The sequence below is a fragment of the Caretta caretta genome, chromosome 14, assembly GCF_965140235.1.
Source record: "Caretta caretta isolate rCarCar2 chromosome 14, rCarCar1.hap1, whole genome shotgun sequence".
In the NCBI taxonomy this organism is placed as follows: Eukaryota; Metazoa; Chordata; order Testudines; family Cheloniidae; genus Caretta; species Caretta caretta.
This window is the reverse complement of record NC_134219.1, coordinates 26833117-26904419: the sequence shown is the minus strand read 5'-3', so window position 1 is coordinate 26904419 and position 71303 is coordinate 26833117. Positions and strand designations below refer to the sequence as shown.

The window sequence follows — 71303 nt, the reverse complement described above, 5'->3', positions numbered from 1 at the left end:
ATAAACAAAATTTACAGATAGGAAAAGTCAGGAAAATGCTGCCTGAAAACTTCTTAGAGTTTGATTTAAGGCTTTTTATTTTGTATATTTTGACATGTGATGCTGTCAGTTTGTGTTTTAACACTGAAAAACCTTTAACTTTTTGAATCTCAACCTCTACTGTCATTGAATAATTGTCTGATCCCCTACATTGTATGACCCCTCATAATTTTGTGAAAATGTGAAAATCTAAATACCTAAAAATGCTTAAAACTCATAATTCTGTACAACTGTTAAAAATTAAATATATATAATTTTTTAAAAATGCTTCAAAATAAACATCAATATTATCCATCAAAATTATAAAAAAAAATATCAAATTCTGCCAACCCTACTTATACTTAGCATTCCTCAGTTGTATCACAAAGTTGTATGACCCACTGATAAAACGTGTGTGTCATCCCCCTCTAGAGGCTGGTCCACAAAGAGGATAAGAGCTTACTATTGCTACCAGTTATTCATTTAGCTCAGGTTGCTGTGGATCTAAAGGTTTCAGTCCTATTGATGACCATTTCAGGGGGATCAACATGATTACACTTGATGAAATTTCTGGTTTTTCAGTCTGCTTTATTAAAAAAAAAACCCTAAAATTTTGCATAACACCATCTCCCTACTTTAAAAGAGCTTTACGATTGCAAACTGAAGCACTCAAAAGCTAAGTGATACCAGAATTAAGTTTGCCTCTCCATGGGCAGCGATAATTCTGGCATATTCATTGCTGTTAGAACATACTGAGTCAGACCAAAGGTCCATCTAGCCTAGTATCCTGTCTTCTGACAGTGGCCAGTGCCAGGTGCTTCAGAGGGAATGAACAAAACAGGTAATCATCAAGTGACCCATCCCCTGTTCCTCATTCCCAGCCTCTAACAAACAGAGACTAGGGTAACCATCGCTGCCCATCCTGGCTAATAGCCATTGATGGACATATCCTCCGTGACTTTATCTAGTTAATTTTTGAAGCCTGGTATAATCTTGGCCTTCACAACATCCTCTGACAAAGAGTTCCACAGGTTGACTGTGATTTGTGTGATGAAATACTTCCTTTGGTTTGTTTTAAACCTCCTGCCTCTTAGTTTCATTTGGTGACCCCTAGTTCTTGTGTTATGAGGAGTAAATAACACTTCCTTATTTACGTTCTCCTCACCAGTCATGATTTTATAGACCTCTATCATATCCTCTCTTAGTCATCTCTTTTCCAAGCTGAAAAGTCCCAGACTTCTTAATCTCTCCTCATACAGGAGCTGTTCCCTACCCCTAGTCATTTTTGTGCCATTTTCTGAACATTTTCCAATTACTATATATCTTTTTTGAGAAGGGGTGACCACATCTGCATGCAGTATTCAAGATATGGGTGTGCCATGGATTTATATAGAGGCAATATGATATTTTGTGTCTTTTTATCTATCTCTTTCTTAATTATTCCCAACATTCTGTTTGTTTTTTTGACTGCCACTGCACATTGAATGGATGTTTTCAGAGAACTATCCACAATGACTCCAAGATCTCTTTCTTGAGTGGTAATAGCTAATTTAGACACCATCATTTTGTAGGTATAGTTGGGATAATGTTTTCTAATGTGCATTACTTTGCATTTATCAACAGTGAATTTAATCTGCCATTTTGTTGCCCAGTCACCCGGTTTTGTGAGATCCCTTTGTAGCTCTTCACAGTCTGCTTTGGAATTAGCTATGTTCACTAGTTTTCTATCATCTGCAAATTTTGCCACCTCATTGTTTACTCCTTTTTCCAGATCATTTATGAATATGTTGATTAGGACTGGTCCCAGTACAGACCACTGGGGGACACCACTATTTACCTCTCTCCATTCTGAAAACTGACCATTTATTCCTACCCTTTGTTTCCTATCTTTTAACCAGTTATTGATCCATGAGTGGACCTTCCCTCTTATCCCATGACAGCTTACTTTGTTTAAGAGCCTTTGGTGAGGGACCTTGTCAAAGGCTTTCTGAAAATCTAAGAACACTTGTTGACCCTCTCAAAGAATTCTAGTAGATTGGTGAGGCATGATTTCCCTTTACAAAAACCATGTTGACTCTTCCCCAACAAATTATGTTCACTTATGTGTCTGACAGTTCTGTTCTTAGCTTCAACTAGTTTGCTTGGTGCTGGGAGGAGGGAGGCCAGCCCTCTGTGAAGGAAGAAGTGGTTAGGAAATATTTAGAAAAACTGGACATGCACAAGTCCATGGGGCCGGATGCGTTGCATCCGAGAGTGCTAAAGTAATTGGCGGATGTGATTGCAGAGCCATTGGCCATTATCTTTGAAAACTCATGGTGATCGGGAGAAGTCCCGGAAGACTGGAAAAAGGCTAATGTAGAGCCAATCTTCAAAAAAGGAAAGAAGGAGGATCCTGGGAACTACAGGCCAGCCAGCCTCACCTCAGTCCCCAGAAAAATCATGGAGCATGTCCTCAAGGAATCAATTCTGAAGCACTTAGACGAGAGGAAAGTGATCAGGAACAGTCAGCATGGATTCACCAAGGGCAAGTCATGCCTGACTAATCTGTTTGCCTTCTATGATGAGATAGAAGGTTCTGTGGATGAAGGGAAAGCAGTGGACGTGTTATTCCTCGACTTTAACAAGGGTCAGTCCTGGGGCCGGTTTTGTTCAATATCTTCATTAATGACCTGGAGGATGGTGTGGATTGCACCCTCAGCAAGTTTGCGGATGACACTAAACTGGGAGGAGTGGTAGATACACTGCAGGGTAGGGATAGGACACAGAAGGCCCTAGACAAATTGGAGGATTGGGCCAAAAGAAATCTGATGAGGTTCAACAAGGACAAGTGCAGAGTCCTGCACTTAGGATGGAAGAATCCAATGCACCGCTACAGACTAGGGACCGAATGGCTAGGCAGCAGTTCTGCAGAGAAGGACCTAGGGGTGACAGTGGACGAGAAGCTGGATATGACTCAAGAGTGTGCCCTTGTTGCCAAGAAGGCCGATGGCATTTTGGGGTGTATAAGTAGGGGCATTGCCAGCAGATCGAGGGACGTGATTGTTCCCCTCTATTCGACACTGGTGAGGCCTCATCTGGAGTACTGTGTCCAGTTTTGGGCCCCACACTACAAGAAGGATGTGGAAAAATTGGAAAACGTCCAGCGGAGGGCAACAAAAATGATTAGGGGACTGGAACACATGACTTATGAGGAGAGGCTGAGGGAACTGGGATTGTTTAGTCTACGGAAGAGAAGAATGAGGGGGGATTTGATAGATGCTTTTAACTACCTGAAAGGTGGATCCAAAGAGGATGGATCTAGACTATTCTCAGTGATAGCAGATGACAGGACAAGGAGTAATGGTCTCAAGTTGCAGTGGGGGAGATTTAGGTTGGATATTAGGAAAAACTTTTTCATTAGGAGGGTGGTGAAACACTGGAATGCGTTACCTAGGGAGGTGGTGGAATCCCCTTCCTAAGAAGCTTTTAAGGTCAGGCTTCACAAAGCCCTGGCTGGGATGATTTAGTTGGGATTGGTCCTGCTCTGGGCAGGGGGTTGGACTAGATAGCCTCCAGAGGTCCCTTCCAACTCTGTTATTCTATGATTCTATGATTCTATGAAGTCAGGTTTACTGGCCTGTAATTGCAGGGATCACCTCTGGAGCCCTTTTTAAAAGTTGGTGTCACATTAGCTATCCTCCAGTCATCTGGTACAGAAGCTGATTTAAATGATAGGTTACATACCACAGTTAGTAGTTCTGCAATTTCACTTTTGAGTTCCTTCAGAACTCTTGGGTGAATGTCAGGCAACTTATTACTGTTTAATTTATCAATTTGTTCCAAAACCTCGTCTAATAACACCTCAGTCTGGGACAGTTCCTCAGATTTGTCACCTAAAAAGAATGGCTCAGGTTTGGGAATCTCCCTCACAGTCTCAGCCGTGAAAACCAATGCAAAGAATTAATTTAGTTTCTCCGCAATGGCCTTATCGTCCTTGAGTGCTCCTTTAGCATCTCGATTTTCCAGTGGCTTCCTGTTTCTGATGTACTTAAAATTTTTTTGCTGTTACTTTTTGAGTCTTTGGATAGCTGTTCTTCAAATTCTTATTTGGCCTTCCTGATTATATTTTTACACTTCATTTGCTAGAGTTTATGCTCATTTCTATTGTCCTCACCAGGATTTAACTTCCCCTTTTTAGAGGATGCCTTTTTGCCTCTCACTGTTTCTCTTACTTTGTCGTTTAGCCATGATGACTCTTTTTTGGTTCTCTTACTATGTTTTTTAATTTGGTGTATACATTTAAGTTGAGCCTCTATTATGGTGTCTTTAAAATGTTTCCATGCAGCTTGCAGAGATTTTATTTTTGCAACTGTACCTTTTAATTTCTGTTTAACTAACCTCCTCATTTTTGTGTAGTTCCCCTTTCTAAATTAAATGCGACCATGTTGGGCCACTGTGGTGTTTTCCTCGCTACAGGGATGTTAAATTTAATTATATTATGGTCACTATTACCAAACGATTCAGCTATATTCACTTCTTGGAACAGATCCTGTGCTTCACTTAGGACTGCATCAAGAATTGCCTCTCCTCTTGTGGGTTCCATGACTACCTGCTCCAAGAAATAGTCATTTTAAGGTGTAAAGAAACTTTATCTCTGCATCCCATTCTGAGGTGATATGTACCCAGTCAATATGGGGATAGTTGAAATCCCCCATTATTATTGTGTTTTCTATTTTTATTACCTCTCTAATCTCCCTGAGCATTTTACAGTCACTTTCACCATCCTGGTCAGGTGGTCGGTAGTGTATCCCTACCGCTATATTCTTATTATTCAAGCATGGAATTACTATCCCATAGAGATTCTATGGTACAGTTTGGTTCATTTGACATTTTTATTTCATTTGATTCTACGCTTTCTTTCACATATAGTGCCACTCCCCACCAGCACGACCTGTTCTCTCCTGCCAATATATTTCATACCCTAGTATTACTGTGTCCCATTGATTATCCTCATTCCTCCAAGTTTCTGTGATGCCTATTATAGCAATATCCTCATTTAATACGAGGCACTCTAGTTCACCCATCTTATTATTTAGACTTCTAGCATTTGTGTATAAGCACTTAAAATAATTGTCAGTTTTTAGCTGTCTGCCATTACGTGATGTAATTGAATGGGACTCTTTTTCATTTGACTGTATCTCATCAGATACTACCTGTATTTTATCATCTTCCATTCTCTCTTCCTTACTAGGACATAGAGACTCTCCATTAATAGATCCTCCCTTAAGTGATGTCTCTGTCTGAACCACGTGCTTCTCTGCACCTGTTGGCTTCCCCCAGCCCTTAGTTTAAAAACTGCTCTATGACTGTTTTACTTTTGTGTGCTTGTGCTTGACTCTGCAACTTTAATATTCTTTTAATCTAGTTTATAAGATGTAGACTTGCATATTCAGTACTGTATGGTAGAGTAATATGTTTCATATACATTTTAATAATTCAATTTAAAAAACAATATAATGCTAATTATTATAATCCTCTAAGTGTGATGGCTATTAATTCAGTAATAACTGTATTTGGAGCTTATAAACTTCTTGGTCCTGTTTGAGATTTTATGTATGTTTTATACAAATTAAACTGTAAATAATTCTGTTAGAATCCAACTTACAGTCAGCTCATATCCTGCTCTTACAATCTTTTGTATAATTAAACATGACAAAATGATGATTAAAAATCTTTCATTCTTTTCAGCTGCAATAACACTTAGGATAAAGACAGCACTTTCAATACACAGCTCTGTACCTTGGCTTTGGAGACAGTCTCCAGGTTACTAGCCAGGTCGTCAATCTCCATCTTCAGTTCACTCTTCTCCTTCTCCAGCTTCTGCTTGACGCGTTGCAGGTTGTCGATTTGCTCCCCAAGCTCTGCCGTGCTGTCCGCGTGCTTCTTCCGGAGGGCGGCGGCTGTGGCTTCGTGCTGCAGAGTGGCCTCCTCAAGGTCTCGGCGCATTTTCTGGAATTCTGCCTCACGCTTCTTGTTCATCTCAATCTGAACCGCTGTGGCTCCACCAGCTTCTTCCAGACGCTCACTGATCTCCTCGAGTTCCCTGGAGAGATCAGCCCGCTGCTTCTCTGCTTTCGCCCGAGAGGCCCGTTCAGCCTCTATCTCCTCCTCCAGCTCCTCAATACGAGCCTGGAGAACAACAGGAAACACTCAGACTGTGGCTTCAGTCTGGGGTCAACACCAGTATGGCTGTCGGCAGAGTTCTGCTGGCGTAACTCCGTAGAATAGATGCAGGCTACACTGACAACAGGGGATTCTGGTGGCCAGGAAACATCGCCTCCCTGAACTGGGGTAGCTACGTCCAAAGACCCATTGAGAGAAATTTGGGTCCCTCATACATCATGTTCACTGGGTCCACCTTTTTCTTTCCATTTCACTTTACTTACACAGATGTTAAAGATGTTTTGGGGGTCCCCTGAGCTCAGGGCCCTGGTACAACTGTCCCTCCTTTCTCCCTACTCTTGTCAGCACTGCCTATATCAACAAAAGCTTTCTTCCACCAACACAGCTGCATCTACACTGGGGGGGGTAGGTCGCCAAATCTATGTCAGTCAGGGATGTGCTTTTATCAAACCCCTGGCTGACGTAACTCTATCAACCTAATATAGACCATGCCTAAGTAAGATAGGTTTCAGAGTAGCAGCCGAGTTAGTCTGTATTCGCAAAAAGAACAGGAGGACTTGTGGCACATTAGAGACTAACACATTTATTTGAGCATAAGCTTTCGTGCCACAAGTACTCCTTTTTCTTCTTCCTAAGAAAGATGGCTTCCTTTTAACTGAACTCGTTCTGAAGGACAGAAAAGAAAAAATGTATGACTAGCCTGTAACTCTTTGATCTTTTTCTGCAGCTGGATGCCCAGGACTTGCTCATCCTCAATTTTGCTTTGGAGCTGACTGATTTCAAAGTCTTTCCTTTTCACACGGAAAAAAAAAAGTTAGTGCTGGAACAAAATGGATCTGCAGTTTACCCCCTGCAAACCATACCTACTTCTTCAGTTTTTCCTCCAGCTGCTGTTTATCATTTTCTAAATCCATTGTGGATTCCTGGGCCAGCTTCAAATCTCCTTCAAGTTTCCTCTTCGCTCTTTCAAGGTCCATGCGAATCTTCTTCTCTTGCTCCAGCGACCCTTCAAGCTAAACAGAAAAAGGCCATAAATTCTCTGTGAACAAGAGCCTAACATCACACTGGTTTTGTTCTCTCCATATGTTATTGTGCCTACATCGTCCACTTGCTGCTCCAGCTTGGTTTTAGCTTTGCTCAGTGTGTTCACTTTGTCCTCTTCTGCCTGCAGGTCATCCAGGGTCTGCTGATGGGCCTCCTGGAGGGCTTTCTTTTCCTTTGTCAGTTTAGCGATGGTCTCATCCAGAACTGCCATCTCCTCGGTGAGGTTTTTCACCTGCAGAGTTGAACAAAGGTAGTTAAAGAAAATGGATACAAAACATTATTGTTTGTGAACCAGCAGTGTCATATTTTAGAAAGTTCGTTAGAGATTCTGCCTTATACCTTGTTTTCTGTGGCATGTTTTTCCTTTTCAACCTTGGCCAATGTTAACTCAAGGTCATCAATGTCTTTCTTCAGCTCTGAACACTCGTCCTCCAGTTTCCTCTTTTTGGCTGTCAGCTCAGCGTTCATCTCCTCCTCATCCTCTGCTCTTTCAGTCACCTCCTTAATTTTAGCTTCAAGTTGGATTTTGGTTTTGATCAGCTGGTCACATCTTTCCTCAGCATCAGCCAAGCCATCAGATTCCTACAGTGAATCCATTATTAGGATCTTTTCTAAAAGGTTTTTTTGTTTTTCTTTTTTTTAACTGGTGTTTGTATCATAATGATTTTTACCACATCTGTTGGGATGACACTTCTATTTTTAACTCATACTATCAGTGACTCATAATATTCTTTTAAAAAAACAACCATTTGGCCTAAAAGTTCTATGTCTTCAACAAAATTTAGAAATGAAAAACGAATATTTTTTAAATATCTCACCATAAATGAAGAATCTCTTACCAGTTGACATATTTGGCAAATATTTTTAGTGCCTCAAGTATGGCTTTACTTTTAAGATGAAATTTGAGGCTAGATTCTGCAAATGGATCCACTCTCATGAAACCCATGACTTTATAGGAGTCCACACGGGTGGACTCTGCACCCACACAGAGCCCCACTGAAGTCAATGAGGCTGCTTGGGGGCTGATCCATTTGCAGGGTCTAGCTTTTGCATCTACATAGTGTTAAACTAAAGACTAATCCTTCAAAGAACTTGCCTGAGAAATAATAGGGTTACAGCCAATGCAAAAATCTACTGAGTATGCACTCATCTACTTTCCTTAACGTTTTATGCACATCCTGTGGCTCATGTTTTAAAACTCTCTCTACAGTTCATTGTTTTCACAGGGTGGTAACTGAGACAAATTAAGGCATAAACACTATAAACTCATGTATAGAGCCTCTACTCTGTCATTTAATTACAGGAAAATCTCAGAACACAGTTAGGAAAATAAAGTAAGTTTCTAGCCTTCACAGTTATGAAGAACAAGTTGAAAATGTGACCCAAGTTTATCTGATGCAGTGTCAACTGCATGAGTTTGAAGACAACCTAAAACAAAAGTCTGAGAGGGCAGAATTGCCCCATTCCTCTCTATGGGGTGTGAGCTCAAAGACCTGCTGCTCTGGTGGGCAACAGAGACCCTGCCCCCAGGGAGTAGCCTCCCTGCTGCTGCCACTCTAAGTGTGTTTGTGTGGGGAGACCACATTATGGGGTGGGGATGTAGGGGTGGAGCCACAGAAAGCTCCATGTCATGGTCTGTGTCGGGTCCCCAACTGCCTTAATCCAGCCCTGAATGGTAACATCAGTGGCACAATAAATATAAATAGTACAGCAGATGTGTGAATTCATCATGGCATGTGAATACATTGGGATTGTCACAGTAAGGGTATGTCTCCACTGCACGCTTCTTTCGGTAGCCCCTAGCATGGGTAACAAATAGCAGTGTAGACAGTGAGGCCAGGCTGAGGCAAGTAGAGTACAGACATGCCTGAAGGGTGTGGGTATGTCCTCACGCAAATACACGGTTCTCTACTTGCCCAAGCCGGGCCTCCCTGCTTACATTGCTGTCCTCTGCTTTCCCCACACGGAAGGACTCCACCAGCAGGGAAAGGCTCTGGCAGGGGAGCGGCAGCTGAAACCTTTTCCTGCTGTCTACTCTCTGCCAGAGCCTCACACGACACATGTAGCTGCACACTGCAATGTGGCTGTAGCCCGCTTTTCACTGCCATGGGTAGCCACGTGTACCCTTACAGGCCACCAACCATAGTTTGTACTGTAGGTGTAGCCTAAGTTGCCATGGATGAGGCAGACATATTTAAAGAGCATAACTTTGCTTCTCCGAATTTGCTTGCTCTCACCTTGTTTTAGGGCATGACCTGTCATACGTGGCTGGGAGTATTGCTATTTATTTATTTATACACCTGTACTTTCTTTTTGATACTTTACATTTTAAACACGGGGAATATTTTATCTTGGCCAAACACTGATCCCAGTGCTATTAATGGGATGCTTCATGGGAAAGTTGCATTTGGGAGTTTCAGCTTGGACCTTTCTACTGTGCAATAAGGGTTGAATGCACTGGTGATACTCACAGACTGCACTTGGAGCTGCAGGTCGTTTTTCTCTTGCAGGAGGGTCACCATTTTCTCCTCCAGTTCTTTCCTTTTTGCCTCAGACTTAGCAAGCTCCTCCTTCGTTTTCTCAAACTCTTCCTTCATGTTGGCCATCTCCTTCTCAGCTTCAGCACTCTTCAGCAAGGGCTTAATCTTGAAGTACAGCTTCATCCAGGGCCAGTGCTTGACATTCATGAATGAGCGAACATTGTACTGGATACAGAAGATGGACTCTCTATAATGTCATCAGAATATATGGTCAATGTTATGGGCCAAATTCAGAGGTGAATCCAAAGGCCAGATACTGCAATTCTACTAATTGTGAGTAGAATTTATTCAGCCAAGTAGCCTCATTTGAGTTCAAATGGGGCCACTCACATGAAAACATACTACTCTAAGGGTGACAGACTCTGGACCTGCTTGAGCCTCAGAAAGTCTAGGGGGAGTAAAACTCCACTGTCGGTCTCCTCAATGTGCATGTTGAACTAAAGTCTTGACTCACGCTCACAAACCGGAATGAACTTTTGCTCCCTCTTTACACATCACATCTGTAACTGACCCACTCCCTCTGATGAGTGTTTTGGAGTCTAAGGGACTCTGAACTGGTGTAACTCACATGCTGAGGAGCCAAAGAGAATTTAGCATAAAAGTACCCAACTGGAAGGTGTAAGTTAAAGTTGCCACCCCTAGTCTAACACACACTTTATTACACCTTCTTCTTGCTCCTTGGTATACCAGTTATACCAATTCACACTCCCAGATAGAGCTGGGCAAATAATTGATTCGTTGGTTCACTGGCAGTTCCGAAAAATAAAATAAAAAAAAATTCAGTTTGGGTTAAACCAAAACTAATGTTTTTCTGAATTTTCAGTGAATTGAAAACGGTGGAAAATTTCATTTAAGATTGAATAAAACTTTTTGGTTTGAGTTCAGGCTTTTTAAACTTTCATTTAATAAAAGCAAAGGCAAAGAAGGGCTAGATTCCCAGACCACAGGGGAAGGTGGATGTGGCTCTATCCTCTGGTTGTCTATATATAGCATTTAAGTTTCCTGGTGACTCTAGCCCCAGTTTTTGGGACTCAACTATCAGCAATTTTGTGACTAGTTTAGGTCAACCTGAAACTGCATTTTTCAGCAAACGAACTATTTGTCTGAAAATTTTCACCCAGCTCTACTCCCAAGTGCTCACACATACAGTGGATTAATGAGATCTAAGTTAAACAGAATCCACCCCCCAATTCTGTTCATTTCACCTCTGTGGGGTGACACAAACCCAACAGATCAAATGCAGTACATTTCTACCTTCTTTCCATCATTTTCTTGAATTCCACTCTCATCAGGAAGCCACGACACATGGCTTGTGTGCGGGTGATAAGCTGTGCCAGTTTATCATCTCTCATCTCCTCTAGAAGACCCAGAAGTCCTGCTTTGAAGAACACCTTGAGGAAGAGAATGTTAAAGACAATCACTTTCATTCTGTACAAAATACAAATAGACGGTGTTTGAATCAAAAAGTGATTGTACCTTGGTGTGACCAAATTTATACTGGGTGTGATCAACATCAATGGACCCAAGTAGTTTCTCAGAAGCCTTCTTGCTGTCCATGAACTGTCCTTCTGGAACGGCACTTGCATTTAAAACCCTATATCTGTGGGAGAAAACAAAATATGAAGAAGCTCACATTGCTCACAATTCTGGCCACACTGGCCATGTCTCTGTCACTGCCTTTGTCCTCCCATGAAGCCCCTATTCTGAGGTCCCACAGACAGACCCATCATGAAATTCAGCTTTATGGTATTTAAAGGGCTACATAGTCACCTAGCATGGCCACTCCATGGCTCACCCAGCCCATTCCCCTCCCCACACACAGGAAAAGTGTGGCATTTTTGCTGCTTTTTGGACTATACCATTTTGGTCCTAAATTTCTTCTACACACAAAGCATGTGTGGGCACTGCAGTGACTACAATAGTTAAAGTAGTTAGAAAAGGCAAGCTATTCCACACAGAGAGAAAATGGAACAGGGATTGGAGGAGTCTGACCTCTGTTTAAAGTCTGCATAAATGACTCTGCTGGGGAATCCTTTCCTGCAAATTCTGATCCCTTCCAGCACGCCGTTACACCTTAGCTGGTGTAGTACGAGTTCATGTTCCATGGCACCTTAACAAATCACAGCATGAATTAGTACCTTATTGTGCAGCCCGGAGGGAATGGCTGCATCTCACTAAGATCTCTGTACACTGGCGCTTCTTACCAGGGGTCTTCGTTTCATTGGGAATGATGCATCGCACAAAGTGAGGATGAGTGCTTCTCAGATTGCTCATCAGCTTGTTTAAATTCTCCTGTGAGACCATAAGCAAAAGTTTAAGTTAATCAAAGTTGCATCTGTATCTGCACCGATAGACGCAGTAAACCCATTACCAATGTAATCAGACTAGCTTGCAAAACTTCCCAGCTGGGGTCATTCTAACCTAAGGTGCCCTCTTTCTTTGGATCTTGAACACGGTCATTAAAGTGACATATAAAACTCTGAAAGTAGCACTACTTGAGCAAGCTGGAAAAGGCTACTAAGACAGGACCAGAAACTAATGGGAAATGGCCACAAGGGCTGTTATGGAAGCCAAAAGAGGAAATTTTCAGAGAAAGATGATTATCTGCAAACATCAGGCCGTCATTCTGAACAAGGTATTTCTTTCTGTTGATTATATTGGAAAATGCAGCGGGAATGGGAGAGGAAGGGGGCAGATGCAGTGGCAGAAGAGGCTAACAAATGACACACTTCTGTGTTTTCAGGTGTTTGAAATGTAGGCAGTATGGGCCATTAACATCCCTGAAATCCAGAGCTGAGTGGAAGGCTGCACATGACCCTGTAACAATTTCCACTGAAAGCGAAAGAAGGAGGAAGGGGAATATTAAATTCTATAACAGCATCTCGGCGGCGGTTCTCTTAAGACTAATTTGATTTGACATATTTGTTTCTGACATCTTCATCCTGGGAGAGGAGACAAAAGGACAGACTCTGCTTTCCGTTACACCTAGGTATATTCAGAGTAACTCTGCCACGGAATAGAAATGGAGTTACTATGAGCCACCTCCTCAGATCTGACGCTGCTGTACTTGGCACAAATCAGGAGGGAGGCTGCATTGTTAGCTACAAAGGCTGCCCCGAGACACAGTTCAAAGCAATCCCTGGGCAGTTCTAAGATGTGCCTACTGCCCATAGCACCAACAGCCTGTTCTCGCTTCCAGACATTAGCTGAACCATGCCGCTTTCCCTCCACCATATCCCCTGTGCCAGTTGCTGGAAAGCAGATGGTCTCGGACCCACTGTGCTGGCCCTACTCCTTCTGCACTTTCCCCCATGCTCGGCAGGCAGCCAGCCTAAGGCGGGCAGCCAGGCCTACTAATCCTAGTACATAGTGGCCACAGTAGGGGGTAAATTTAGCCCTATTGGTTTAATCCTGTGTAAATGAGAACAGAATCTGTCCCAAGTACTTTAAACATCATCCAAAGCTGGGTGTCTTTCCACTGATTTCGATGGGCTTTGGATCAGGCCCTTTAAGAGCAACTGAAAGAGGCTTTTTAACTTAAAAAGTTCATAACTGAGACCATTGGGAAAATAGACTTTTTAGATGTAAAGGGAATTTCCTACCCACCATCACAGAGAATGCAATAATGAACAATGTACTGTACCCTGAAAAGAGCAGAGACGGTCTGGAAAGAAGAACCCTTCTTCTTGCCTCCCTTCTTGCCACCACCCTCTGAATCACACACAAAAAGGACAAAATTAAAAGGACGCACTTTGGGGTTTGAACAGTTACTCTCACAGGCTGGTGGTGTTTGCCTGTAACAGCCAACCCTGTTAATAAACATTGGTCAGGCTGAGAAAGGGCTAATGGTTTCTGCTACAGCAGACAGCTCATTATTAGGACTGTCGATTAGTCACGGTTAACTCACGCAATTAAATCAAAAAAATTAATTGCAATTAAAAAAATTAATCACGCTTAATCGCAGCTTTAATTGCAGTGTTAAACAATAGAATACCAATTAACATTTATTAAATATTTTGGATGTTCTTCTACGTTTTCGTATATACTGTATTCTGTGTTGTAGTTGAAATCAGTGTATATTATTTTTTATTACAAATATTTGCGCTGTAAAAATGCTAAACAAAAGAAATAGTGTTTTGCAATTCACCTCATAGAAGTACTATAGTGAAATCTCTTTGTCATGAAAGTGCAACTTACGAATGTAGATTTTTTTGTTAGATAACTGCACTCAGAAACAAAACAATGTAAAACTTCAGAGCCTACAAGTCCACTCAGTCCTACTTCTTGTTCAGCCAATCGCTAAGACAAACAAGTTTGTTTACATTTACAGGATATAATGCTGTCCACTTCTTATTAACAATGTCACCAGAAAGTGAGAACAGGCATTTGCATGGCACTTTTGTAGCTGACATTGCAAGGTATTTATGTGCCAGATATGCTCAACGATCATATGCCCCTTCATGCTTGGGCCACCGTTCCAGATGACATGTTTCCATGCTGATGATGCTCATTAAAAAAATAATGCGTTAATTAAATTTGTGACTGAACTCCTTGGGGGAGAATTGTATGTCCCCTGCTCTGTTTTACCCACATTCTGACATATATTTCATTTTATAGCAGTCTCGGATGATGACCCAGCACATGTTGTTCATTTTAAGAACACTTTCACTGCAGATTTGACAAAACACAAAGCAGGTACTAATGTGACATTTCTAAAGATAGCTACAGCACTCAAAAATAAATATAAAGTGAGCACTGTACACTTTGTATTCTGTGTTGTAATTGAAACCAATGTATTTGAAAAGGTAGAAAACATCCAAAAATATTTAAATAAATGGTATTCCATTATTGTTTAGCAGTGTGATTAATCGCACGATTAATCACAATTAATTTTTATAATCATGCGATTAATCATGATAAATTTTTTTTATTGCTTGACAGCCCTACTATCACACCCATATGTAAGGGAGGTCGGAGTGACTGTCTGGAGAAAGAGGATCTAGGGTGTGCAACGCACAGTCTTGACAATACTAAGGAAGAGGCTTGAGCTACACTTGATCAGATTTTTTATTTCCTTGTTAATAAGACCAAGCCACAGACAGAAGATGACTTCTCACTCTCTACAGTGTGCCACTAGATTAGAACTGGTAGGGATTCTAGAGGAATCAGTAGTGGTTTGAGCATTGGCCTGCTAAATCCAGGGTTGTGAGTTCAATCCTTGAGGGGGCCATTTAGGGATCTGGGGCAAAAATTGGGGATTGGTCCTGCTTTGAGCAGGGGATTGGACTAGATGACCTCCTGAGGTCCCTTCCAACCCTGATATTCTATTAATCCTATCTATGAAACAATTAAAATATGGATTTCACAGAAATTACCTGCATCTCCACCATACGTGGCAAAGAGCAAAGCCAGTGTTTTCATTGATGATTTCTGGTACAGCCCAATGACGGTTTCATTCAGGGGATCTTTGTTCTTCTCGAGCCAGCCATTGATGTTGTAGTCCACAGTGCCAGCATAGTGCACCAGGGCGAAGTGGGCCTCAGCCTTTCCTTTGACAGGCTTGGGCTTCTGGAAGTTGTTGGACTTGCCAAGATGCTGGTCATAGAGCTTGTTCTTGAAAGATATATCAGTCGCCTTGGGGAACATGCACTCCTCTTCCAGGATGGAGAAAATACCCATTGGCTGAAAGACACAGCAACAGATAAGAAGGGGGATGGGAGAAGAGAGAGAGAGATTACATGAGGATTTTCTGGATGCAACAATGTGACCATCTCTTGGTTTAGTTAAAAAGAGGATATTACTAGTGCGGTGGAGGACAGGTAATAGTGTTGATGTAATATACTTACATTTCTGTAAGTCATTTGGTCTTGTACTCATGACATTTTGATTACAAAACTAGAAAGATTTAAATTAACATGGCACACATTGAGTGGATTAAAAGCTGGCCAACCTGATTTCCACTCTTGGAAAAAAGAGGGTGTCATAAAGCTGTGTGTGGTCTCCTTAATGTTTCAGAGTAAAAATTAGAACATTATGGGTCAAGATATTTATGGCCCTCAGCATGGAAAATCCATCTAAAATTCAATGCAACCCACAGTAATTAAAGAATTCTTGAACATATAAGGCATTTGAATTGAAAAGATACCTTCTCAATGAGCTCAATGCAGGCAGCCAGGTCCATCCCAAAGTCAATGAACTCCCATTCGATCCCTTCCTTCTTGTACTCCTCCTGCTCCAGCACAAACATGTGGTGGTTGAAAAACTGTTGCAGTTTCTCATTGGTGAAGTTGATGCACAGCTGCTCCAGGCTGTTGAACTACAAAAATGCAAAGAATTACTTTCAATGTGTATGTGAAAAAGCTAAATTATGAAGAACAATACTACTATTGTGCAGCAAATCCTGGGAGACTTTCTGAATTCCTCTCCCTAGAGCCAGCCAGATGTTTTGGGAGTTCTATTCTCAGCTCTGCCAAGACATTTCTGCAGTGTCAGGCCCAGGCTTCTCCAGGTATTTCTGTGCTCTGGGACCCAAGCCTACTCGGGCATTTCTCAACTCTTGGCCCTGATCCATGACCAGGCATTTGGGTCTGAACCTGGCCAACCCCTTCTGAGCTCTCAGCCCTCTGGCCTATTGGCACATTTCCAAACCCTCAGCCCCAAGCCTGCCTGGGAAATAGCGAGCTGCCCACTAGGTGCCATAAACACCTACAATAATTTGTTTTAGATACACAATCATTTATTTTCTATTAGGCACCACCTGTTAACAATTTGAATGCACTTTCAATGCAGTTGTCATTTCTACATGTACCACACAAGTCTATCAAAAAATGGACTCATTAGAGGGTCATGCTGCCTTAGTGTAAGATCAAGAGACACTGTTTCTGCAGAAAAGTCAGGCTTTTCCAGGAAATTATTTAAATAAAAAATATACAATGTTAAAAAAACCCTCAAAGTTCTCAGAACCCCTGAGTGTCCCTTCCAGGAACCTGCTGTCAAATCCCTGCTCCTTACATCAAAGATCTCAAAGCCAGCAATGTCCAGGACACCAATGAAGTACTGTCTGGGCTGCTTGGTATCCAGCTGCTGGTTGATACGAACAACCATCCACAGGAACATCTTCTCATAGACCGCCTTTGCCAGAGCACCCACCGAATTGTGCACCTAAACCAGTAGGAGAGGGACTGGAGTTACCATACAAAGCAGAAGAAGAAACCCGGGTGTGTTAATTCAAACCAGGAGTTCTAGATCACCAATTGTTACCTGCTGCACGGTTTGACCTTTGGTCACATATTCATTCCCAACCTTGACTCGGGGGTAACACATGGCTTTGAGCAGGTCAGCTGAGTTCAGATTCATCAGATAGGCTGCTTTGTCAGCCACTAAATAAGGAGAGGTTTCAGAGAAACAGCCGTGTTAGTCTGTATTCGCAAAAAGAAAAGGAGTACTTGTGGCACCTTAGAGACTAACCAATTTATTTGAGCATGAGCTTTCGTGAGCTACAGCTCACTTCATCGGATGCATACCGTGGAAGCAGTTTCCACGGTATGCATCTGATGAAGTGAGCTGTAGCTCACGAAAGCTCATGCTCAAATAAATTGGTTAGTCTCTAAGGTGCCACAAGTACTCCTTTTCTTTTTGTAAATAAGGAGAGGAATGAATTAGTAGCTCAAAGATAGGCTTTGGTGTCTTTTATAATGACTAGAAAAGAGTAATGAGATCTGTTTGTGTTTTACCAGCTACCACATCTATTAATAACTCCAGTAATTATGGAGTTTAGATCTTCCTTTATTTCTTGATTTCTCGATTAATTGTTTTGCATTTGATTGAGAGGGTCTGTACATCAAGTGATTGTAAGAATTTGTTCACAAATACCTCATAAGGGCCAAATAAAAACAATTTTTAAGGAGAAAGAAGCCGATGAACAGACAGAATGAAAAGATGGCTTTGAAGTTCTTTCTTTGCCACTTTACTGTGCAGCTTGTCTAGGGATTCTAATTTCTGAATGATCAGAAGGAAACAGGCTAATGGCCAAACACTGACCTGACCTAAACCCGTGCAATTCCATTGACTTCAGCTCCCACAGCTCCTATGGCCTCCAGCATTGGCTAAATTACTTAAATGATTTTGTTATTAATAACAGCATGTAATGCCATTATTGAATATATCATGACCAGGTCTATAATGGTCATGTTTCCTTACAACTGTTTTCTTTAGTTTTGTTTGCATTTGCCCTTAGATCCCAATCCTCTAAAGAAAGTGAAGCGTTTTCACTCTGTAAAGAGCAGTTAGCTTTTGACAAAGTGAACAACTGACCTTGAAATAATGTGTCTTTATAGAACCACTCCTATATTCCCTTCCAGAGACATACATCCTAGAGAGAGGAAGATCAGAATCCTGGGCAGAGCACAGACTCTCACTCTTCAGAGACAACAAGTGGCTTCTATCTTTTTATCTAACGGAAGGATCTCAAACCCTAGGGCCCCAATTCTGGCCTCAGCTGCTTTGCCTTTACACCACCTCTACTGGCATAAAATGCCGTAAACCAGACAGTTTCAAGCACTGGGAAATATCCTCAGCATAAGGGACTTCCTTGGAAGGTATAAAGCAGCTGGAAAATCTTCAGTGCTCCCCTTGCAGCCCATCAGCTATGGGGCGTCCCAGCAGTGCTCCCAACAAAGGGATTATGGCAGGACTGCTGCAGTATCATAGATATTCTCCACTGAAAAAACAGCCCCTGGGGGCTGGTATAGTTGAGCATAGATTACAGCAGCTCTCTGGCCATACCAGCTTATGTTAGTCAGCAGGGTTGGCCCCAGCAAGCTGGAGAATGCCAGGGACTTCAGAGGTGGTTCACTGCCAACCTTGCCCTTCCTGAGATCTGCCAGGCTCAGCCCAAATGAAGCTCAGGGTCAGTGCCTAAGAGCCTCATTCTCCACTGCCTGCCACCTCATACAAAGTGAGTGCAAATTGGATGTGACACCCTGCTAGTTCAGAACTCTCTGCTCACATATCCTGGAAGCAACATTTTATATACACTTTGCAAGGCATAATCACAGAAGACTATGGTTGGAAGAGACCTCAGGAGGTTATCTAGTCCAACCCCCTGCTCAAAGCAGGGCCAACCCCAACCAAATCATCCCAGCCAGGGCTTTGTCAAGCCGGGCCTTAAAAACCTCTAAGGATGGAGATTCCACCACCTCCCTAGTGAAATAGTTTTTTTCTAATATCCAACCTAGACCTCCCCCCTGCAACTTGAGACCATTGTTCCTTGTTCTGTCATCTTCCACCACTGAGAACAGCCTAGCTCCATCCTCTTTGGAACCCCTCTTCAGGTAGTTGAAGGCTGCTATCAAATCCCCGCTCACTAAGTGAGGGACTAGGTGCCAGGCCATGTAAACTTAGGCCCTTTGCTTCTCTGTTTCTTCATCACCATTAGCAGAGACATTGGAAGGATTCTTCACTGCATTATTTTAGCTTTACACCAGTGCAACACCATTGACATTAGTGGATTTACATCAATGTAAAACTGATGACGGAGTGGCAAATCAGTGTCTAATATAGCAGCAGCCATAGGGACAGATTCAGAAGCAAACTCTGGCTGTTATGTGCTGTTCCAGTGATGCAAAGCAGGTTGGAACTCAACTGAATTATCTGCTTAAAACAAATTAAAGTTGGATTTGCAATGCCAGAGTTACACAAAACGTCTAGAACATATCTGTAAATCTGGCCCTGGGTTATTGGTTGAGAGTTTAGATACAGATTTTGCCAATACCTTCGGTGCCATCTGGCTCTGCCTGTTCTTCACGCTGCTTCTGCTTGAATTTCAGGTTCCCATAATGCATGACTGCCCCTGTCAGCTTGTAAATGGCTGTTTTTTCCTCAGCAGTGAAACCCAATATGTCAATGGCGCTCTGTCAGAAGAATCAGTAATGTAAATATCTTCTCTAGTAAAGTTAACACTCCACATGATAATTCTCATGTGTTACTTACATCTGTGGCCATCAGCTCTTCCTGGTCATCGATGCTGGCTACAGTGATCTCACCTTGACTCACAAAGGGGAAGTCATATGGGTTGGTGGTAATCAGAAGCATCTCTGAAAACAAGAATAGGATATACATGGATATAATTTAATTGACCATGTTACCGAGTTCATCAGTGACTGTTCCACCAAAAGAGTTAAAACGTTTCTTACCAATTAGTTCTGGCTTCTTGTTGGACGTGATTTGATAAAATATGTGGTAGCTTCTTTCCGCCTTGAGCTGGAAAGTGACTCTAGATTTCTCCAGCAGATCTGGCAAGGCAGGTAAAGTATAATTAGCCACAAGAAAACACCATGAGAAAGAAAGAGAGACAAAGAATTGTGACCCTTAAAGGGAGGTCCCTTACATGTTTCAATGTCAGCAGAAGCCAGTTTCCCTGTGGTGCCAAAGTGGATTCTGATGAATTTACCCTTTAAAGGAAAAAAAAGTTATTTCGTTTAAACCCTCAGAGACAGACTCCAGAAGTGGGATTTGCAAAGCTGCCCTGGGGTCTCTTCCGCAGGTGTGAAAACTCAGCCAACATTTATATTGTCAGTGTAATGGTAGGAACATATACGGCCCATCATTGCGCTTGTGGCTAGGAACAATTTTGTCAAAAAGACTTACAAAACGAGAGGAGTTGTCGTTCCTCACGGTCTTGGCATTCCCAAAGGCCTCCAGCAGGGGGTTGGCGCTGATGATTTGATCTTCAAGGGTCCCCTACAAAGTAACAATTATTGTCAAATTAAGGTTTCAGAGTAACAGCCGTGTTAGTCTGTATTCGCAAAAAGAAAAGGAGTACTTGTGGCACCTTAGAGACTAACCAATTTATTTTAGCATGAGCTTTCGTGAGCTACAGCTCACTTCATCAGATGCATACTCTCCAAACTGGAGAGTGGTCAGTTTAGATGAGCTATTACCAGCAGGAGAGTGAGTTTGTGTGTGTGTATGGGGGTGGGGGGGATGTGAGAAAACCTGGATTTATGCAGGAAATAGCCCGACTTGATTATGTAAAGAGTTGTCACTTTGGATGGGCTAGCACCAGCAGGAGAGTGAATTTGTGTGCGGGGGTGGAGGGTGAGAAAACCTGGATTTGTGATGGAAATGGCCCACCTGATGATCACTTTAGATAAGCTATTACCAGCAGGACAGTGGGGTGGGAGGAGGTATTGTTTCATATTCTCTGTGTATATATAAAGTCTGCTGCAGTTTCCACGGTATGCATCTGATGAAGTGAGCTGTAGCTCACGAAAGCTCATGCTCAAATAAATTGGTTAGTCTCTAAGGTGCCACAAGTACTCCTTTTCTTTTTGTCAAATTAAGGTCGTTTTAAACCAAATGGCAGCTTCAGAACAGAACATTTAATCCCTTCTCTAATGACCAACTCACTTGCATTTTGCTTGATTCTTCCTTCTTCTTCTCCCCAGAAACTGCAATTGTTGCAAAATATTGGATGACACGCTTTGTGTTCACAGTCTTTCCAGCACCGGATTCTCCGCTGTCAAATCAAACAGAGAAGCAGAGAACACATCACCAAAGAGTTTCTTCCTGTAGTGCACAGCAAAGCCAGCAAAAACTGGAGCAGGGAAATATACATACGTGATGAGGATCGACTGATTCTCCCGATCTGTGAAAGAGACAGAACCAAAGAGACTTAAAAGAGTTACTGTGTAACACTGAACTCACTGAAAACTGAATGAAACAAGTAAGTGCTGGGATTTGCAAAGGGGCCTCAGGGCATCCGGCAACTAACTAATGTCCATAGGAATTCAGCATCTACCTCCCTTAGGCCTCTTTGAAAATCCTAGCCATAATAAATATAAGCTCATGCAGATCAATAGAGCCATCACAGGATACTTACACCCATGTCCCTTTCACAGAATTCCCTCTTACAGAAATCTGATGAAGCTATTTATATCTCAGGACAGCAAAGGGGTATGTAGAATAATGACCTGATCCTCAATTTATAACCATCTGCATAGCATCAGTGCAAAACGAGTGCAAAGTGCGTGTGAATTATCTCACAAGGTGTAAGGGAGTGGAGAATTCTGATGCACCACTTTGCACAAGTGTAAATGACACACACGATGCAAAGTCAGGAAGAATCAGGCTTCCTGAGAACAGAGTGTCATGATTTTTTACAGTTCTTCTTTGGGCCCAGCTAGAGCCAGAATGTGCAGACGCAGATATGGACATTCTGTACTTTTTTCCATTAACCACACGCTTGTGAACTTCCAAAAAGTTCTCTGAGAGCTGGGCTAATGTTTGGGTCAGGTTCAGTTTGTCTTTGGATGAATTCGTGTTTCTAGTTGCTAGAACATTGCTAGTTCTGAATGTTTTTGGTGTCTTTAGCTGCATGTCATATTTCCCGGAAAGAAGATTGTGATTCCTCATATGAAATTTTCACTCTATAATCACTTTTCAGGAGTTGAGCCACTCACCAGTTAACATGAACTGATAGGCGTTGTCAGAAATGGAGAAGATGTGGGGAGGGGCCTCTTGACGCTTTTTGCCCCTGTAGGCAGTCACAACTTCTGGGTTGTACACCGGCAGCCACTTGTAGGGGTTGACAGTGACACAGAAGAGACCCGAGTAGGTCTGAAAGAAAGGGAGATAACGTGATGGGGTTCCACATGATTTAGTGTAGCTGTTAGTTTGGAAGTCCAGGAAAGACATCGGCCTGTACTTACATAGATCATCCAGGCTGCATAACGCTCTTTGAGGTTATACAGGACAGCAGGTTCATGGAGATGGGTCATCATTGCCATGTCCTCGATTTTATCATATTTGGGAGGGTTCATGGAGAAGATTTGATCTTCCTTAACAGTCACCGTCTGGAAGGAAAGAAGAGACCCATTTCTATCAGCTAAGAACAGAGGAGGAACAAAATGCTGTTCCTTACTCCTTGTTTTTACTCACTTCTCCTTTCTCAGACTTGACTGTGACCTTCCCTCCTTCCCGGCTCTGGATTGTCCCTTTCACAAAGGATTCCTTGGGATGCACCACAAAGACCGAAGTCTTAGCATCGAAAGGCTTGTTCTGGTCCTCAATTCTCTCCTTCTCTGACTTTCGGAGGAAAGAAGCTGCCACCCCAAAGACGGCCATCTCAGCATCCGACGACATGGCTGCGATTTATCTAGGGCAGCTCAGCAGTGAGCTCTGATGAGGAGAAAATGTTACCTTTTTGACTCAGGAACTGGAATGAAAGAAACGCCAGAGCTGCGTGATAGGTTCTCTCACTCACTTTAGACCCAGACACTCATTTGGGGCTTCACTTTATCACACTTTTCATTCCCACCCCTTTTTCATCTTGCCTGTTCAGATCTTTATAATTAGGGGCCATGCAGTTCCATTGGGATGAACTCCACTGTCCACCGCATTTGTTGATAGGAATAGCATATGCAGATCCCTACATGAGGGACCAGGAAGAGCCAAAAACATACTAGGAAATATGAAAGCCCTCTTACATCCTCTCTTCTAGCTACGTTTTAGACTGTATGGTGTGCTTACAATGAGGGAAAGGGAGCAGGAGGGTGGATATTGGGAGAGGTGCAAAGGGGAGGCTACTATTGTCATTGCTTTTGATAAAGAATTTTCCGGCATTAGAGAATAAAGCACTGGTTCTCATGTAATTTAAACTCTGTCTGTCTGTCTCTCCCACTCCAGTTAACCAAATATTATCAATATGCCTTTATTTGCCATTACTCCTTTTATAGTTTCCTTACCTAACTACATAAGAACTATACAGAGCATTAGTGGCACTGTCAGACTGGTCGAGTCAGTGTGAAAGGGCCACCAGCTGCCTTAAACATTGCCTGAAACCCTCTTCTGAAGGCATTTTCACACATGGCATCTAAGTCCCACCCACTTACTACTCTGCGCAGTAAGAGATGAAAACTTGATTAGCATTTACCAGAGAAATGTGTCTCTCTTTCAGCTGGGGCACGATTATTGTCAGTGATGTTTGGGGTGTGGGGAAAAAGCAAATCCTGGATACATGTTCATTAAAAGAATAGATTTATTCTGTGGACAAGTAATTAGATTCTGTCCCTGGTGGGTCTCCTCTGTTGGGCCACTCTGTCCTGGTTTATTAGGGACCTACGAGCTGAGGTGTCGGAGCTCACTGTGTACAATTACGTTGTGATGTGTGTATTCAGGAGAGGTATCTCAGAGAGGGCACTGGCCGGCCCAGCGTTAGTGGTCAGTGGCTTCAAGTCCAGCCACTTTGGAGACCTGCCTGTCATGGGCAAGAGAGCCCAAGCGCAATATACTGTGCATTTACACAATGGGCATAGATATTAGGGGATACAATGACTGCCTATTGAGCTGTATAGAAATCCCACCCTAGAGGGTCATTCACCCTCCCCTGGGAATTAGCAAATCAGGATCTTACCTCTTTCGTGACACCAGATGGCTAGTATGCAGACTGGAAGCTGGTCAGTATTCTAAAATAGAAATAGAAATTCCTTTCTTATTGCTGCATGAAACTCTAGTGATAAACTGGAGACTGAAAATGTATAGATGCCTTGAAAAATGGATTTAAAAGCCCTGATGACAGAACCAATCCCTCCTGGAAATGAGTGCTAGCAGCAGCAGGAATGCAGTGGGATGTGTGGAATGCAGGGGTACTTTCTCCTTTCTGCAAGCCCAGATCCTCCCATACACCTACCTTGAAGCTTTCTGTGCAAGGACAAGGCAGATTCATCCTAGGGGCACTTTTATAGGGTCTTATCTGCACATGTAGCAGCCTCCTCCTCTTTCTTAGGTCAAGGCATTTTTGGCAAAGTATTGTTTGGCAAACTTGACTCAGAGCATGATTGTCATTCATATAAGACATGGATATATATAGAAAGATTTGTTGTCTTACCAGCTATGTGAATAAATCTCCTATAAATATTATGACGGGGAATTTGAAGAGGAAGTGCTCTGTAGTAGTTATAGCAGGGCACAGTTGGGACTGCTGGCTTCTAGTTCTGGCTGAGCCACTGACTTACTATGTGACACTTTAGATTTCTGTGTCATAGAGCTTGATAGAGATTAAATGGTTTATCATTATTAATTGTTATTATTATTATTATTATTATTATTATTAAGACTTTTGGCAACTGTGGTCTGGGAAATCCTGCAATAAAGCAAGCAGAAAGAGGTTTGGAATAGTCCTGATCTCAGAAATGACAAACAGTATATCTACACTTGGAGCTACAAATTCCAACTCGAGGCAATATACCCACACTAGCTTGGCTAGCGCACTAATCAGAGCAGTGTTTAGCTGTAGCTAGGGCGGCCAAGTGGCGAGAAGGGCTAGCCACCCAAGTACATGCCTAGTGTCGCAAACAGATACTTACAGAAGAAGAATAAGAATAAGACTGTTTTGTGTAGATTTTGAGCTTTATAAACATTTTTGAATTTTTCAAAATACAATTTAAGAAAATTTTGAAACAAAAAAATGAAACCTTTTGTTTAGAAAAAATCAAATCAAAACATTTCCGATTTTTAAGGGTTTCTTTTGACCAAAACAATTCAGCAAAATCTACATGAATTCACAAAATGTTTGGTATCAAAAAAGCTGTATTTTTGTGCCAAAAAATCCCCGTTTTGTTAGCAACATTTTGCCTAGCTGTATTTGGGAGCCACTTGCAAACACATTGAAGGGTGACAGTAACTTTATTTTTAATTCCACATATTGTTCCTAACTTTTTAGGTGTCAGTCTCTGTAGTGAGTTGCATTGCAGAGACCAGCCATGGAACAGTATCACATCCCAGGTGCTCATATTACCCAGTAAAGGGGATGACATACAATTAACTCATCAGTCATGGCTAATCTCTTCTCCTGTCTTCATTCTGTCTTTCTGAAACTAAACTGAGAACGAAAGCAGTGCTCTTGTTCTCCCAAGACTTTCACCTCACTGCACATGGTGTGGCTCCGTTGTATCCAACTATGCCATCATGGCATCTCATGAGTTCTCTTGTGACTGTATAGTCTGATCTGTAGGGAGCAAGGTCATGAACAGATATCACACAGGAACGTGAAGGCTCCCACTGAAGACTTTGTATGATGCTTTGCCTTTTTTTCAATCAGTTTTTCATGTCTGTCTTTTTTAATCTGTTTACAACCTTTATTGATGGTTGTTTTCCATTCAGGCCTGGCCTTAGCTGTGTCTCTACAATTATCATGGACTCTACATGCACAATCCCCACATCACTCCATACCCTCCCTCCCAGGCCTGTCAGTATAGGCAGGGCTTTGGATGTGCCATCTTTCCTGTCAGCCACCACTGAGGAGGTATTGCTGTGAGCCACCCTGTAGCACTGGCCTGAAAGCTCATCTCAGCCATGCTGAAGCCTACAACCTGTACCACCTGTGCCCTCTTTCATCAACAGTCATACCTGTTAATGCTGAAGGTCCAGAAATCTGGAGACTTCATGCAAATGACTAGTATATTAATTCACATATTTGGAGAATATGCTTGCGCTCTTTTACATAAACATCAGAAAGAATGCAGGTTATAACCCACCAGGGTTCAGAATACACTGCTATCTATCTATCCTCAGATGTTTCTATCTCTCCATCTCATTCATAAGCTTTTTCCTTACAATGGGAGTCATTCAAAAGTTCTGAGGAGGAAGCTACTGCTCAGTGAGGAGCTCATGTCCTCTCCTGCACCTGGCCAGTTTTGGGGTGGGAATTGTGGCTTGTTCAAAACACAACAAAACTGGATCGCAATTATACACCTCAAAAATATGTCTATGTTGCCAGATAAGACATAAAATTAAGATGCTATGCAGCTATGTGGGATGTTCAAAGATCTTGTGTGGCTTTTAGCTCCTTCCGTACAAAAATCAGGGCATGAACATAAGTGTCCCGGCCAAATCCCAGTCTCAGCGAGTCTTCCACATTCCCACATTTCCTTCAGATTTCCTCTGTGGTTAGAATAGTAGTTACCTTCCCCTTGCCCTCCTGCTGTGCCCCGTCTGCTCTGAGTGACCACCATTTCCCTTCAAGCCACCCCTGTTGCACACCAGCTGACCTGCTTGGAATTGCTGATTTGCAGAAACCCTCTCCCACCAGTAGGGGCTGCTCTCTCTGTTTCCTCCCCCAGTATGTGTCTTTCCTGCTGCAGGGACTTTGCTGGGGTTGCTCTCTCCAAAATCAGTTGCTCTGTGGTTCCCTAAAGCCGCTCCCCATAATGGGAGTGAGGCCCCGGTGTGGGGCTGGCAGTCACTGAATGGTGTCCCGCAGGCAGTGCAATTACCTGTTACACTAATGGACAAGGAAGGGCAGCCCAATATGGGACCTAGTGAGCCTTGGCCTGATAAGATCCTGGAGGGACAGCCGTCACTTGGTCCATGCCATTGGCAGCCACCCAGTGGAGGCAGACTGGGACGTCACCCTTTAGTGCTGCTTTTCAAGTTGCCATGTGACAGAAGAAGTCACTGCCTGCCAGTAGCAACGAGAGAGGCAGGTGTCTGACTGGGAGGCCTAGAGAGGGAGCCCAACCCCAGGAGTCTCCCAGGAAACCCAGACTCTTCGACTCCTCCCCTCCCCACCTGCCCTAGCCCACTTCCCACTTTGCTGTCAGACAGCGAGGTTCAAATAAGTCGATCTGAATACAGCCCCTGCCAGGCCACACTGCCTGGTGGTTGGAACCAGCATCACCACCTGAGCCCCTGCCCCCTGGCCAGACCCAGCGTCACCACCTGCCTGAGCCCCGCCCTATGGTCAGAACCAGCGTCACCACCCGCCTGAGCCCCGCCCTATGGTCAGAACCAGCATCACCTGGTGCTGGTCACCTGGTGCGGGGGTCTCTATCTTATTCTTGACTGCTACATTGCATTAAAAGAAGCTAAAAATACATGACATTTTTTCTACTATTTCTCTTCCCTGTCAGCTATTGCTGTAGTTGCCACAAGACTGTTATGCAATTGCAAAGAGGAGACAGTACTTGTGGTTGTGAATGAAGAGGGAGGATTCCCTATGAGATCCTATTAATATATGGCTATGAAAAAGTTTAGCAACTCTTAGTCTAGGAGGAAGCTCTGGAGTGAATCAGAGAGAGAGGGAAGAACCCAATGCACAGCTACAGACTAGGGACCGAATGGCTAGGCAGCAGTTCTGCGGAAAAGGACCTAGGGGTGACAGTGGACGAGAAGCTGGATATGAGTCAGCAGTGTGCCCTTGTTGCCAAGAAGGCCAATGGCATTTTGGGATGTATAAGTAGGGGCATAGCGAGCAGATCGAGGGATCGTTCCCCTCTATTCAACATTGGTGAGGCCTCATCTGGAGTACTGTGTCCAGTTTTGGGCCCCACACTACAAGAAGGATGTGGATAAATTGGAGAGAGTCCAGTGAAGGGCAACAAAAATGATTAGGGGTCTAGAACACATGACTTATGAGGAGAGGCTGAGGGAGCTGGGATTGTTTAGCCTGCAGAAGAGAAGAATGAGGGGGGATTTGATAGCTGCTTTCAACTACCTGAAAGGGGGTTCCAAAGAGGATGGCTCTAGACTGTTCTCAATGGTAGCAGATGACAGAACGAGGAGTAATGGTCTCAAGTTGCAGTGGGGGAGGTTTAGATTGGATATTAGGAAAAACTTTTTCACTAAGAGGGTGGTGAAACACTGGAATGCGTTACCTAGGGAGGTGGTAGAATCTCCTTCCTTAGAGGTTTTTAAGGTCAGGCTTGACAAAGCCCTGGCTGGGATGATTTAACTGGGAATTGGTCCTGCTTCGAGCAGGGGGTTGGACTAGATGACCTTCAGGGGTCCCTTCCAACCCTGATATTCTATGATTCTATATCAGGTTTTTTTCCTTATTCTAATTAAAATGTATTCTTCCGTGTTAAAAGAACAGGACTCTGTGTGATTTTTTGTCATATGACAGTAACATTAAGTGGGCTTTGTAATTTCTTGTATAAACCCACATCTAGACTTTTGATCTAATTCCTGTTCAGGTCACATTAGAATTGAAATTCTCCAGCACTGTATGAAGACTGTAAGGAATAACTTCCACTCTGATTTTAATTTTGGTGAGGCGCACTGCAGTGCTCGTCTCCCCCCAAAACCATCAGTATGATTTTGTTACAATGAGAGCACTAGTCTCCTCTTACACTCCTTCCTGGGTGAAACGGTTGTTAATCTGTGGAGCTCCAAAGCTATATACTTTGGACTGCTAATCTGTACTCTACCTTTATGTTTAGTTTTAGCTAGAAACTATCTCTTATTTTAAGCTTCTGGACTCCCTATAATAGACATAGTGTGTGTTAACTGAGGAGGATTATTCAGATTCCACTACACTGATTCAGAGATCCCACTTATATATCTTCTAGATCAATTTTAAATCTGATATGTAGCTTTACCTCCCAGGGCTAACTAAAATAATCAGGGAAGGCAACAGTTCCAAGAAGGAATGATGGATGCCTTGTCATTTTCTTGTGCTCCTACTCTCCTTCTGTGACACATGATAACAAAATGGGCATATTCTTGCTTGGAAGCCAGCACCTTGTGCATGTTCCTTGTACAGTGAGTGCATTAAAGAATTTGCTGGTAATTGAAGCTGGCTTACTACGCTGTGATCTGCAGGATGGATTTTTCTATGCTATCACATCTAGTCCTTTTCTGGCTCTGTGGTTAGGGTATTTGGCTATTCATAAGCTTTGACTTACATGCAGTGATGTATGTATGATTTAGGTATGACCCTGAGCAGATCAGCAATGACTACAGGGCTCTAGGATCGAGGGTGAAGGAGTTGGGGGCACAGGTTGTGTTCTCATCCATCCTCCCAGTTCAAGAAAAGGGCCCAGGAAGGGATGTGTGCATCCTGGAAATTAATGTATGGCTGTGCAGATGGTGTTGACAGGAGGGCTTTGGCTTCCTCAACCATGGGATGCTGTGCCAGGAAGGATGACTGCTGGAAAGGAATGGGGTCCCCCTGACCAAGCAGTCAAAGATTTTTCATGAGCCAACTCACCAACCTACTGAGGAGGGCTTTTACTTAGGTTCAAAGGGGGCAGGTGATAAAAGCCCACTGGTAAGTGTAAAAAAGGCAACTTTAACAGACAGCTAGATGTTGGGGGAGAAATAGAAAATTACAGTAGGGTCATAGGAGCAACAAGAGTGAAATCAATGGGAAAATCTGCTCAACATCTTAGATGTCTGCACAAATGCAAGGCATATGGGGAATAAACAGGAAGAACTGGAAGTATTAGTATATAAGCTAAATTATTACTTAATTGGTGTCACTGAGACTTGGTGGGATCAATGTCATGACTGGAATATTGGTACAGAGGGGTATAACTTGTTCAAGAAGGACAGGAAGGGAGAAAAAGGGAAGAGGTGCTGCATTGTACATCAAGAATATATCCATCTGTTCTGAGGTGCAGAAGGAGGTGAGAGGTAGACCAGTTGAAAATCTCTAGGTAAAGATAAAAGGGGGGAAAATAGGAATGATGTCACGGTAGACCACCAAATCAGGAAAAAGAAGTGGATGAGGCATTTCTAGAACAAATAACAGAAATATCCAAAACACAAGACCTGGTAGTAATGGGGGACTTCAGCTACCCAGCCATCTGTTGGGAACGTAATACGGCAAACCACAAAATGTGCAGTAAGTTCTTGGAAAGGATTGTGGACAATTTCTTCTTTCAGAAAGTGGAGGAAGTAACCAGAGGAACAGCTATTTTAAACTTGATCCTGAGCAACAGGGTGGAATCGGTAGTGAATCTGAAGATGGAAGGCAATTTGGGTGAACGTGATCATGAAATGATATATTTCATGATTCTAAGGAAAAGAAGGAGTGAGAGCAGCAGAAAAAGAACAATGGACTTTAGAAAAATAGACTTTAACAAACTCAGAGAACTGGTAGGTAAGGTGCCATAGGAAGAAAGTCTAACAGATAAAGGAATTTAGGAGAGCTGGCAGTTTCTCAAGGGGACAATAGTTAAGGCACAACTGCTGAAAAAGACTTTGTGTGGCTCGAAAGCTTGTCTCTCTCACTAACAGCAGTTGGCCCAATAAAAGATATTACCTCACCCAACTTGTCTCTCTAATATCCCGGGACCAACACAGCTACAACTACACTGCATACAACTATTTCGATGTTAAGGAAAGTTAGCAAGAATAGCAAGAGGCCAATCTGACTCCATCAGGAGCTATTTAATTACTTGAAAATAAAAAAAAAATCCTACAAAATGTGAAAACATGTACAAATTGCAAAGGAGGAGTACCAAAGAATAGCACAAGCTTGTAGGAACAAAATCAAAAGGCTATGCCACAAAATGAGTTATACTTAGCAAGGGACATAAAAGGCAATAAGATGTTCTTTAAATACATTAGGAGCAAGAGAATGACAAAGGAAGTGTAGGTTCTCTACTTAGCAGGTAGCAACGCTAACAACTGATGACATCAAGAAGGCTGATGTGTTTAATGCCTATTTTGCTTTAGTCTTCACTAAAAATGTTAATGGTAACCAGATACTCAGCACAGTTTAATGTTAACAACAAGGAGGAAGGAACGCAAGCCAAAATAGGCAAAAAACAGGTTAACCAATTTTTAGATAAGTTGTGTGTAGTCAGTCAGCGGGGCCTGATGAAATTCAATTTAGGGTAATTAAGGAACTAGCTGAAGCAACCTTGCAACCATTAATAATTATCTTTGTGAATTCCTGGAGGCCGGATGAAGTCACAGAGGAATGGAGAAGGACAAATATAGTACCTATCTTTAAGAAGGGTAACAAAGTATGCATCCGATGAAGTGAGCTGTAGCTCACGAAAGCTTATGCTCAAATAAACTGGTTAGTCTCTAAGGTGCCACAAGTACTCCTTTTCTTTTTGCGAATACAGACTAACACGGCTGTTACTCTGAAAAGAGGACCTGGGGAATTATAGATCAGTCAGCCTAACTTCAAGACCTGGAAAGATACTGGAACAAATTATTAAACAATCAATTTGTAAGCACCTAGAGGATAAACAGGGTTATGAGGAATAGCCAGCAAGGATTTGTCAAGAACAAATCATACCATACCAACCTGGTTTCCATTTTTGACAGGGTCACTGGCCTAGTGGATGGGGAGAAGCAGTAAGCATGATGTATCTTGATTTTAGTTAGGTTTCTGTCACAGTCCCCAATTACATTCTCATAAGCAAACTAAGGAAATGTGGTCTAGATGAAATTATTATAACGTAGGTGCACAGCCGGATGAAAGATTGCACGCAAAGGGTACTTATCAATGGTTCAGTGTTAAACTGGGATGGTGTATCTATTGGAGTCAGTCTTGGGTTCGGTGCTAGTCAATATTTTCATTAATGACTTGGATAATAGAGTGGAGAGCATGCTTATAGAATTTGCCCATGACACCAAACTGGGAGGGGTTGCAAGATCTTTGGAGGACAGGATTAGAATTCAGCATTACCTTGACAAATTATATAATTGGTCTGGATTCAACTAGATGAAATTCAATAAAGGCAAGCACGAAGTACTTCACTTGGCAAGTAAAACTGAAATGCACAACTATAAAATGGGGAATAACTGGCTAGGCAGATCTTCTGAAAAGGCTCTGGGGGTTCTTGTGGATCACAAATTGAATATGAGCCAACAATGTGATGCAGTTGAGAAAAAGGCTAATATTCTGGGGTGTATTAACAGATGTGTCATATGTAAGGGAGGTAATTGTCCCACTCTTCTTGGCACAGGTGAGGCCTCATCTGGAGTATTGTGTCCAATTCTGAGTGCCGCACTTTAGAAAAGATGAGGACAAATTGGAGAGAGTCCAGAGGAGAGCAACAAACATGATAAAAGATTTAGAAATCTGACCTATGGGGAAAGGTTAAAAACCTGGGCATGTTTGATCTTGAGAACTCCTGGAGGAGTGCTGGTCCCAGACTGTGAAACAAACTCCCCCATGAACTAAGCACCATCACACACATCCCCACCTTCCACTCCAAGTCCCAGAGGCACTTCTCCGGCCTGTTTTACCTAATGAAAAAACACCATCAACAAAAACCCTACCAAAAGTAAAGACTCCTCTGCAGAACAATTCCTTCCTGGAGAGAAGCTGAGAGAAAGAACAAACCACATGTGAGCAGAGTAAATCACATTGCTTAATACACTACTGGAAGATGCTCAGATACCATGTTGATGAGGATGGTATAAGAACCTGAATAGAATAGAATAGAATAGAATAGAATAGAATAGGGGTTTAGGCTGAACTTTCAACACTAACATTTGCAATTTCTTACTCTTGAGCACTCACTTTCTCAATCTTTGTGTCACATTTAACACTATTTGTCCTCTCAGCGAATAAAGTAATAATGTATAAGGGAGAAATACTATGTGATCAGGTAATTAAAGACTGTGTTGTAATGGATGCATGCAAAGGACAAGAGTTAAAATTAAGCATTCAATAATGCACAAACTTTAATAAGACCCCAAAGCTAATCTGTAAAAAACAAAAGCCCCGGCTAGTTCTTTGTATGCAAATATCTCTACAATCTTTATTTCCTAGACACTGAGGACAGAATAACCAATAAATACAACAAAGTGACAGAGAGATTCACATTTTGTGCATTTCTTCAGTCACTTTACAGCATGGTGACATCCTCACTCTTCTCCTTCAATCTTCCTGTGAATCTCGCGGCTCTTCACCCGCAGTTTGTTGACCTGGGACTCTGCAATGTCAGCCCGCTCCTCAGCCTCTTCCAGCTCGTGCTGGATCTTGCGGAACTTGGTGAGGTTGACATTGGATAGTTCCTCCTGAGGATGGAGAGAGCCTCGTGAAAACCAAAGTGCTGACAGTTGCCCTTTGTCAGGAGTCAGGGCCTGCAGCAGACCCACTCTGGAAGCAGTGCTGGCAGTAGAGCCACTCTCTGGGCAACCTCAATGAATGCAGCTGGCCTAACGTAGGCTGCCTGATTGCCTACACACCCTGACTGGTTGGAAGGATCAGCAGACCTGCTCTTAAGCCCAGCAGCAGCAGCAGTTCAGCAGTTGCCCCCAGCATTCACATATATCTATGATATCTCCTGTTCGTTCCCAGCCCTGCTCCTGCCTTGCCTCACTCCAGGTAACCTGGACCCTTGGCTCTGATTTCTGACCTCTGACTCTGGCTCTGACCCTGGGCTCCAATTCCTGGCTATCAAATGCTGTTCTAATCTGACTCTTGCTCTGACCACTAGGCAGCGACTGCTCATATTCCAGTCACTGACCGTTTGAGCAGCCCAGCACAAAACAATACAAGAACTAGAGCTGATGCAGGAAGCATGAAAGGCCAATATCTCTCTGAGCGGGAGAGTGGGAGCCCTATACCTTGCAGGCCCAAATTGCTACCCTGTAGGTTTAGCATGCAGTCCTGCAAGCTCAATCTGTGCTGTCTTCAGCTCCAACCCCCACTCCCCTTGAGAGCAACCTCCCCCTGCATGACAAGTTAAATGGCAATTGCAACAAATTTTGTGGATTTCTAAATCAGTGTCAGCTCCTATTTCTGCTATGCCCACAGTTGTACCCCACTGACAAAGCCTCTCACCTACACCAGGTGCACCAGGAGCTCAGAGAACATGTCCAGTCTGCCAATAAATATCATGCTGACTGAAGCCATCAGGGCCACCCCCAATCTGGTCATAGGGGCAAGGTGTGGTTCTCGGCCCAGAACTTTAAATTTAGCTACCCATCTGCCAGACTACCAATTCCTGAGCCCCTTCAGTGTTATACAATGTGTGAATCCAATGCCTTTCAGGTTATGGCTGCCCAAGTCCTTGAAGATACACGCTTTCACATCACACTTTTAAACCCCTACACTGAGAACCCACACAGAGCAAACCGCTCTGACCTTCCACTGCCCACTCTCTGGACAGGAGGTGTACTTGGTCCACTGAATCCTCTGCTCTTGGCAAGTTAGGGGAAGGCTCCAGAAAGGGGTGGACTGGGAAGGTTACAGAATGGACTAGCGGTCATGGGAATAAACATCCACACCGTGGCCCTACTGAAGAGTTTTTCAGTAGTCCCCTGAGAAACCAGGCCCTGGGCCCGTAGGAGGTGCACTCGAAAGGGTGGTACTGTCAGGCATCAGGGCTTGTAGCAGCGCCAATCTGGAAGCAGGGCCCAAAGCAGAGCCAGTCTCTGGGCAACCTTAACGAGCACAGCTGGCCTACAGAAAGCTGCCTGATTGGTTGGCAGGTTCGGCAGCTTGGCTCTTAAACCCAGCAGCAGCAGTTCAACAACCGCTCAAAGCACGTACCCAGAGCTTCAGTAGTGTCTGCTCCTGCCTTGTTCCCAGCCTTGCTCTTGCTTTGCTCCTGCCCTGGCTCCGGCCTTGTCCCTGCCTTACCTCACTCCAGGTAAGCCAGTTCTGCCCCTGGACTCCGACTCCTGACTGATGACTTTGTCCCTGACTCTTGACTCTGGCGTCTGGACTCTGGCTGCAGCTCCAACCCTGGGGGCTCCAATTTCTGGCTACCAACTAGGCTATCTAACCACTAGGTCTAACACCTGCTCTGACCACTAGATGTGACTGGGACTGACACCCTTTTCCTGCATTTGGAACTTTAGGGGATACAACTGCTTGATAAGGAGAAGGCCCAGATTCTGTCACTCGCTTGCCATCTCTTACCTGAAAACCAAGTACAGACCTTCTCACACTCACCATTTTCTAAGTTAGAAAATGTATTAAAAGCGAGGTGAAATCCTTTTTAAATGTAGAATGATGCTGCACATGTAATTGCTAGCAGAAGTCTATTCACTTAGGGACAGGGAAGTGACGAAAATCCAGAAGAGAAGTGCCATCCATTCTAGCTTGTGACCCTTTCAGGAGACAGTTTTAGGTCTGCAGTTTGTATTCTCTGAGTTCAGGATTGGACTATGAACAAACCACCTTTCATTACATCGTAGAACCAACAACAAGAGTGCATCCACCCTGAAGCTGAGTTCCAGGAGACACAGCCTTGATAACACAGTGTGTTTCGGTGAGCAGGACGGGGAGTTAGTGTTGCATCCGCACCATTAATCTACCATTTGAATACTGAGCTCCACAGAGTCAGATATGCCATGTATTGTGTGCACACAACTGAAATTTATGAAAGTGATATTTCGATTGGCAACCTGGGTACATTGAACCATATTCAAAGAGTCAGATTGCCCTGAACAGAATGAGAAAATGAGGAGCAGTTTCAAGAGAAAAGTAGGAATTTCTCATTCTGTCACAATCCTTTTCCTCCCTAAGAGCCTGATCCAAAGTCCACTGAAGTTAACTGGAGCCTTTCCAGTAATTCCAGTGAGGTTTGGATCAGGTCCTCACAGAGGAAGCACTTGCCTCCCACTCATTTTCCCTCTTCCCTCTCCCAGTCAGGCAGCATAGACTCAGATCAAGCAGCTCCCTATTTCTTTCCTTCTCTCCAAGGCGGGCAGCTCCCTTTCAGTTGCTAACTATCCTCAGGCAGCTGTCTGGGGTCCCAAGGCAGCAGCATAACGCTCTTTCTTAGGAAGGATGGATCTTTGTGGAGGAAAATTAAATTTGATTCTTTGTTTAGAATGAAAGTTGAGAATTTGCATAAAATTGTGGAATGATGAAAAACATTCAGAGAGCTTGAATCATGGGATCCTCCATTCTGCTTAACGTTATTATCCTGCTGCCCCTGAGGTGAAGGCAGGGATTTGGAGGAGTTGGTGAGTAATGAGACATTCACAATCTCCCTCTAGCAAATTGTCCCATCAGCAGAGACTAGACATCCTTATCTGTACTGGGCCTGGGGCAGGCAACACAAGGAGCATGGTCACAGAGGCAAGGCCTCATCAGGCCAAGCTAACAACATTGGCAGTTGAGTTGCCAGCTGACTCAGGTGTGCACTTCCAATCATTTAGCACTTTTTGTTATTTTTAAACTTCCCTCCACAAACCCAACACGAAGAATCTGCCTCATGGTGGCCTGGGCACATGCTAAATCTGGAAGATTTTTTGTGCAACTGTGATTGAGTTATTAGTAGAGCTAAGCAAAGTATTCAGTAGAGTTGCTAGAATTTTTTGCATTTCAATGAAAAATAGTCTTTTTTCTAAACAAATTATTTCACGGATACCTTTCAAAACACTTTTTCATTGAAACTGAAAATTTCAAAATTTTGAATTTCAAACTGTTTCACCCCATCCTATCCATTTTTCCCCCTTTTTCCCTTTTGCAAAATGAATGTGATCGAATGATGGATGTTTCATTTCTCTTTGTTTTTTTTTCCTTTTGCCACTAGGTAACTTTTCAAAATGTTCTCAACTTTGGAAAAGTTGCACAACAGGAAAAGGGTAAAGGAGCTCGGAAACTTTGCAGTCTGTAACTTTTCCAAGGTTGAGAAGATTTTGAAAAGTTACGGAATAGCAAAAAGAAATTTTCAATGAGGTGAGAACTCTTCTGGGGATAGATGAAAAATGCATGTGCCTAGCACATACGGTTTTCATCTGCACGAGTCAGTGAGCACTGATTTACGCACTGGTCCCTAACTGGCATATACAAAAACCAGCAACATTTCTCCACTTTCAGCAAAAATGTAATTGCAAAATGCTGTAGAATTCTTATATTGCTCAGTTTTCTTATCATTTATTAAATCCTCTATATAATGTGCTATGAACTATGAACCTAAACACTGACAAATAAACTATGTTTATCAAATGTACTTATATATATTATTCTTTTATGATTTTTTATTGTTTCTTTGCTTACTCTTTCAGTAATTAGTTCCTCAGATATAAGCATGAACTATCAAGGTTCTGTTGATCTTTAAACCTTGTTCTCCTGAACAAATGCAACTTCATAATTTCTTAGATCCACTAGTTAGAATGGTTTCAGAGTAGCATACGTGTTAGTCTGTATTCGCAAAAAGAAAAGGAGTACTAGTGGCACCTTAGAGACTAACAAATTTATTTGAGCATAAGCTTTCGTGAGCTACAGCTCACTTCATCGGAGTCCCGCCGCATCACCCAGCCCAGGCCACCGGCCACCCCGTCCTGACCAGCCCGCCCCAAGTCCCAGGCTGCTTCGGGGAAGAGGAGCAGCCTGGGCTGGGACCAGGGGGAAGAGTGGGAGGCAGGTGGGGGCCTTGGAGCAGAGCGTGGGCAGGCCCACGCCTGGCTGTTTGGGGAGGCTTAGCCTCCCCAGGCCTACAATACCCCCCACACATCCTATGCTAGTTAGTACAATTCCCACCTTGTTAGCAGGTAACTATCATTCCTCCTCCGACTGATACTTACAGACTCCTCAGCTTGTCTCTTGTAAGATTTCACTTTCAGTTGTAGTTTATCAACCAGATCTTGAAGCCTGAGAATATTCTTCCGGTCTTCCTCAGACTGAAAGCAGTTAATAAAGCAGGAAAGAGGTGAGTTCATTTGCCCATATGATAAAATAAAATTACCCCCTGCAGGTTCACATGCAAACAATTTGTGCTCCCCAGAGAAGGATGTGACAGCACAAGGGCCTCCCTCCTTACCTGATAGGTCAGTTCCTTTACTCTTCTCTCATACTTGCGAACACCCTTGATAGCATCAGCACTGCGTTTCTGTTCATTGTCAACCTCACCTTCCAGCTCACGCACCTGAAATAAGAAATGGATCATTGAGTTTCACTGCGACTGAACATAGGAAATGCTCCTAAATACACAAATATGGGGAATACATACTCTGGCCTCCAGTTTCTGGATTTGCTTCTTTCCACCCTTCAGTGCCAGCTGCTCTGCCTCATCCAGACGGAGCTGCAGGTCCTTCACCGTCTGGTCCAGGTTCTTCTTCATCCTCTCCAGGTGGGCGCTAGTGTCCTGTTCCTTCTTCAGCTCCTCCGCCATCATGGCCGCCTAGTGAGTAAAGAAAGGAAACCGGTCCAGAAAACCAGCCATTTCAGGTGCAAACACGGCCATGTTCTCCAAAGAAAGGTGCCTTCAACTCACATCAGTGATTGCCTTCTTGGCCTTCTCTTCTGCATTACGCGCTTCCTGAATTGTCTCCTCCATTTCACTCTGGATTTGGGAAATGTCTGTTTCCAGCTTCTTCTTTGTGTTGATCAGGCTGGTGTTCTGTTTAACAACAATAGATAAGACGTGGTTACAGTTAGTCACAAAATATTGACTCTGGAGCATGAACTGAATATTTGTGTTTAATGTACAGGTTACTATTAACATTTTACTGCTGCAGAACTCTCCTCCAAATGTATCATCACTGCAGGACATTGACAGCTAGTCAGTGATGTCCTGTGAATATTTTAAAGGCACTCACTAACGTTACCCCCATAGCCTGTGACAAACCCTATGTGCCAATTGTTGTAAATCTGGTCCATTCCATAACAAAATAATCACTGTGTAGAAATACTTCCTGAATCACAGGGGATGGCAGAGATGACTTAAAAGTATCCAGTGATGGAAACTGTATAGGAGGCAGGAAAGCCACACCCAGAGCCTCTGAGACACTTGCCCCCCTCCATTACATCACTGCAATTATAACCTTCGTCATACCTTGTCGCCTTCAACACAGCACCTAAGGAAAACCAAAGATGGCCTTGAAGATTCTTGCTTTCTGTTTAACAAAGGTCCATCCTATGGACATTAGCGTACAGGCCATTTCAAGAACAAAAATCTTCTAAACACCCCCTAGTGCTGCTCTTTGGAGCAGGATACCTACAGAGCAGTCTCCTGTTTAGGGATATGTGGGATTTCTTTTCACACTAGACCCTGACCTGGGTGTGCAGGAGCTGAACTCGTTCACTTGCATCCAGAAGCTCCTGTTCAGCCACCTTCCTGGCCCTCTCTGTCTGTTCCAGAGCTGCCCTCAGCTCCTCAATTTCGGCCAGCATCAGGTTAGCTCTGCGCTCAACCATGGCCACCTGCTCCTTCAGGTCTTCTTGGCTTCGGAGAGCATCATCCAAGTGAATCTGGGTATCCTGTAAAACGAGTGAGAGAAATTACCTGGAGGCGCAGACTCCTTGGCATGCTGAAAAGACCAGCTGAACTATCGCACTAGGCATGTGTGGCTTAGTGTACCTTGAGCACTCCTTGTGTGTTACGCAGATTCTTCTGTGCCTCTGCAGCCAGGCGGCTGGCATGGCTCAGCTGGATCTCCATTTCATTCAGATCCCCCTCCATCTTCTTCTTTAGCCTCAGGGCTTCGTTTCTGCTCCTGATCTCAGCATCCAGGGTGCTCTGCATGGACTCCACAACTCTGACATGGTTTCTCTTCAGCTGTTCAATTTCCTCATCTTTCTCAGCAATCTTCCTGTCAATTTCAGACTTTACCTGGTTCAGCTCAAGTTGGATGCGGAGGATTTTGCCCTCTTCATGTTCTAGTGAAGCCTTAACAAGAGCAAGTGAAGGGTCAATAAAGGGACAAAAATAGTTGTTTCCTTCCACATAAAGTGTTAAATGCTCCCACAAACTGGAATGTAGTGCTGTGGGTAGCATGGGCACTGAGTACATAGCTTCCAGCACAGCATGTGCTGTCCTCCTGTCCCTGTGAATTATCCCACCGTGTTTACAACAGGATACAGCTCCAAGGTTTTCTGACTCTCTCTTTGTAAAGCAGTGACTAATGGCATGTGTACCTCAGCTTCCTCCAGAGCGGACTGGATTTCTGATTTCTCTTGCTCAATCTGCTTCTTCACTTTCTCCAGCTCATGGATGGTCTTTCCCCCTTCTGCAATCTGCTCCGTGAGGTCAGAAATCTCCTCTGTTGGGTTACAGACAAATAACGCAATCAGACAAAGGGCCCAAAGAGAGAGAGGCTCCTTACCAATGCCACAGGCACAGACAGATTCACTTTAGAGTGTTGACAAGCTTTCCAGAAGCCCCATGTTAGGAGAAGAAATCCGGGGACTTACGCTGCAAGTTCTTGTTCTCACGCTTCAGAGTTTCAAGTTGATCCAAGGTTTCCTCATAAGCATTCTTCATCTTAAACAGCTCCGTGCTGAGCGAGCGAGACTCCTTCTGGGAAGCTTCCAGTTCAGCCTGCGTTTCCTCGTATTTCTGCTTCCATTCTGCCAGAACCTAAAGAACAACAAGACCTTAGTCTAAGCAACGGAGATCACTAGCAGATGCTCCATCCAACACCCACAAGGCTGCAATACCTTATCGAAATTCTTCTGCTTCTTATCCAGAGCTGCACAGGCAGCATTAGATCTTTCCACATCAATCATCAGGTCCTCCACTTCATTCTGCAGCCTCTGCTTCGTCTTTTCAAGGGAAGCACATTTGGAATTCACAGCTTCGACATGTTCTTCAGCGTCCTGCAGACGCTGGGCAAGCTTCTTCCTGGAAGATTGTAAATACAGCTCCCACTTAGTGAGTAAATACGGCTCCCATTTAGTGAGCAATATGGGAAGAAATCTGTGTGCAGCTGCTCTGGGATTCACGAGAGCAGAAGTCAGCTCTTCAGGGCTGTGACCCCAGTGCACACACAGATCAGGTCCTTTCTCAGTCGCTCTTATCCAATTCATATACAGTACATTGTCTCTGATAATCCGTCTGCCATCAGCTCACACGCATTATCGACCGAGTACAGGGCCTCTCTCAGTCTTTCTAAACCTAATGAGCATGTTTGCCATTTTCCAACCCATACCACTAAATGGATATTCTGCATCTCCTCTAATCCCCCTACCCAAAGCACATCCTTGGCCTCTTCCAGTCCCTTCCTGAGCATATCACTAGCCTCTTCACATTTCCCCATTTAGTTCTTGGCCTCTTCCAGTCCTCCACCCCAGCACATACTTGGCCTCTTCCAGTTCCTCAGTGCGCTGAATGGCGTCTGTCTCGTATTTGGTTCTCCACTGGGCAACTTCACTGTTGGCCTTGGACAGGGCACGTTGCAGCTCACCCTTGGCTTCCTGCTCCTCCTCATATTGCTCCCGGAGCAAGTCGCAGTCATGGCGAGCAGACTGCAAAGCGTGGGCCAGTGCGTTCTTAGCCTGGAGACACAACAGGAGTAGCACAGTGATGTAGCTAAATATCCTAGGGATCCTCCTGACAGTGAGTTCTGTCAGACTGTGGAACGCTATCCCGGGGAAGTGGTGCAAGATTCAATGGATGGTAAACTTTATGCTGGGTTTTGATAACTGCAGGTGCCTCAGGCATTAGCGCACCTCGATAACTCCTATTCTCGGCACACAATAGTTTAATCTCTGGAGGCTTGTAACACTTCAGTCTAATTTTGGATGATGGGCTTAGTATGTGGTTGCTGATTTGTGTTGGGGGCCTTTAATATACAGGTCAGATTAAATGATCCAATGGTCATTTCAAGCCTGAAACTCTGTGACTCTATGAAAGCATTCATAAATATACTCTAGGGAACAATTCTGCATTGGCAGGGGCTGGGATAGGTGACCTAACAGGACCTTTCCCCCACTATTCTCTAGGGTGCTATGGTTTCATTTGAGGTTAAAGCATCTTGCTCACAACAAGAATCCAGCTTCACAGAAAAGGCTGTTGGAAAAATCCTTACCTTTATCTCCTCCTCTAGATGCCTCTTGAGTTCCTCAATCTGTTGGGTAAATGCCTGTTTGCCTCTTGAGAGCTGAGAAATCAAAGCATCTTTTTCCTCTACCTGGCGCGCAAATTCACCTAAGAAACATTCCAGATAGATTATATTAAATAGCAATTAAGTGAACATAATAAAGTAATTTATTATTTTAAAACAGATTAATTTAGGATGGTCTTCTAGAGGATGATAATCTGATATAATCAGTGCTAACAGCAGGTGTCAAATAGAAACTTTTTTTCATGAGAAACAGTCAAATGAAAAAAGTCTCATTCAATTACATCATGTCATGGGAGACAGCTAAAAAGTGACATGTTTTTAAAGTGCTTATATACCAACGCTAGAAGTCTAAATAATAAGATGGGTGAACTAGAGTGCCTTGTATTAAATGAGGATATTGATATAATAGGCATCACAGAAACATGATGGAATGAAGATAATCACTGGGACACATTAATACCAGGATACAAAATATATCAGAACCACAGAACAGGTTGTGCTGGTGGGGGAGTCGTACTCTATGTGAAAGAAAGTGTGGAATCAAATGAAGTAAAAATCTTAAATGAACCAAACTGTAACATAGAATCTCTATGGATAGTAAGTCCATGCTTGAACAGTAAGAATATAGCGGTTGAGATACACTACCGACCACCTGACCAGGATGGTGATTAGAGATTAAAATATTATTAAAATAAAAATAAAAAATAAAATAAAAATTAAAATATTATTAAATAAAATATTAAAATATTAAAATTAATAAAATATTAAAATAAAAAATAAAATATTAATATTTTATTAATTTATTCTATTAAAATAAAAAACTCAGTAGTAACGGGAGATTTCAACTATCCCCAAATTGACTGGGTACATGTCACCTCAGGACAGGATGCAGAGATAAAGTTTCTTGACACTTTAAATGACTGCTTCTTGGAGCGGCTAGTCCTGGAACCCACAAGAGGAGAGGCAATTCTTGATTTAGTCCTAAGTGGAGCACAGGATCTGGTCCAAGAGGTGAATATAGCTGAACCGCATGGTAATAGTGACCATAATATAATTAAATTTAACATCCCTGTGGCGGGGAAAACACCACAGTGGCCCAACACTGTCGCATTTAATTTAGAAAGGGGAACTACACAAAAATGAGGCGTTAAACAGAAATTAAAAGGTACAGTTCCAAAAGTAAAATCCCTGCAAGCTGCATGGAAACCTTTTAAAGATACCATAATAGAGGCTCAACTTAAATGTATACACCAAATTAAAAAACATAATAAGGGAACCAAAAAAGAGTCACCTTGGCTAAACAACAAAGTAAGAGAAGCAGCAAGAGGCAAAAAGGTATCCTCTAAAAAGTGGAAGTTAAATCCTAGTGAGGACAATAGAAAGGAGCATAAACTCTGACAAATGAAGTGAAAAAATATAATTAGGAAGGCCAAAAAAGAATTAGCAAGTAATAGCAAAAAATTTTAAATACATCAGAAGCAGGAAGCCTGCTAAAGAATCAGTAGGGCCACTGGACAATCGATATGCTAAAGAAGAACTCAAGGATGATAAGGCTATTGCGGAGAAATTAAATGAATTCTTTGCATTGGTCTTCTCGGCTGAGAATGTGAGGGAGATTCCCAAACCTGAGCCATTCATTTTAGGTGACAAATCTGAGGAACTGTCCCAGATTGAGGTGTCATTAGACGAGGTTTTGGAACAAATTGATAAATTAAACAGTAATAAGTTGCTTGGACCAGATGGTATTCACCCAAGAGCTCTGAAGGAACTCAAATGTGAAATTGCAGGGCTACTAACTGTAGTCTGTAACCTATCATTTAAACCAGCTGCTGTACCAGGTGACTGGAGGATAGCTAATGTGATGCCAATTTTTCAAAAGGGCTCCAGAGGCAATTACAGGCAAACCTGATTTCAGTACTGGGCAAACTGGCTGAAACTATAGTAAAGAACAAAATTGTCAGACACATAGATGAACATAATTTGTTGTGGACAAGTCAATATGTTTTTTGAAAAGGGAAATCATGCCTCACCAATCTACTAGAATTCTTTGAGGGGGTCAAGCATGTGGATATAGTGTACTTAGGTTTTCAGAAAGCCTTTGACAAGGTCCCTCACCAAAGGCTCTTAAACAAAGTAAGCTGTCATGGGATAAGAGGGAAGGTCCTCTCATGGATCAGTAACAGGTTAAAAGATAGGAAACAAAGGGTAGGAATAAATGGTCAGTTTTCAGAATGGAGAGAGGTAAACAGCGGTGTCCCCCAGGGGTCTGTACTGGGCCCAGTACTATTCAACATATTCATAAATGATCTGGAAAAAGGGGTAAATAGTGAGGTGGCAAAATATGCCGATGATACAAAACTACTCAAGATAGTTAAGTCCTAGGCAGACTGCGAAGAGCTACAAAAGGATCTCTCAAAACTGGGTGACTGGGCAACCAAATGGCAGATGAAATTCAATGTTAATAAATGGAAAGTAATGCACATTGGAAAACATAATCCCAACTATACATATAAAATGATGATGTCTAAATTAGCTGTTAGCACTCAAGAAAGAGATCTTGGAGTCATTGTGGATAGTTCTCTGAAAACATCTACTCAATGTGCAGCGGCAATCAAAAAAGCGAACAGAATGTTGGGCACCATTAAGAAAGCGATCGATAATAACACAGAAAATATCATACTGCCTCTATATAAATCCATAGTATGCCCAAATCTTGAATACTTCATGCAGATGTGGTCGCCATATCTCAAAAAAGATATATCGGAATTGGAAGCGGTTCAGAAAAGGGCAACAAAAATGATTAAGGGCATGGAATGGCTGGCATATGAGGAGAGATTAATAAGACTGGGACTTTTCAGCTTGGAAGAAAGATGACTAAGGGCAGATATGATTGAGGTCTATAAAATCATGACTGGTGTGGAGAAAGTAAAAAAGGAAGTGTTATTTACTCCTTCTCATAACTTCTCAAGAACTAGGGGTCACCAAATGAAACTAATAAGCCGGAGGTTTAAAACAAACAAAAGGAAGTATTTTTTTACACAATGCACAGTCAACCTATGGAACTCCTTGCCAGAGGATGTTGAGAAGGCCAAGACTATAACAGTGTTCAAAAACTAACTAGATAAATTTATGGAGGATAGATCCATCAATGGCTATGATTCAAGATAGACAGGCAGGATAGGCTGTTTGCCAGAAGCTGGGAATGCGTGACAGGATGGATCACTTGATGATTACCTGTTCTGTTCTTTCCCTCTGGGACACCTGGCATGGGCCACTGTCAGAATAGAGCATACTGGCCTAGATGGACTTTTGGTCTGACCCAGTATGGCTGTTCTTACGTTCTTATGGTGGATCAGATGTTGTGCGTATGATGGAAATTTCCTCCTATCACAGCATCTCCTGTATGCGCTCACAGTTGTACAACATGTATGTTTTACCTGATTCTGTCTGTAGACGAGCTCTTTGAGCACTGAGGTCATTGATCATACGCTGATGCTCTTCTTCTTTTGTCTTAACCTCGCTAAGCTGATCTTCCAGAGTGCGGCACATCTTCTCAAGGTTTGCCTTTGTGTGAAATGGACAAAAAGAAAGAGGATTAAACACATGGGCTCTCCAGCATTCTGAGATCATTGGGATTTTTGTCATGACAAACTACATGTGGGCTCAATTAGTAAGGAAACCTCACCCTTCATAAAACTAAATATTATGCAAATAGTAAAATAAAAATCGTATTATATCTGTGACATAACAACAGCAATAACATCAGTGATTTTTTCTTCTTTATTATTATTTAAGACTACCTCTACAAAGTGCAAATCTGAAGGTGCAGTCTGTTTTCTGCAATAAACATATATGTTTATATATATATATATATTGTTTCTGTACCTTGGCTTTGGAGACAGTCTCCAGGTTACTAGCCAGGTCGTCAATCTCCATCTTCAGTTCACTCTTCTCCTTCTCCAGCTTCTGCTTGACGCGTTGCAGGTTGTCGATTTGCTCCCCAAGCTCTGCCGTGCTGTCCGCGTGCTTCTTCCGGAGGGCGGCGGCTGTGGCTTCGTGCTGCAGAGTGGCCTCCTCAAGGTCTCGGCGCATTTTCTGGAATTCTGCCTCACGCTTCTTGTTCATCTCAATCTGAACCGCTGTGGCTCCACCAGCTTCTTCCAGACGCTCACTGATCTCCTCGAGTTCCCTGGAGAGATCAGCCCGCTGCTTCTCTGCTTTCGCCCGAGAGGCCCGTTCAGCCTCTATCTCCTCCTCCAGCTCCTCAATACGAGCCTGGAGAACAACAGGAAACACTCAGACTGTGGCTTCAGTCTGGGGTCAACACCAGTATGGCTGTCGGCAGAGTTCTGCTGGCGTAACTCCGTAGAATAGATGCAGGCTACACTGACAACAGGGGATTCTGGTGGCCAGGAAACATCGCCTCCCTGAACTGGGGTAGCTACGTCCAAAGACCCATTGAGAGAAATTTGGGTCCCTGATACATCACGTTCACTAAGACCGATGCCTTCCTTTAAACTGAACTCCCTCTTGGGCTGGAACAAAGATAAACTATGACTTACCTGTAACTCTTTGATCTTCTTCTGCAGCTGGATGCCCAGGACTTGCTCATCCTCAATTTTGCTTAGGAACTGACTGATTTCAAAGTCTTTCCTTTTCATACGAACGGAAAAAAAAGAGTTAGTTCCTGAACAAAATGTATCTGCATGATACTCCCTGCAAACCATACCTACTTCTTCAATTTTTCCTCCAGCTGCTGTTTATCATTTTCTAAATCCATTGTGGATTCCTGGGCCAGCTTCAAATCTCCTTCAAGTTTCCTCTTCGCTCTTTCAAGGTCCATGCGAATCTTCTTCTCTTGCTCCAGCGACCCTTCAAGCTAAACAGAAAAAGGCCATAAATTCTCTGCGAACAAGAGCCTAATGTCACACTGGTTTTGTTCTCTCCATATGTTATTGTGCCTACATCGTCCACTTGCTGCTCCAGCTTGGTTTTAGCTTTAGTCAGTGAATTCACTTTGTCCTCTTCCGCCTGCAGGTCATCCAGGGTCTGCTGATGGGCCTCCTGGAGGGCTTTCTTTTCCTTTGTCAGTTTAGCAATGGTCTCATCCAGGACTGCCATCTCCTCAGTGAGGTTTTTCACCTTCAGAGTTGAATAAAGATGGTTAAAGAAAATGGATACAAAACATTATTGTTTGTGAAATGACAGTGTCATTTAAAACTTAGATTTATTAAATTTGATGTTTTTATCCAAAATTTTATAAGATTCAAGGAATAGATACTGGCTGCATGGAAATGTAATATAATAAGCAGAAAGAACTGTCATGTCTGAAGTCATAGCTACTTCATTATCTTTTCTCTGAGTGAACTCAGAAAAAACTGGGAAGAGATTCTCATGAAACTGTCATCACTTACAGCTGAAAACTCTCACCTCTGCCCTACTAAGGTCTGGACTTGTCCCATTTCAGTCAGTTTGTTCCCTCAACAATAAGAGACCAAATAACAACTTAATGCCTGCGTTTCAAAAGAGGTCACGTCTCAATTTTTAGGCATTGAAATATATGTTCGTGTTCAAAAAAATATATTTTTAAAAATACTAAGTACTCAGCAACAACCTTTGTTCTGGGTTGACAGTTTAGAGTTATGAGGGCTTTAGAAATTTCTACTCCAATTGGGGGTTCTGGGCAGTTTTGAAAATCTGTCTGTTTACCATTGAAATATAAATTAGAATGGCAGCTACTCAATTGGTGGCATATTATACCTCATAAATGCATTAATGTATTTATTATTCCTTACTTGGAAAGTAAATGATAAAGATAAATAAATACATTTATTATGTATTGATCTTTTTTATTAAATGAATGCAAAGTATAAACTAAATATGTAAATTAAGAAAGTATGTGTGTATATATATAATTGTCTCACACACAAAAACAACGTTCAAAGAAAAGTAAGGTTTCAAAGTCAAGCACTCCAAGGTTAGGAAATTCCTGAATTAAGGTTGCCTGTGCAACATATCTGTTATGATAGAGTTTTTAATTACGTGATTACCTACTATTGTTTACCATGGGACCTCCTAGGACTCCTGCCTCATTCAGTACACAGAATAGATGGTGCACTGTCTCCTTGCCTAGCCAGTCCCATTTCTTCCCTTCCCAGTTCTTCATCTGATCTGTCTTTCCCTCACCCCCTTGTTCCTCCTGCCCACATTCCTCATCCTACTGGCTGCAAGTCCCAGTCTCCCTCCAGGCATACATGCACAGATCTCTCTCTCATTCATATATATATGGCCTTTACCTTGTTTTCTGTCGCATGTTTTTCCTTTTCAACCTTGGCCAATGTTAACTCAAGGTCATCAATGTCTTTCTTCAGCTCAGAACATTCATCCTCCAGTTTCCTCTTTTTGGCTGTCAGCTCAGCATTCATCTCCTCCTCATCCTCTGCTCTTTCAGTCACCTCCTTAATTTTAGCTTCAAGTTGGATTTTGGTTTTGATCAGCTGGTCACATCTTTCCTCAGCATCAGCCAAGCCTTCAGATTCCTGTTGGAGAAATGTAGTTTTTCCATTTATTTGTGTTTTGATGACTTTTAGTTCTATCTTATATCACACTAAATAGTGGTATTGTAATAAAAGCTGAAAAAAAAATATTTCATCTCAGCACAAAATATGATTGATTTTAATTGTTTACTTGTTGTTGAGAGGATAGGTCCATCAATGGCTATTAGCAAAGATGGTCAGGATTGCTATCCCATGTTCTAGGTGTCCCTAGCCTCTGATTGCCAGATACTGGGACTGGATGACAGGGGATGGATCACTTGATGATTGCCCTGTTCTGTTCATTCCCTTTGAAGCACCTGGCAGTGGCCACTGTAGAAAACAATATACCGGGCTAGGTGGACCACTGATCTGACTCAGTTTGACCATTTGTATGTTCTTATGAGATGTCTGATCATGAAAAACAGCAACTAGATTAATTTATTTTAGTCTATTAGACCATTAGACAAAAATTAAGGTAATAACTACATATGAATGTATATAATCTGTCCCTAAACCATTAAGGCCCAGATCCTGCAAACAATTTTGCACATGTTCAACCTGAAGTATGAGTATTCCTCCTGACTTTCCATTGCTTGTATGGCGGTTTATGTTAAGCATGTGAGCAGGGTCAGAGCCTAGACATGCCTATAAACATCCTATATAATTGCATACGCTGTCTTGTTTTTAATTTTATCTTCTCATCACTGGTTTCCTACCCCACTGTTGGTTGGTGTCACCTGTTGTATTTGCATATGATTTGGATTTTAATGGCCTAATTTTCTAAAATGCTGAGCACCCAGCAACATTGATTATTCTCAGTTAGAAGGTTGTCAGTTGAGAACAATGGGAACTGTTTTGAATACTGAGCTCTTTTGAAAATCTGGCTCTTTGTGTCACGGGTCTTGCATTTTTTTATATGTTTGTAAATTTCTTCACTCACATTTGAGCATTGTAACCATAAAAATTACAATTTTACCAATTAAAAAGAATGTAGACACTTTTTTGTGTGCTCAGCCACCTCAAAAACGGGTATGCTTTAAAATATCATACTTGACATATACTGTACATAGTATTATTTGAAGATGAAAGACTTTGTTATTTTTAAAAGAATTTAATTTAGAAATAACTAAATTACGGCTACATAAAATTACGACACTTGGTATCTGCAATATTGTGGTAGCCCTGTAGGTCCTGGGATATTAGCGAGACAAGGTGGGAGAGGCAGTATCTTTTATTGGACCAAATTCTGTTGGTGACAGAGACACGCTTTTGAGCTTACACAGAGTTCTTCTTTAGGACCCAAAGAAAAGCTCTGTGACCAGAAGTTGGTCCAATAAAAGATATTACTTCCCCCACCTGGTTTCTCTAACACACTTGAAATATGTGACTTTCTCTTTTAGCCACTTACTTACGTTTGATGCTCCCAATCTGTAGTTTTTATGGGACAGAGGTTGGGTTGAACTATGCATTTTCTTAATGCTGGGCATTTTGTTTAGTATTGTGCTGAGGCACCCCTTAAAGAGCTTGGCCGTCTCACTCATTGTGAACAAAGCAAATCATCTCTTCTTGTAAAAAAAACAAAAACAAAAACAAAAAAACCCACCCTTCTTAGCTTTCAAAATGCTACCTGTCTCATGGTCTATAGAGTAGTACAACAAATAGAACTAACAGTACAGCAGAAGTATAAAGATCTAGGATAGAGTCCCAAAAGTTACACCATCCAAAACAAAAATAGTTTAATTGGTCTGCATCAAGAAAATACAAAGGATTCAGAGGTCCCAAGTTCCAACCCCACAGATGACCCACAAAGGGGCATCATTATATATGCTTATGTATGTGTATACTCCAGTTATTTGGACCCATACATTTTGGATAATCCCCAAATGAACAAGCTTAAATTTGAAAATGTAACATTTAATCCTTGTATTTTAATTTGACTTGCAACATTTTTCTAGTGGAAGGTAACCGTCAGTTTATGATTCTCTTGCTGGGAAATTTGCATTTAGAAATTTCAGGTTTAGTTTCCCCTGTGCAATAAGGATTGAATGCATTGGTGATACTCACAGATTGCACTTGGAGCTGCAGGTCGTTTTTCTCTTGCATCAGGGTCACCATTTTTTCCTCCAGTTCTTTCCTTTTTGCCTCAGACTTAGCAAGCTCCTCCTTCGTTTTCTCAAACTCTTCCTTCATGTTGGCCATCTCCTTCTCAGCTTCAGCACTCCTCAGCAAGGGCTTGATCTTGAAGTACAGCTTCATCCAGGGCCAGTGCTTGACATTCATGAACGAGCGAACATTGTATTGGATACAGAAGATGGACTCTCTATGATGTAATTAAAATATATGTTAAGTGTTATGTGTGTGATGAATATAGATGCAATAGCCCAAACACAACGAGTCCCATGCAAGATGACATATTGCTACCTCCTTTCCACCATTCTTTGATACTCCATTCTCATCAGGAAGCCACGACATCTGGCTTGTGTGCGGGTCATAATCTCTGCCAGTTTATCATCTCTCATCTCCTCTAGAAGACCCAGAAGTCCCGCTTTGAAGAACACCTTGAAAAAGGGAATATTACAAAACATCACTTTCATTCTGGACAAAATACAAATAGATGGTGTTTGAATCAAAGAGTGTCTGTACCTTAGTGTGACCAAATTTATACTGAGTGTGATCAATATCAATGGATCCAAGTAGTTTCTCAGAAGCCTTCTTGCTGTCCATGAACTGTCCCTCTGGAACAGCACTTGCATTTAAAATCCTGTATCTGTAGGAGAAACCCGAATATAAGGATGTTCCTATCACCAAAACCACCATCACCATTGACACTAATTGGCTCCCAGTAACTGGAAGCCAGAAAAAAGGCTGACTGGACCAGTTCTCATGCCTAGAGGCTGTCCATCTGTTTGGCTGAGGAACAATTTTAGGATAGTCTGAGAAAGCTTGTACTGCAATTATATCCTACCACATATGTTCTCTGGAGAGAGGACCTTAGACTCCAAAGATATCAATCTCATTGTTAACCCACAGTAAATTACTTTAATTTGGTATTTACAACAGAGTAAAGAAAATATATGCTAAATACTTCAGTGAATATAGTATTTGAAATAATTAGGAAATACAAGCTACTCAGCATAAACATAATGGGGCAGTATAGTAGAGCTCTCTGACCTCTGTTTAAAGTCTGCGTAAATAATTCTGCTGGGGAATCCTTTCCTGCAAATTCTGATCCCTTCCAGCACGCCGTTACACCTTAGCTGGTGTAGTACGAGTTCATGCTCCATGTCACCTTAACAAATCACAGCATGAATTAGTACCTTATTGTGCAGCCCAGAGGAAATGGCTGCATCTCACTAAGATCTCTTTACACTGGCTCTTCTTACCGGGTGTCTTCGTTTCATTGGGAATGATGCACCGCACAAAGTGAGGATGAGTGCTTCTCAGATTGCTCATCAGCTTGTTTAAATTCTCCTGTGAGACCATAAAAAAAGGTTTAGGTTAACCAATGTTACACTGCATATGCACTGATAGATGCAGTAAACTCATTATAATGGGATCATGCACGTTTCTCCTGGGAAGAGATGTATTCTGTGCCAAAAAAATTTAAAATTCTGCCAATTTTATTTGTCAAAATAATGCAATATAAGCTTACCAGTTTTAATTATTTTAGTAAGTTATTTAAACTACAATACAGAAAAAAGTCACAATGACTATTCAACATTTCCTAAACACATGTAAGTTAAGTTACGAACACTTGGTAACTAATACCCTGCAGTCCAGTAATACTGCTGAATTTTCATTTAAATTACATTACAGAACACCAAACTGCAAAAAAAAAAAAAAAAAAAGCAGAATGTCATTTTAAATTGCTCAGACTTTCACACATGAAAGTCATACAGTTTGTTAATCATTGTCCTGGACCTTTGGGAAGTGCTTGCTTCTAATTGTCCTGACATTTTATTGACTGCTTGGTAAATGTTTTATTTGCACTCAAAGTCTGGGTAAGTAAAATAAATCCTGAGCTGTAATCTAACCCCATTGTGCCTCTTTGGCACAGGAAAAAAGTGAGAGAGCGCATAGCTCTTCCTACCAGATTCCCTTACTGTCATGCATGAGGCTTTACATCACTCTGGCAATGTAGGGGCCTTAAAACTTTTACAGGTTTTATGCTCCTGAGGGAATTGACTAAGAATGGGAACAGTTAACTAACAATAGAAACATTAACAATGTTACTATGCAGGCAGGCTGGTACATTTCTGTCTCAGGGAATGAGATCAATTAACCATCAACAGCAACATTAACAAAATGTGTTTTTATTTACGAAAGCAATTTTTTTAAATTTAAAAACAGTTTTCACTAACATGACACTTATATTTAATTGGATGTTTTTTCGATTCTCAAGAAGTCACACACATGTTACTCGGCAGGCAGGTTGCTGCATTTCTGCCTCAGAGAATGAGATCAATTAACTAACAGGGAGGCTGCTGCTTTTCTGCCTCAGGAACAGGGCTTTCCTCATGCATAATAAAAAGCCCTAACACCCCCCCCCCCACCCCCGCCCATGCCCAGTGAGCCACAGTAGCAAGCGAGAGGGACAGTCTCTCTTGCTTGTTGGCCAGCCCTGCCCCCTGACAGTGATCAATGTCTCCCCCAGAGGCATGCATGCCCAGGCCCCCTTCCCCCACAGAGATTTGCATCTCTGAAGCTGCTCCAGGCATGCTGGAACAGATGTGCTGCTGGGGAAGAGGCGCATGTCCCCTGCAGAGTTCTTTTGCATTTTTCTGCACGGGGGGAGCACAGAAATATGCAGACCATATGAATTCTGCGCTCCCACAGCGGTGCAGAATTCTGTCAGGAGTAGCACATAACCATTGTAGGTAGACTAGCTTGCAAAACATCCCAGCTAGAATCATTCTGACCTAAGTTCTCGTCTTCCTTTGGATCCTGAATGTGGTCCTTAAAGTGAGATATAAAACTGTAGAAATAGCGCTACCTAGAAGTGTGGAATGTAATGTTCCCATCTCACAGTTTTATCATGAGTCTCACTATATTTGGTGTTTTTCTTATGCCCCAGTTCCTGGAATCAATTGATTTGGAGGGAATGACAGTTTTTAACTGAAAAATAAAAGTAAGTTTCTGAACCTCAGGGTTGAGGAGAAAAGCTGGAAAATGTGACAAGTGTGTACTAAAGGCTCAGAGAGCAGAGGACAAGGAAAAAAGCCAACACTGATTCTTTCTTGAAATCATATTTCACTCTCATGAGTTTTGGGGGCCCAACTCATGGCTTTTGAATGCCACGGGTTGGCAATACTGAAAATGTTCACCAAGACAGGACAGGAAACCAGTGTCAGAAAGGGCATCATATCCTGGGAGCCCTGGAGATCCTTTCTTTTTTTATGGGACATATGTGAAGGAAAACACAAAGAGTATAAGAATGGAAAGGGGCAGAGCAGTGGGGGAAGTGAGACATTTCTAAGTTTTCAGGTTTAAATATAAGCAGTCTGGACCTGTAACAATAGGATGCTCCTGGGGCACATGCATGTGTCCAAGTATCCTGGTTCAAGACTTTGGCCAGCAGATGAGCCAATGTCATATGATGGTGGCTTGTGAGTGGTAATTAAGAGGGAGCGAGTTCGTAGAGAGGAGTGTGACCCAGAGCCAGGAGAAGGACCTGGCAGGAGATATCTTCAGGTAGAAGGAATAGAAGCCTTGGCTGGGAAAAGCTTTAGGAAAGGCCAGACAGCTGAGGCTGGCATTGGGAAGGAATTGTAAAGTCCGTGGGGAAGATTTGTCGTGAGTTGAGTTGAAATGATGTGTTATAAACCACACCTCAAGAAGGAGATGAATTTGAATCACATAAGTCTACATGCATTCTTCAGGGAGCAGAGTCAGGGAAACTAACCTACAAGATCTCTATCAAGCATTCTTCAAACTACCTGCTGAAATGAAAAAAACAGATTGACAGAGCCAGAAGAGTACCCAGAAGTCACCTGTTACAGGACAGGCCCAACAAAGAAAATAAAAGAACGCCACTAGCTGTCACCTTCAGCCCCCAACTAAAACCTCTCCAGGCATCATCAAAGATTTACAACCTATCCTGAAAAATGATCCCTCACTCTCACAGATCTTGGGAGACAGACCAGTCCTCACTTACAGACAGCCCCCCAACCTGAAGCAAATACTCTCCAGCAACCACACACCACACACCAAAAACACTAACCCAGGAACCTGTCCTTGCAACAAAGCCCGATGCCAACTCTGTCCACATATTTATTCAAGTGACACCATCATAGGAACTAATCACATTAACCATGCCATCAGGGGCTTGTTCACCTGCACATTTACCTATGTGATATATGCCATCATGTGCCAGCAATGCCCCTCTGCCATGTACATTGGCCAAACTGGACAGTCTCTATGCAAAAGAATAAATGGACACAAATCTGACATCAGGAATCATAACATTCAAAAATCAGTAGGAGAACCCTTCAACCTCTCTGGCCACTCAGTAAAAGATTTAAGAGTTGCAATTTTGCAACAGAAAAGCTTCAAAAACAGACTCCAATGAGAAACTGCTGAGCTTGAATTAATATGCAAACTAGATACCATTAACTTGGGTTTGAATAGAGACTGGAAGTGGGTGGGTCATTACACATATTGTATCTATTTCCCCATGTTAAGTACCCTCACACCTTCTTGTCAACTGTCTAACTGGGCCATCTTGATTATCACTACAAAAGTTTTTTTTCCTGCTGATAATAGCTCATCTTAATTAATTAGCCTCTTACAGTTTGTATGGCAACTTCCACCTTCTCTGTATGTATATATATATCTTCTTACTATATGTTCCATTCTATGCATCCGATGAAGCAGGCTGTAGCCCACGAAAGCTTACGCTCTAATAAATTTGTTAATCTCTAAGGTGCCACAAGTACTCCTGTTCTTTTTGCGGATACAGACTAACACAGCTGATACTCTTAAGCAGATGGGGGAAGTGAACCCCATTACAGGGCCATATACAGCCCTGAATCCAGAGCTGGTGCAAGGAGGGCCTGTAACAATCTCCTAGCAGCATTTCTTAGAAACTACTTTTGTTTAACATCATTGTTTTTTATATCATCCTGGGGGAGGGAAAAAAGGACAGACTCTGCACTCAATGAAATGGAGATACAGCAGGTTAACTTCCCATAAGAATCAAGGGGCTTTTACCACAACTGAGCCAGCTGGAAAATAACCTTTTCAGATTTAAAGTGAGATTTCTCATTGTCATATATTCCTTCACAGACAACATGATAATGAACACTGTACTGTACCCTGAAAAGAGCAGAAACGGTCTGAAAAGAAGAACCCTTCTTCTTGCCTCCCTTCTTGCCACCACCGACTTCTGCACAATGAAAGAGAAAGAAAACACGTTTTAGATTTTTTATGTTCCCTTTTGTGATTCTAGAAGAAGTATTTCTGTGTATATTGGATATTGTGGATGAATACAAATACCTGCATCTCCACCATATGAGGCAAAGAGAAAAGCCAGTGTTTTCATTGATGATTTCTGGTACAGCCCAATGACGGTTTCATTCAGGGGATCTTTGTTCTTCTCGAGCCAGCCAGTGATGTTGTAGTCCACAGTGCCAGCATAGTGCACCAGGGAGAAGTGGGCCTCAGCCTTTCCTTTGACAGGCTTGGGCTTCTGGAAGTTGTTGGACTTGCCAAGATGCTGGTCATAGAGCTTATTCTTGAAAGACACATCAGTTGCCTTGGGGAACATGCACTCCTCTTCCAGGATGGAGAAAATACCCATTGGCTGAAAGAAACAGCAACAAATAAGTAGAAAGAGGGAGAGATTGATTACAAACTGCCATCCTGGACAATGTGGCCATCTCTTGGTCAGAAGACTGACAATGTCCAGAGGTTGAGAAACAGGTGAGAAAAGGATGTACTCTAAGTACATCTCCTGACAAACTGGGAGATTAAATAAGCTGAATTTCATCTATTTCAGCTTTGAATGTAAAGTAATGGCTCATGGAAATTTTATTTTTTTGTAACAAACATTTTGACAGGTGCAACAGTATTGTCATGTTTACATAAAAGTCCTTACCCAAATGAGCTCACAGAACATGGAGATATCTTGCTAAAAGAGCCTGTTGTTCTCCAGAACTGTAGACTTTCAGCAAATGTTCTGAATTCTATGTGCCCTACATTCAAAAGCACCACCTCCTCATTCTTGCACTCAGAAGATGTATATATTAGAGAGAGAGAACATATTTGCCAAGAATTGTATTTTTCCATTTTCTATATTCACCATGCACAAAATTTCTTAGCTACAACTGTTGAAGATGACGTCAAAGTGATCAGAATATTATATTTCTGCCTTCCTCACCAGTCTACCCAGGAAATGATTAACTGGATATGACTGAGGGCCTGTAGAGCACAAATGTAGAACATTCTTTTAATGAAGTTATCATACTGATATAATCTTCATGTTACTGAGGCAATAACATCAAGAAACCAAAATATACTTCTTTTTCAGATTTCTCCATGGTTTGCTTTGAAGAATGAATTCTTTCAGTACTAAAGAATACAGAAGCATGCTTTAAATTGGAAACTGTGTCCAGGTTTCTGAAAAGGGTCCTGTTATAAGGTAATTTAGGTCATCTTTCCATTCTGGAGAAGGATAAACATACAACCCATCTTAAAAAGGGGACCAAAGAGGACCTGGGGAATTGCTGAACTGTCAGCCTAACTTCGACACCTGGAAAGATACTAGAACAAATTATTAAACAATCAATTTGTAAGCACCTAGAAGATAGAAGGGTAATGAGAAATAGCCAATATGGATTTGTCAAAAACCATCATGCCAAACCAACCTCATTTCCCTCTTTGACAGGGTTACTGGCCTAGTGGATCGCAAGGAAACTGTAGACAGGATATATCTTAATTTTAGCAAGGTTTTGACATTATCCCACCTGACATTCTCATAACCAAACTAGCGAAAAGTGGTCTAGATGAAATGACTATAAGATGGATGCAAAACTGGTTGAACAACCATTTTCAAAGAATAGTTATCAATTGTTCCTTGTCAAACTGGGAGTATGTATCTAGTGGGCTCCCATAGGTGTCAGTCCTGGGTCTGGTACTACTCAATATTTGCATTAATAACTTGGATAATGGCGTGTATAGTATGCTTATAAAATTAGTGGATGACACCAAGCTGGGAGGGGTTGCTAGCACTTTGGATGACAGGATTAGAACAAAAAATTACCTTGACAAATTGGAGACCTGGTCTGGAATCAACAAAATGAAATTCAATAAAGACAGGTGCAAAATACTCCATTTAGGAATTAAAAATCAAATGCACAATTAAAAAATGGGGAATAACTGGCTAGGCAGTAGTACTGCTGAAAAGAATCTGGAGGTTATAATGGAACACAAATTGAATGCAAGTCAACAACATAATGCAGTTGCAAAAAACGCTAATATTCTGGGATGTCATATGTACGACACAGGAGTATCATAAGTAAAATAGGAGTATCTTAAGTGGGAAGTAATTGTCTATTGTCTATGCCACTCTGTTCAGCATGGTGAGGCTTTAGCTGGAGGCCCACTTCTGGGCACCACACTTTAAGAAAGATATGGAAAAATTGGAGAGAGTCCAGAGGAAAGCAACAATAATGATGAAAGGTTTGGAAAATCTCACATGTTTAGCCTTGAGAAAAGAAGATAAAGAGGAAACCTGAAAACAACCTTCAAATACGTTAAGGGCTGTTACAAAAAGGATGCTGATCAATACTTCTCCATGTACACTGAAGGTAGGACAAGAAGTAATGGGTTTAGTTTGCAACAAGGGAGATTTAGGTTAGATATTAGGGAAAACTTTCTAACTATAAAGGTAGTTAAACTCTGGAATAGGCTTCCAGGGGAGACTGTGTAATTCCCGTCATTGGTCCTGCCTCAGCGCAGGGAGCTGTACTAGACGACATCTCGAGGTCCCTCCCAGCCCTAAAGTTCTATGATTTTATGACTAATGTTTTTACCCCAAAATATATTCAATTGTGGGTCAAGGTATTTTTAATAACTAAGGCTGAATGTATCGACCTGAGCAGGGAAGAGTCCCTCTAAAATTTAATACGACCCCCAGCAACTAAAGAATTCTCAAATGAATCAGGCACTTGAATTGAAAAGATACCTTCTCAATGAGCTCAATGCAGGCAGCCAGGTCCATCCCAAAGTCAATGAATGTCCATTCAATCCCTTCCTTCTTGTACTCCTCCTGCTCCAGCACAAACATGTGGTGGTTGAAAAACTGTTGCAGTTTCTCATTGGTGAAGTTGATGCACAGCTGCTCCAGGCTGTTGTACTACACAAAGGGAAAGACAAGTGTAGGTGTATTAAAGACGTTAAAGATGTAACAGCAACTGTGAAGCTGTGGTGGCACTTCTAATCCTAAAGTGGGCTTCCCAGTGTAAATGTAAAGGGTTTTATTGACAGGGCGCCACCAGCTCAGGCCCTGTGTGCAATTCCCTTTGTGGGATTTGTGCATGCATATGGGAGAGCAAAAAGACCTTGAATTCATTGTTCCCAGGAGAGCTCTTATTATCCTTTGAAGTCAATAGTAAGGTAAAATCTATTATTTACTATACTATCATATCTCCTGGGACATTTCAACATTTTCAGTGCCTGCCCACACCGGAATTTCTATGCTTTCAGATCAAGGCCATGCTTGTTTGTAGTCATATTTCTCTGAATTTTCACACCCCCTCAGTGTCCCTTCCAGGAACCTGCTGTCAAATCTTTGCTCCTTACATCAAAGATCTCAAAGCCAGCAATGTCCAGGACACCAATGAAGTACTGTCTGGGCTGCTTGGTATCCAGCTGCTGGTTGATACGAATGACCATCCAGAGAAACATCTTCTCATAGACCGCCTTTGCCAGAGCACCCACCGCATTGTGCACCTAAAACAGTGGGAGAAGGATTGGTGTTACCATACAAAGCAGAGAAAGAAACCTGGTGTGTTAATTCAAACCAGGAGTTCTAGATCACCAATTGTTACCTGCTGCACAGTTTGACCTTTGGTCACATATTCATTCCCAACCTTGACTCGGGGGCAACACAGAGCTTTGAGCAGGTCAGCTGAGTTCAGATTCATCAGGTAGGCTGCTTTGTCAGCCACTAAAAGGGCACAGTCAGAGGAATCAATTATTGGACAAATATAGAATGTGGTGTATGTGATATTCTCTCAAAAGCAACTGTAATGTTAAATGTTCTATTAATGCAGTTCTATTAATGTAATCTTATCGTAGAGATTTTGTAGGCATAAAAGACATGAAATTCAAAATCAGGCTTTTTTGAAAGTCAGTGAGAGTTAAGCATCCAGTGCCTTTGAAAATGTACCCCTAAGCCCCTAAAAATAAAGGATAGTTTTAAAAGAGACTCCTCAACCAGAACTGAAAGCTAAAGCTTGACATTTTGACATAATTCACCTTCTATGGATTGATTTATTGCTTGCATTATTGAGAGTGTAATTTCTGCTAATACCTTCTGTGCCATCTGGCTCTGCCTGTTCCTCACGCTGCTTCTGCTTGAATTTCATGTTCCCATAGTGCAGTACTGCCCCTGTCAGCTTGTAAATGGCTGTTTTTTCCTCAGAACTGAAGCCCAAGATATCAATGGCGCTCTGTCAACAGAATAGTAAAGTAAAGATCTTATCTAGTAAAGTTAATACTTCACATAATAATTATCATGTGTGACTCACATCTGTGGCCATGAGTTCTTCCTGGTCATCGATGCTGGCTACAGTGATCTCACCTTGACTCACAAAGGGGAAGTCATATGGGTTGGTGGAAATCAGAAGCATCTCTGAAAACAAGAATAGATCTCAATTTTTACCTGCTGCAGTTTGGTCTTTGGTCACGTATTTATTCCAAACCTTGCCTCAAGGTAACACAGGGCTTTAAGGGTATGTCTACACGCCATTGTAAACCCTGGTCCGTGGGCCCCATGCCTACAGACTCAGTGTTTCCAAGCTTACGCATATGCATCATGCTGCATTGTAAACCCAGATTTACAATTGATGGACCCAGTTCTCAGAACCATGCTGATGCGTCCATACTGCTCGCAGACCCGAGTCTGACCTTCTGCTTCTGGGGACCCAGGCTTGTGCAGGGTCCACACTGCAAAATGATGGAGCTTGGTTCCCAATCAAAATAGGATTTGGGGTTGGACCTACCGCCCCATGTGGGTCCTAGGACCCTGGCCCTGAGGACTTACTGACCTGAGTCAGATAGATTTGAGCGTGAACTGTAGAGGAGGGGTTGGGCTCAAATCTGAGTCTGAGCCTGGGTTTACAATGCAGTGTAGACATGCCCATAATCACCCATGTAACAAAGCTCATCAGTTGGTGTTAGTCAGTGACCAGTTCCACCAAAAGAGTTAAAACGTTTCTTACCAATTAGTTCTGGCCTCTTGTTGGACATGATCTGATAAAATATGTGGTAGCTTCTTTCCGCCTTGAGCTGGAAAGTGACTCTAGATTTCTCCAGTAGATCTGGCAAGGCAGGTAAAGTACAATTAGCCACAAGAAAACACCATGAGAAAGAAAGAGAGACAGAGAATTGTGACCCTTAAAGGGTGGTCCCTTACATGTTTCAATGTCAGCAGAAGCCAGTTTCCCTGTGGTACCAAAGTGGATTCTGATGAATTTACCCTTTAAAGGAAAAAAAAGTTATTTCATTTAAACCCTCAGAGACAGACTAGGGATGAAATCCTGGCCCCACTGAAACAATGGGAGTTTTGCCTTTTACTTCAGAGGGGCCAAGGCTTAATAGGTAGTGAGATTTTTAGCCTATGTCACTGCTAAATATTTAGGTAAAGACCTATGCTAAATTATTAACATCCATAGTGACCAATATAGCCAAAATTGTACAGTTCATATAAGTTGCATGCAGGGGAGGAAGGAAGGCCTGAATGCACAAAAGTACCCAGGCACCTAAGTCCCTGGTTTTTTAGGCACTTAAGTCGTGGTTTCATCAGCACTGTGACACACAAAACTCCTGCTGAACTCTGTCGGTGCCTAAACTCCCTTGACACCTTTGGTTTTTTCAGTAAAAGTTCCCTACATCTATGCTCTTGCCTCTGGGTGTGCACATTTCTGCCTCCCTCTAGCCATAGGTGTCTATCTCCTGCCTGCGCCCCAGAACGATTGATGTACCTGGGAAGACAGGCATTCAGCCATCTAAATCGCATGGGGCCTGATCCTGCAGGCATGCTCAGAGGACTCCTCCTGGATCAGGCCCCTCAACTGAGTTAACACAGAACAGCCAGGGATGAAGGACTTCCCTCATAATATTTAGCCCAGTGGTTAGGGTGCTCACCTGGGATGTAGGAGACCCCCCTCTTCCTGAGGGAAGAAGGGTTTTGAACAAGTACCTCCATTCAGGTGAGTATGTTAACCACTGGGCTGTGGCCTTTTCTGATGTGGAGCTTCGTCAGTCTCTCCTGTTGTCACTGTTGCACTCTGGATAAAATTAAAGAGTCACTAGAAAAGGGGACTGGATCCTGGGTCTCCCACCTCCCGGGTGAGTGCATGAACCACCAGGTTATAGAGTCATTCTCTCGCTTCCTCCTGCCCCACACAGAGAGCAGAAGCATGAGAATGACTCAATAGCTGGGTGATTACTGCACTCACATGAAAGTAGGGGAGACCCAGGGTCCCACTCCAATGACTCTTTAATTATTGATCCAGAATGAGACAGCTTCAACAGGAGAGACTGAAGGAGCCCCACATCAGAATAGCCCCAAGCTAAATGGGTAGGGCTCTCCCATGAGAGGTGGTAGGTCCTGTTCAGTTCCCTTGTCCTCATCCAACAGTGGAGGGACTTGAACTGGGGGTTGTAGTAGGAAAAGAGCATGAGACATAAGCCCTTGTATCATAAGCCTGGTATGTGACCTGAGGCCTGGGCTAAAGTAGTGGTCAAAGCTTTGGGGATATCAAGCAAAGTCAGGCTGTGAGCTAGAGGCAGGCCGTGCTTACAGAATCTGGCAAGAACAGGGCTCACATTGCAGAAACATGCATTCCTAAGAAGTGCTACACACAGGCCATGCACACAAACACATTCCAGAAGGTGGTACCAGAACACTTAGATACCAAACACATTCACCAAGATAACAGGAACATGCTGACCCATCCTAAAGATAACATCAGGATGTCAGCATGATGGATAGAGATGTTTTGATTGAACCAACAGGTACAAGGTGGTGGGTAGCTATGTCAGAGGGCAGTATCTAATCACGTCAGAGGGGCAATACGTAACTTGTATGTATTGGTGTATAAAATGGAGTCTCAGAGGGAGTGCCTTTGGCCAGTCTAGGGGGGAATGGAAAGTCCTGCCATTAACTGAGCTGCGTCCATTGCCACAGGCATATATGCACTGAGTGTACTTGTAGCAAGTATAGGGCACCAATACCGTGCTTTGTCAACAATAAACCTGGCTGGGTGCCTTCAGACCTTAACAGATCTTGTGGTCATTGGGCTGTTTGTTCAAGGTCTGCTGCCCCAGCTCTGTGCACTAACTGCCTCAATAATAACTATGTGGGTGAAATCAGACAATCACTACCTGTCAAATGAACACTCACAGGAAAATGATAAAAGACAAAAACACTCTATCACCTGTGAGTGAACAATTTTCACAGGGTGATCCCTCTATATCTGACCTCGCAGTGCTCATCCTCAAAGGAAACCTGCACAACACTTTCAAATGATGAGCCTGGGAGCTTAAATTCATCACTCCGCTAGACACTAAAAACCATGGACTGAACTATGGATTTATGGCTTATTACAACAATCTGTAACCCACTAACCCCTATCTTTTTCCTATGACTGCAGAGGTATTAATGGGCTACTCTACCTTGAATGGGTCCTTACAATATGTGTTAACTACTTATACTAAACAATTTGTTCCACCTTGCGTTTAGCTGTGATACTCAAAGTACCTTTCCGAGACCTGAAGAAGAGCTCTGTGTGACTGGAAAGCTTCTCTCTCTAACCAACAGAAGTTGGTCCAATAAAAGATATTACCTCATACACCTTGTCTCTCTACTATAATTTCTGTTATTTATATGTATGTTTAATCTGTCATTGTTTGAAAACCAGTAAAGACATGATAAAAAATTCTAATTATATGAACATAAATTGTCCCATCACTGCATTTGAGTGCGTAGCAGACACCGTACCCTCATGTTTGCCTAGAACTAAGAGCATTTCTGACAAAAAGACTTACAAAACGAGAGGAGTTATCATTCCTCACAGTCTTGGCATTACCAAAGGCCTCCAGCAGGGGGTTGGCGCTGATGATTTGATCTTCAAGGGTCCCCTACAAAGTAACAATTATTGTCAAATTAAGGTTATTTTAAACATTATATACGTGGCAGTTTCAGAAAAGAGCATTTAATCCCATCTTTAGTGACCAACTTACTTGTATTTTGCCTGGCTCTTCCTTCTTCTTCTCCCCACTAGCTGCAATTGTTGCAAAGTACTGGATGACACGCTTTGTGTTCACAGTCTTTCCAGCACCAGACTCTCCACTGTCAAATCAAACAAAGAAGCAGAGAACACATAACCAAAGAGTTTCTTCCTGCAGCGCACAGCAAAGCCAGCAAAAACCAGGGCAAGGAAATATACATACGTGATGAGGATCGACTGATTCTCCCGATCTGTGAAAGAGACAGAACCAAAAAGACTTTTAAAAGAGTTACTGAGTAATATTGAACTGACTGAAATGTGTTTGAAGTAAATATGAGACTGTCAAAATTTTTATCTGAAATTTTTTCAACAAAAACTAGCCTTTTTTCAAAACTAGAAACTATCTTTAGTAGCTTCCGATTTCTTGACATTTTTTTTTAATCAGAATTGGGAATTTTGGGGTTTTTAGGAGATCTTTTTTTTTTCCCTTTTGTTTTCTTTTTTGTCACTGAATGCCAATAGAATGAATTATGTCCAGAATGGGTTCGGGGGGTTTCTGGTCACTTTTTTCTGTTTTCTTTTTCGTTCATTTTAGTACTAGTCTTACCCTTCCCTTCATTTTACCTATTCTGTAAGTTTCCAGAGTTGAGGAAGTTTCTAAAAGTTACAAAGTGGGAAAAGGAAAAAACAAAATGAAAATGTGAACATAAAATAAAGCTATGGGCATCATCCATTCTACTGCATTCAGTGGTAAAAGGAAAAAAGTGAAAAGAAGAAAACAAAACCAATATTTTAAAAATCATTTCATTTTGTAATGAAATTACTTCAAAATTTTGATTTTTTCAGGAACTGTTCTCTCTCTCTCTCTCTCTCTCTCTCTCTCTCTCTCTCTCTCTCTCTCTCTCTCCCTCAAAAAATCAGTGTATCCATTCCATGATATTTAGGTTTTGAGTTAAATTCACATGCACTGAAAGAACCACAGGACACATGGACTTCAGACCAACTTATACACATTTTCCTTTCATCAAATTTTATTATTCAGAAATCTGAAGAAGTGACTTAAATCTCTGTAGGGCAAACGATTATAGAAACAATACTCTTAACTAAAAGACAACTAAAAGTTCGCAAGTTCATCCAAACCTCTTGGAGCTGAAATTTCATGAGATCATAGTAGTTTCTGAATCCAGCTATGCAGGAAATACCATGAGATCAACATTTTATCAAAGCATTTTGCACTTTTGATCTAGGCCTGATTGAAACCTGGGAACAAAGAACAGTTATTTTTTTAGAAAAATTAACCAAACTTTCCAGAATATCAAAAAGGATTTGTGTGAAATTTTGGGTCAGGTTTAGATTCAAGTGCTGGACAAAGTTTTGGTCAGTTTCAGTGTAGGTTTCGATGAATTCTTGTTTCATCTGAACCATTTTATCTAGCACTATTCTTAGCACTTTCAATGTCTTTGGCTATACGTTATGGGTTTGATTTTTAGAAAAACGAAGTGCAAAAATATGTGTCATTTGCACTGGTACTGATGATGTCTGTGAAGGAAATAAGGTTCACAGATATTTGCTCACCAGTGCATGCCCCTGATACTGCTAAAATTCAGCCACTGTGATTCCTCATATGAAATTTTCACTCTATAATCACTTTTCAGGAGTTGAGCCACTCACCAGTTAACATGAACTGATAGGCGCCATCAGAGATGGAGAAGATGTGGGGAGGGGCCTCTTGACGCTTTTTGCCCCTGTAGGCAGTCACAACTTCTGGGTTGTACACTGGCAGCCACTTGTAGGGGTTGACAGTGACACAGAAGAGACCCGAGTAGGTCTGAAAGAAAGGGAGATAATGAGATTGATTTCCACATGATTTAGTGTAGCTGTTAGTTTGGAAGTCCAGGAAAGGCTTCAGCCTGTACTTACATAGATCATCCAGGCTGCGTAACGCTCTTTGAGGTTATACAGGACGCCAGGTTCATGGAGATGGGTCATCATTGCCATGTCCTCGATTTTATCATACTTGGGAGGGTTCATGGAGAAGACTTGATCTTCCTTAACAGTCAAAGACTGGAAGGAAAGAAGAGACCCATTTCTATCAGCTAAGAAGAGAGGAGGAACAAAATGCTGTTCCTTACTCCTTGTTTTTACTCACTTCTCCTTTTTCAGTCTTGACTGTGACCTTCCCTCCTTCCCTGCTCTGGATTGTGCTTTTCACAAAGGATTCCTTGGGATGCACCACAAAGACCGAATTCTTAGCATCGAAAGGCTTGTTCTGGGCCTCAATTCTCTCCTTCTCCGACTTTCGTAGGAAAGGAGCTGCCACCCCAAAGATGGCCATCTCACTATCTGACGACATGGCTGCAGTTTATCTAGGGCAGCTCAGCAGTGAGCTCTGTTGGGGAGAAAATGTTAGACTGATGAATCAATAATATTCTGCATCGGTTGGGACACCTCTGACATTTTCTACCCTTGGGATGGTTTAGTGGGGGTAAATTGTAAGGCATCTGTTGAAAATCAGTGGGAGTATGGCTCCTCATGGGTGTGAGGAATGAGTAAGGTTCTGAACTACAGTCCTGAAGATTTAAATCTTGCCTGCTTCACAGTAAAAGACCACCTTGAGTTCACTTAGCTGCAGACTGTTCCCCATTCCATTGGGTTGGTGTACCTCAAGGTAATCAGACATGATGCTGCTGCATTGCTCCCTTGTGTACTGTTAGCTATGAAACTAACATGCCTTAACTACATCAGCCTGATGAGCCATTGGCTTGCGGAAGTTTGACTCCTAATTCAGTTAGGCATTTCAGAGCAGAACAATAGTTTAACAATCTGGGCCTAAATCTATGGAGGAGACGCTTGCTATTTTGCACTCAGTAATTCAAACAATAAAAAAAAGTGAACAAACAATAAAAACCATGGATAACACAACTTTTTAATGAATTGCAACTGTTCAATTTTAATTATTTATTATAACACTTAGTACAATTGTAAATGTGCTGAAATATAATTTATAAAAATAACTAAGGCCAAGATTTTCAAAAATAGGAGTTGGAATTCTAAACCCATTATTAGGCTCTTAAATAAACTATGGATTTATAACAACAGGGAACTGCTGAGTTCTCCGCAGTATTGAAAATGAGGCCTTTGTATTACATGTTACAAAATGACTTGTATGTTCAGATGACAAACTTCTTCAATAAAATTTGGTTCAGCAAATTCCTGACAAAATGATTGTTACAATAATACATATATCTGAGGAAAAAGAATAAGATTTTGCAATATTCTCTCAGCTGGTGGGCTCTAGGCACCTTGGATACAATCATATCAAAGACCTAAAGTCTAGAACTGATCAAACTGATTGGTTAGAAGTGAGGATCCAGGACAGGGCACTGGCCGGCCCAGCATCAGCAGTCACTGGCTTCAAGTTCAGTCACCGTGGAGACCCTGACAACCATAGGCAGCACAGCCCAAGCACAATATGTAGTGCATTTGGCATAAATACTGGGGGATTCAGCAACTGTCCATTCAGCTATACAGAAACCCCACCCTAGATAGTCTCTTACTATCCCCTTGGAATTAGTAAATCAGGATCTTACCTCTTGTGATGCCAGGTGGATAGTATGCAGTCTGGAAGCTGATCAATACTGTAAAATAGAAATAGAAATTCCCTTCTTATTGCTGCATGAAACTCCAGTGACAAATGATAGATTGAAAATATATAGGCACTTTGAAAAGCAGATTTAAAATCACTGCTAACAGAGCCAATCCCTCATGGAAATTAGTGTTAGCGGCTTCAGGAATGTAGCTGGATGCGTGAAATGCAGAGGAAATTTCCCCTCTCCACAAACCCAGGTCCCTCCATACGCTTACCTTGAAGCTTTCTGTGCAAGGACAAGGCAAATTTTTCCCCAGGGGTGCTTTTATAGGGTCTGATCTGCATCTGCAACAGATCTTCAGTCAAAGCATTTTTGGCTAACCTTTCTCTGGCAAAGTATTGTGTGGCATACTTAACTAAAGGCATAATTGTCATTTGACATGACTAGATATAATTAGAAATTTTTGATGTCTTACCGGCTATATGAATTAATCTCCTATAAATAATTTGACAAGGGAATCTGGCCTAATGGTCAGCTAGAGAACTGGATCCAAGGCTCCAAAATTCTATTGCTGGCTTTCCACTGACTCTTGGAATGTCCTAGGGGAGATTATTTAGTATTGCTTTGCCTCAATTCCTCTAGCTATAAAAGTGCCATAATAATATTTATCCACATCAAAGGCGGCTGTGAAGTTTATGAAGAAATGCTTTAAGACCCTTCTGGCCTTAACCTTGAAACTCTCATAATCTAGGTGTTCCTGCCCCTGGCATTGTGCTGGGACCTCCTTTCTTTCCCTTGTTCTTTCCCCCCCAGACATTCCTGGTGATCTCTAAAGTAAATAGAGCAAATACTTGAGTTACAGAGCTCAGCCCATAGAAATGTATCACATCCTAAAAGCTCATGTTACTTACTAATGGAGGATGTTACACAGGGACCATATAATTCAAAATTCTTTCTGCTGCCTCTCCTCCTATCCTTGTATTGTCTTTCCAGAGGAAAATCGATTCAAGCATAAAGATGACTCATGCAGTGGTACAGACAGTCCTCAAACACATGCTTAATCCACAAACATATAATAACATAATCTCCTCTTAACACACACAAACACAGCTACTCCCTAAACCTCCATCTCACATATCTACACTCCCACTGTTAATCCACACAAACAACTCCCTCAGGCAAATCACCAAACACCAAAATCACATATACCCAGTCCCCACACCCAACACTCATAAACATCTCATCCATCCCTACATGCACACACACAAACACACAACTCCTTGTATTAATACACCCTCAAGCCAACACTTCTGCCCCCCACCACATATACCTTGCAGACTTACTCACAACTTCACACAATCCCATAAACACATACACACATAAGAAAGCTTGCCATATTGCAGGAGCATACTATCTAGAGAGCAGGATTAGAGAGTAGCACTGATCCTTCAGAATACTAATACTATAAGAAAGGGGCAATTTGAAGACAGAACATGAGAGTACTGCTGTAGTTTTAAGAAAACGGCAGACTCGCTTGAGTGGTTTTAATTCCTGTCAAGCTATAAACAAGTTGTTCTCCTGCTCATTAATTGTTAGGTTATTAAAATAGTTCCAATACCAAACACATACAAGATCAGAACAATTATCTATCAAATCTAGTACAGTATTACAGTGTTTTGGCCCTACGTTTCAGAAAAACCTCCCACATTACTCACTTGGCCAATTATCAAATGCTGCACATAGGAATGGGGCTTGAGAGCTCATAGGACCATGCACTACTAGGTTTAGAACAAAATTAAATTAGCTATAACTATGAGCAGTGCAAAATTCAATTAATGTCAAGATCCACACTTGAAGCTGAATGTGGTGCTTACGGTATTTTTGTGAAATGCCTGTAAACTGAGCTCAGCTAAAACTATGAAGGCATCTTGTAAAAGAATGCACCCTGCTGCTTCCTCCAAAAGCCTCATAGTGTGTACAGGACGGCACTACCACTGGGGTCCGACCTTGAAGTGAGTCGCTTGCCTGGTTAGTCCTTGGGGGCTGAGTGAAATAAGCAGCAAGATCCATTGTTGCCAGGATCTAACAGAGGCTAGGCACGGGAAGGAAAGAGTAACTCACTCTCTCTCCACCCTTCTCCCTGTTATTGCTGGACCTCTGCTCTATCCCCACGCTATGTCAGAGCAACTCTTCTCTTACCCTTCTCCCCATTCACACAGCACACAACAGGGAGGCAACACTTCCAAGTAGATACGTGTGACTGCGTAATCACAGCAGGTCTGTACAAAATTATTAGTGACTAGCTAATGGTAAAATAAAATAGAAATGAAGCTTCTTTCATACAGCAGGCACAAAATGAGCCCAGGTGGCAAAGCTACTGTGCGCACTGGTGTCTCTCTTCAAGGACAGATGCCACTTAGTAAAATGTGGAAGAGTGGAACTGGGAGCTGCTTAGATTGAAGATCAGTCTGCAAACGGAGGTAGAACGTGTCTACGGCATAGGACACAAAAGACAGAGACTATGATGAGGTGTTAATTGACAGGGTTGCACTAGGGATATGATACATCGTATTGAGGCAATCCCCCAAAAGACATGTGCACTTAAATCAGATTAGCACTGAAAGAGAAAATAAAAGCTGAACCTGACCAGGTAAATTAGATATTAGTGAATGAATTCAAACACTCGCTGAGTGGGTCTAACACTATTGTCATTGTAATAAACTCAGAAGAGTTAAGGATTAGTATAGATCCAAATATTGTAAATGAGGCTATCAAAGTGAGTGCCTGTCCATGAGAATAGTTGAGGAGGTCATACCTAGGCTACACAATGCAAGAGTATTTTCAGTTTTAGATGTAAGGGTTTAGACATGTCTGACTTGATGTAGAAAGTCTAACCCTGTGAGCCTGGACTCCCCTTTGGATCTATGTGTGTGTGAGAAGCCCCTTGCTCCACATGTCAGCAGCAGTGCTGTGAAGACCTGAAACCCTGATTGGTCAGGGGATGGGCCTCTTCCCCCAACCCACCCCTTAAGCCCCTGAGTTGGCCATGGAGCTAGCAGGAAATTCCACTCCTAGCTCCTGCTGCCAGCTTCCCGCCCCCATCCCCTGCAGGATAGGAAAGCCAAGCTAGAAGAGAGGGCAGGCGTGAAGCACAGAACAGATGGACAATGGCTGTGCCTCACACACCTCCAGCCTGACCCTCCTCTCCCCACTCAGGTGTCCCCACCACCACCACCAGCCTGACCTTCCCCGCCCATGAGCCCTACATCCATTCCTTCCCAGGAGCCTCAGCTCTTGAGGGAGCCCCTCTACCACTGGGAGGGCATGCTAGAGGGCTCCCTTGAAGGCTTCAGGAAGTGGATCGACCTCAGGCTTGCCAACAAGGAGCGGTGAGGAGCTGGATGGGTGAGACTGGAGTTCCGGAGGCTCCTTGCCCCTCCTTTGGTGAGCCTTGTCCCACTT

The 71303-nt window shown here is 42.4% G+C and overlaps 2 protein-coding genes across 2 annotated transcripts in view; both read right to left on the bottom strand.

Moving 5' to 3' along the window:
* Window positions 1–22950, bottom strand: part of LOC125621053 (myosin heavy chain, skeletal muscle, adult-like) — a 33753-nt gene extending 10803 nt beyond the window's left edge. The window contains exons 1-25 of the mRNA XM_048817446.2: window positions 22704–22950; window positions 22475–22618; window positions 22226–22382; window positions 21384–21411; window positions 21174–21282; window positions 20412–20504; window positions 20152–20215; window positions 19958–20056; window positions 19755–19858; window positions 19537–19675; window positions 17025–17143; window positions 16776–16925; window positions 15910–16080; window positions 15140–15446; window positions 13408–13475; window positions 11969–12056; window positions 11757–11874; window positions 11241–11364; window positions 11019–11155; window positions 9696–9951; window positions 7564–7806; window positions 7280–7456; window positions 7048–7193; window positions 6881–6971; window positions 5797–6186 (exon numbers count right to left, since the gene is read on the bottom strand). Coding sequence (XP_048673403.1) covers window positions 5797–6186; window positions 6881–6971; window positions 7048–7193; window positions 7280–7456; window positions 7564–7806; window positions 9696–9951; window positions 11019–11155; window positions 11241–11364; window positions 11757–11874; window positions 11969–12056; window positions 13408–13475; window positions 15140–15446; window positions 15910–16080; window positions 16776–16925; window positions 17025–17143; window positions 19537–19675; window positions 19755–19858; window positions 19958–20056; window positions 20152–20215; window positions 20412–20504; window positions 21174–21282; window positions 21384–21411; window positions 22226–22382; window positions 22475–22618; window positions 22704–22907 — 3726 coding nt within the window. The 5' untranslated portion in view covers window positions 22908–22950. The remainder of the gene's footprint in view (window positions 1–5796; window positions 6187–6880; window positions 6972–7047; window positions 7194–7279; window positions 7457–7563; window positions 7807–9695; window positions 9952–11018; window positions 11156–11240; window positions 11365–11756; window positions 11875–11968; window positions 12057–13407; window positions 13476–15139; window positions 15447–15909; window positions 16081–16775; window positions 16926–17024; window positions 17144–19536; window positions 19676–19754; window positions 19859–19957; window positions 20057–20151; window positions 20216–20411; window positions 20505–21173; window positions 21283–21383; window positions 21412–22225; window positions 22383–22474; window positions 22619–22703) is intronic.
* A 10219-nt stretch (window positions 22951–33169) lies between these two features.
* On the bottom strand, window positions 33170–66625 carry LOC125621051 (myosin heavy chain, skeletal muscle, adult). Its single transcript, XM_048817444.2, has 38 exons — window positions 66401–66625; window positions 66172–66315; window positions 65923–66079; window positions 64475–64502; window positions 64265–64373; window positions 64070–64162; window positions 61434–61497; window positions 61240–61338; window positions 60547–60650; window positions 60330–60468; window positions 59845–59963; window positions 59597–59746; window positions 58980–59150; window positions 56291–56597; window positions 56110–56180; window positions 52180–52267; window positions 51968–52085; window positions 51440–51563; window positions 51218–51354; window positions 50861–51116; window positions 48557–48799; window positions 47226–47402; window positions 46994–47139; window positions 46823–46913; window positions 46146–46535; window positions 45698–45824; window positions 42225–42343; window positions 41495–41691; window positions 40855–41038; window positions 40609–40774; window positions 40333–40457; window positions 39776–40084; window positions 39472–39675; window positions 38690–38815; window positions 38426–38596; window positions 38237–38341; window positions 38001–38096; window positions 33170–33530 (listed from the first exon to the last, which is right to left on the bottom strand). Exons 1-38 carry the CDS (start codon window positions 66602–66604, stop codon window positions 33378–33380), a joined length of 5811 nt encoding a protein of 1936 aa, XP_048673401.2. The 5' UTR covers window positions 66605–66625; the 3' UTR covers window positions 33170–33377.
* Between the last annotated feature and the right edge of the window lie 4678 nt (window positions 66626–71303).

Bases quoted from the DNA above. Each gene is read 5' to 3' on its own strand.
- LOC125621051 (XM_048817444.2), bottom strand. From the start codon at position 66,604: ATGTCGTCAGATAGTGAGATGGCCATCTTTGGGGTGGCAGCTCCTTTC. The intron at 56,181-56,290 runs GTATTTGTATTC...TTCATTGTGCAG, and splicing joins CTCATATGGTGGAGATGCAG to AAGTCGGTGGTGGCAAGAAG. The intron at 40,085-40,332 runs GTACACATGCCA...GCTCTTGTTAAG, and splicing joins CCGCTCTGGAGGAAGCTGAG to GCTTCACTAGAACATGAAGA.